Here is a 72,089-nt window from a genome sequence, read left to right on the forward strand (position 1 = left end):
CTTTTTTTTTTTATATCGTTTTGGTGCTAACACGCTCATAAACTCTCAAAAGCCACGTTTCCTTTCCATATATACGGTTCTTTGCATGCATTTTGCGGTTTTGATAAACAATATGAAAAACACTCAAAATACACGTTTTTGATAATGTTGTTCTCTATATAGAGTTCTATTCAAACATTTTAGCATGTTGATACCTAAAAACCTCATAAACACTCATAATACACGTTTCTGGTAATATTGTTTCTATTCCCTATATAAGATACTTTGCACTCTGCCTTTTTTTTTTTTTATTAACGTAAGATGCTTAAAAAAAAAAAAACACTCAAAGTACACATTTTGGGTAATGTTATTCTGGGTTTCCATAACGGGTGTTTTACATGCGTTTTAGCGTCTTGATACATAGGAAGGTCGAAAACACTCAAAAGACAACTTTTTGGTAATGTTTTGTATTTCCATATATTATGCTTCCCATTTTTTTTTTTTTTTTTTAGCGTTTTCGTACCTAACATGCAGAAAACGCACAAAAGATGTTTCTTGTTATGTGACTTTGTTTGCCCATATAGGGGATTTTGCATGCATTTTGGCGTTTTGGTAACAAAAAATCTGAAGAAAAACACTCAAAATACATGTTTTTTTTTTTTTTTTTATGTAGGAGGGACACTGGCCAGTCAACAAAAATCCAATTAAAAAAAATAAAAAAAAGCGCACTGAGATTCCAGCCCCATAAAAGGGTTCAAAGGGGAAGTAAAAGATTGAAAAATAAGTGTCTTGAAACCTACCTCTTCAAGAAATTCAAGTCATAGGAAAGTGGAAATACAGAAGCAGGCAGAGAGTTTCAGTGTTTACCAGAAAAAGGATGAATGATTCAGAATACTGGTTAACTCTTGCATTAGACAGGTGGACAGAATAATGGTAAGAAAAAGAAGAAAGTCTTGTGCATGAAGGCAAGATCAGCAAGATCAGATTAGCAAGATCAGAAGAGCAGTTAGCATGAAAATAGCGGTAGAAGACAGCTAGAGATGCAACATTGCGGCGATGACAGAGAGGCTGAAGACAGCCAGTTAGAGGAGAGGAGTTGATGAGACGAAAAGCTTTTGATTCCACCCTGTCTAGAAGAGCAGTTTGAGTGGAACCCCCCCCCCAGACATGTGAAGCATACTATACAGCCTATATATAGCATACTATACATGGACGGATAAGGCCCTTGTAAAGAGTTGGCAGCTGGGGGTGAGAGAAAACTGGCAGACGTCTCAGAACACCTAACTTCATAGAAGCTGCTTTAGCTAGAGATAAGACGTGAAGTTTCCAGTTCAGATTATAAGTAAAGGACAGACCGAGGATGTTCAGTGTAGGAGAGGGAAACAATTGAGTGTCACAGAAGAAGAGGGGATAGTTGTCTGGAATGTTGTGTCGAGTTGATAGATGGAGGAATTGAGTTTTTGAGGCAATGAACAATAGCTCTGCCCCAATCAGAAACTTTAGAAAGATCAGAAGTCAGGTGTTCTGTGGCTTCCCTGTGTGAAATGTTTACTTCTTGAAGGGTTGGACGTCTCTGAAAAGACGTGGAAAAGTGCAGGGTGGTATCATCAGCATAGGAGTGGATAGGATAAGAAGGTTTAGAAGGTCACTGATGAATAATAGGAAGAGAGTGGGTGACAGGACAGAACCCTGAGGAACACCACTGTTAATAGATTTAGAAGAACAGTGACCGTCTACCACAGCAGCAATAGAACGGTCAGAAAAGAAACTTGAGATGAAGTTACAGAGAGAAGGATAGAAGCCAGACTCTATCAAAAGCTTTTGATACATCCTAGGCAATATCAAAAGTTTCACCAAAATCTCTAAAAGAGAATGACCAAGACTCATTAAGGAAAGTCAGATCACCAGTAGAGCGACCTTGACGGAACCCATACTGGCGATCATATAGAAGGTTGTGAAGTGATGGATGTTTAAGAATCTTCCTGTTGAGGATAGATTAAAAACTTGATAGGCAAGAAATTAAAGCAATAGGACGGTAGTTTGAGGGATTAGAACGGTCACTCTTTTTAGGAACAGGCTAAATAAAGGCAAACTTCCAGCAAGAAGGAAAGTAGATATTGATAGACAGAGCTGAAAGAGTTTGTGGCCAGGCAAGGTGCAAGCACGGAGGCACAGTTTCGGAGAACAATAGCAGGGACCCCCATGCGTTTTAGTGTTTTGGTCCCTAAGAAGCTGAAAAATACTCATAATACACGTTTCTCATTATGTTGTTTTGTTTCCACATATAGGATACTTTGCATGCATTTTGGCGTTTTTATACGTAACAAAAACACTCGAAATGCACGTTTTTTTTTTTTTTATAATGTTATTCAGATTTTCCATATAGTGTGTTCTGCAACGTTTGGTAACGTTGTATTGCATTCCCATAAAGAGTGATTTCATTGTTTTTTTATCGTTTTCTTGCCTAACATGCTGAAAACACTCATAAGACACGTAAAGTCTTTTCGTTTTCCACTATATGGGGATTTGCATGCATCTTATTTATTTATTTTTTTTTTTTTTTCTACGTAACAAAGTCGAAAACACCCAAAACACACGTTTTTGGTAATGTTATTCTGTTTCTCCATTAACGGTGTTTTGCATACGTTTTAGCGTTATATACGTAAGTAGCTCAAAAATACTCAAAAGACACGTTTTTTTTTTTTTACATGCATTTTTGCGTTTTGCTATGGGGATTTGCATGCATTTTAGTTTTTTTTTTTCCGTAACAGAGTCAAAAACACTCAAAATACACTGTTTCTCCATGAACGGTGTTTTGCATATGTTTTAGCGATTATATACGTCAGCAGCTCGAAAATACTTTAAAGACGCGTTTTGCTATATATATATATATATATATATATATATATATATATATATATATATATATATATATATATATATATATATATATATATATATATATATATATATATATATATATGATTCTTTTCGTTTTTGCGTTTTTTTTTTTTTCGTTTTTGCGTTTTGCTACCTAACCATTTGAAATACACTCAAAATACGCGGTTTTTTTTTTCTCTCTGTTTCTACATATACAGTCCTATTCATTCGTTTCAGCGTTTTGGTAACTAAGCTCAAAAACACTCATAATTCACATCTCTCGTAATGTCCTTTAGTTCCCTCATTTAGGGTACTTTGCATGCATTTTGGCGTATTTGTAGGTAATAAACTTTAAAACGCTCAAAATACTTGTTTTTGGTAAAGTTCTACTGCTTATCCATGTAGAGTGTTTTGCATGTTTTTTTTTTTTTTTTTAAAGTTTTGGTGCCTTACATGCTGAAAAACATTCAAAATAAACGTTTTTCTATATGAAAGTGCTAATCACGCGTTTTAGCGTTTTGGTATCTATGAAGCTTATGAACACTCATAATACATATTTATGTTAATATCGTTTCTTTTCCTTATTTAGGATACTTTGCATGAGTTTTGGAGTTTCTGTAGGTAGCAAGCTCAAAAACACGTTTTGGGTAAATTTATTCTTCTTTTCCATAGAGGATGTTTAGCATGCGTTTGAGCGTTTTGGCATGTAGCTGAAAAATACTTAATGACACGTTTTTGTTAATGGTGTTTTCCCATGTAGGCTGCTTTCCATGCTTTTTGGCGCCTAAAGGGGGAGGGTTGTAGAATCGCTAATCCCATGTTAAATTGCCTATGTTCAACTCGTATCCCCTCCCTTACTTATAGACCATTTTTTCTCATTCAAAAAGCATTTTATTCAGGAAGGATAGGAGAAGGAGAAGTAAAAAAAAAAAAAAAAAGACTCAAAATATTTGTCAAAATCAAAATGAACTCCAAAGGAAAAATTTGAGACTTTGTTCGCCTCTCATAATTTCATAAGCTGCAATAGCCCATATATGGGTAACAGGAACAACAAAGGAGTAGATCATTTTTATATGAAAAAAAAAAAGCAATTTTGAGATTACAAAATAAAATTTAAGGGTTACTACAATTTACTTATTGGAGCTAGGGACTTGAAACTCACATGATGTATACATTAGAATATGTTGAAAAAGCAAATATAGTTTCATTTAGTTACTCCGACTGGTTTTGTACATAGGCCTAAAGCGATTCATGATTTCACGCTTAATTTCATGGCAGGGGGAAGGAAGAAGGTATAAATAAATAAATAAATAAATAAATAAATAAATAAATAAATATATATATATATATATATATATATATATATATATATATATATATATATATATATATATATATATATATATATATATATATATATATATATATATATATATATATATATATATATATATATATATATATATATATATATATATATATATATATATATATATATATATATATATATATATATATATATATATATATATATATATATATATATATATATATATATCTGCATCAGATATCTTTTGCATTAATATTTTAATTAGTTTAAACTATGAGCCATTAATACTTAGAAATATGGCAGATACTTAGAAATATACTTAGAAAATACTTAGAAATATGGCAAAAAAAGAGAGAAAAAAAAAAAAAATATATATATATATATATATATATATATATATATATATATATATATATATATATATATATATATATATATATATATATATATATATATATATATATATATATATATATATATATGTATATATATTTTTCTCTCTTTTTTTTTGCCATATTTCTAAGTATTTTCTAAGTATATTTCTAAGTATTTGCCATATTTCTAAGTATTAATGGTTCATAGTTTAAACTAATTAAAATATTAATGCAAAAGATATCTGATGCAGATACATTGATTATTTGCTGGATTTACGAAAAATATAATCACATATTAATGTTATTCTGTTTATTTATAAAGGGTGTTTTCCTTGCGCTGTGGTGTTTTGGTACGTAAGGAGATGGAAAACAATTAAAAGACACGTGTTTAGTAAGGTTATTCTCTATTCCCATATAAGGTAAACTCAATGCTTTTCAGCGTTTTCATGCCTAACATACACAAAAATACTCAAAAGATACGTTTCTTGTAAAGTCGTATCGTTTCCTCATATTGCATGCATGCATTTTGGCGCTTTGGTATCTAACAATGTGAAAAAGCACTCAAAATGCACATTTTTGGTAATGTTTTTTTTTTTCTGTTTCTCCTTATAGAGTGCTATTAATGCGTTTTCGCGTTTTGGTGCGTTTCTCGTAACCTTTCGTTTCCCCATATATGATGTTTTGCATGCATTTTGGCGTGTTGGTGTGTAACAATATGAAGAACACTCAAAATACACGTTTTTGGTAATGTTATATTGTTTCTACTTAAAAGGTAATTTGCATGTGTTTTACTCAAAATACACGTCTTTGGTAATGTTATATTATTTTTTCCATTTAGAAGGTAATTTGCATGCGTTTTAGCGTTTTGGTACGTAAGAAGCTCAAAACATTTAAAAGATGCATTTTTAGTTTTTTTTCTTCTGTTTTTATTCTTAATGTGGGTGCCTTCAATGCTTTTTAGCAGTTTGGTGCATAAAACTCTAAAAAAAACACTCACGATACACGTTTCTGGTAATGTCGTTTCCTTTCTACACATAGTGCGCTTTGCATGGCTTTTGGCGTTTTGGTACCTAAGAATTTGAAATGAACTCAAAATACACGTTTTTTTTTATTTTTTATTTATTTATTTATTTTTTTTGCTTCTCCATTGAGAGTGCTATTCATGTGGTTTAGCGTTTTAGTATATAAAAAGCTCAAAAACACTCAAAAAAACACGTTTTTAGTAATGTTGTTTTGTATTCCTATATAGGGTGATTTCCATGTTTTTTTTCATCGTTTTGGTGCCTAACACACTAAAAAACACATTTAAAAGACACGTTTCTGGTATTCTCGTTTCTTTTTTTTTCTCTTTTTTTTATAAAAGGGATTTGCATGCATTTTATTGTGTTGTTACTTAACAATGTGAAAAAAACAATCGAAATACACGTTTTTGATAATGTTCTCTTTCCCTATATAGAATGCTAATCATATGTTTTAGCGGTTTGGGACTTAAGAAGCTCAAAAACACTTAGATACACGTTTCTCGAAATCTCCGTTTGTATACCCATATAGGGTAGTTTGCATGCAATTTGGCATTTGTGTACGTAAGAAGACGAAAAACACTCGTAATGTTATTCTGTTTGATCATAAAAGGTGTTTTCCATGCGTTTTAAAGTTTTGGTATTTAAATAGTTCAAAAATACTTAAAAGACACGTTTTTGGTAATGTTGTTTTGGATTCCCATGTAGGGTGATTTCCATGCTTTTTAGTGTTTTGTTCCCTAGTGTTTTCGAGCTTGTTAGGTACCAAATCGCTAAAGTGCATGCAAATTACGGTATATTAAAAGGTACCATATATATTAAAAACGTATCTCCTGATTTAATGGAGAAAAGATCAACATTTTCAAAAACGTGTATTTTCAGAGTTTTGAGCTTATTAGGAACCAAAATGCAAAAAGGCATGCAAAGCACCTTATAAAGGGTAACGAAGCGACATTAATAAAAGAGTGTCATTTAGATATTTTTAAGCGTATTAGCACCAAAACGCTACAAAATATCAAAACACCTTATATGGAAAAAAAAATCTAAAAAGTTTCTTTTCAGTGTTTTTGATGTTCTTACGTACAAAAACGCTAAAACGCGTGCAAAACACCGTTTATGGAGACGCAGAATAACATTAGCAAAAAAGTTTATTTTATTTATTTTTATTTATTTATTTATTTATTTATCTTATATATATATATATATATATATATATATATATATATATATATATATATATATATATATATATATATATATATATATATATATATATATATATATATATATATATATATATATATATATATATATATATATATTATCTTGTCAGGTACAAAAATGACAAATTTGCCGATATTGGGAAACGAAACGATATTAACAGAAAAGTTTATTATAATTGTTTTCAACTTCTTATGTACCACAACGCTGTGTATAATGAGTGTTTTCCCCCATGTTAGGTGCGAAAACGCCAAAATGCATACAAAATATGAAACAACAACAACAAAAAAATGCATTTTCAATGTTTTTGAGCTTTTTAACGCGTCCATAACACAAAAAGGAGTGATTTGAGTGTTTCCCAGCGTCTTAGATACCAAAACGCCGAAAAAAAAAAATATACGAAGGACCCGATATGGGGAAATGAAACGATATCGCCTGAAACGTGTATTACGAGTGTTGTTTAGCTTAGGTAACAAAATGCTAAAACACGTGAATATTTTCTTTATATAGAGAAACAGAACAACATTACCAAAAACATGTATATTGATTTTTTTTTTTTTACTTGTCAGGTACGAAAACAACAAAGTATATGAAAAGCACATGCTATGGGAAACGAAAACAACATTACCAAAAACCTGTCTTGACTGTTTTGAGTTTGTTATGTAGTGCCGGGACGTAATATTAAGCTAATATAAGTAATATTACGTTAATATAAGTAGAATTAAGTTAGTATAAGAATTATTGGTAAGATTTAGTCGTTATTACATCATGCATACATCCCCGAGACATACAGACAGACAGACAACATGTTGGCGTCCTCGGGAAATGGGTGATCGATTTTCTTTATGAATAAAAGCATTATTTTTATACAAGATATTAGCTTGTGGCTAGAATTTTTCACCTTGCTACTCAGAGGAACAAATACACCAGGCCATGATATGAGTGAAGTAATGTAAATGTTTATTATACGGTTGAAACCAATCATTTGCAAATTACCATGAGGAAGAATCTGAAAACTACAGAGGGGGAGGATGTTCGTGGCGTGGGGAGACGCCGGCCTGACTCGCGCTCAGAGAGGTCTTGGCTTGCTTACACTACAGGGAAGCCAGTGGAGGTAAAGGAAAAGTCTGTGCGTCTCTCTTGTTTGTGTTTGGTTAGGTATACTTAATAGTGTGAGAACGGAGTGTTTAGTTCACGGATTATTAAGGTTGTGCAGTATTTCTCGTTATCATACGGGGACGTAACCACCTGGTTCGGTCCTCGGAAGGCTGATTAGGCTGTGTTATACCAGGGTTATAGGAAAATGTAGTAAGGAGATTGTTTATTCTTATGTAAACACCAGTTAATTATTTTTCGAGTCAAGTGCGTGAATAATACCACCCTCGTCAGGTGAATGAGACTGTATACTCATGTAATACCCAAACACTAATGCCCATTATTGTTATTGGTGAATGTGTGAGGTGTGTCAAATGATTAGTTCGGCCAATATTTACACTACTGTAATGAAATCTTCAACGCTACTAAAAGGATACTTGATGCTACCTGATGTAATATGAATGACGTGTGAATTAGTATTAACGCTACCACAAGTGAAGGAAAAATAAAGACCATAAATCAGCGAGTGTAGATATTTCCTTACCAACTAATTAGAGAGAAAAAAAAAATAATAATAACCTGGCTTTCGAGTGACGGGGGGGGGGGGGCATTACAGTTAGGTACCAATTCACCAAAGTCCATGCAAAGCACCCACTATGGGAAAAGGAAACATTATTATAAACTTGTCTTTTGAATATTGTTCAGTTTCTTACGTACCATAGTTCTGAAACGCATGCAGAAACATCCAGAGCGCTGAAACGCATTCAAAACATCCGTGTTTTTTTTTTTTTTTCAGCTTCTTACGTGCCAAAACGCTAAACGCATGGAAATCAAATTTAATGAAAAAAAAAAAAGAACAACAGTCCCCAATAAAACGTGCATTTTGAGAGTTTTGATCTTATCAGGTATAAAACATCAAAATAACTGCAAAGCACCTTACATGAGGTAACGAAACGGCATTACCAGAAACGGGTCACATAGTGTTTTTTGACCGTATCAGGTATCAAAACGCTAAGAAAGAAAAACACCACATATATATATATATATATATATATATATATATATATATATATATATATATATATATATATATATATATATATATATATATATATATTATTTTTTATCTTTTTATTTAGAAGGGACACTGGCCAAGGGCAACAAAAATCCAATAACACAAAACAAAAAGTCCACTAAGATGCCAGTCCCATCCATAGCGCTGAAACGCATTCAAAACAGTTTTTTTTTTTTTCAGCTTCTTACGTGCCAAAACGCTAAACGCATGGAAATCAGATTTAATGGAAAAAAAAAGAACAACAATCCCTAAAAAAAAAACATGCATTTTAAGAGTTTTGATCTTATTAGGTATAAAACATCAAAATAACTGCAAAGCACTCTATATGAGGTAACGAAACGGCATTACCAGAAACGGGCCACAAAGTGTTTTTTAACAGTATCAGGTACCAAAACGCTAAGAAGAAAGAAAAACACCATATATATATATATATATATATATATATATATATATATATATATATATATATATATATATATATATATATATATATATATATATAATTTTTTATCTTTTTATTTAGAAGGGCAACAAAAATCCAATAAAACAAAACAAAAAGTCCACTGAGATGCCAATCCCAGAAAAGGGTCCAAAGCGGTAGTCAAAAATTAAAGGATAAGTGTCTTGAATCCTCCCTCTTCAAGGACTTGAAGTCATAGGAAAGTGGAAATACGGAAGCAGGCAGGGAGTTCCAAAGTTTACCAGAGAAAGCAATGAATGATTGAGAATAATGGTTAACTCTTACAATAGAGAGGTGGACTAAATAGAGGTGAGAGAAAGTCTTGTGCAGCGATGCCTTGAGAGGAGGGGAGACATGCAGTTAGTAAGATCAGAAGAGCAGTTAGCATGAAAATAGCGGTACAAGACAGCAAGAGATGCAACATTGCGGCGATGACAGAGAGACTGAAGACAGTCAGAGGAGAGGAGCTGATGAGACGAAAAGCTTTTCATTCCACCCAGTCTAGAAGAGCGGTATGAGTGGAACCCCCAAGACATGTGAATCTTACTCCATACATGGACAGATAAGGCCCTTGTACAGAGTTAGCAGCTTGGGGGGTGAGAAAAACTGGCGGAGACGTCTCAGAACACCTAACTTCTTAGAAGCTGTTTTAGCTAGAGATGAGATGTGAAGTTTCCAATTCAGATTATAAGTAAAGGACAGACCGAGGATGTTCAGTGTACAAGAGGGCTACAGTTGAGTGTCATTGAAGAATAGGGGATAGTTGTCTGGAAGGTAGTGTTGAGATGATAGATGGAGGTATTGAGTTTTCGAGGCATTGAACAGTACCAAGTTTGCTCGGCACTAGGCACCTGCCGAAAAGATAATAACTTCCAGTGAGGTCTAAAGCACTGTTCAGGGGGTGCTGTGAACTTATCATTAAACCCAGCTATGACCTCACTGAACGTTTCCCTTTGTGTCCCACAACACAAGGGGGCAGTCACACCCTGCCCTCTAAAGATAACTCTCTTCCTCCACACAAAACTACAAGCACCGAATAACATACACACCCTTCACTCAAAATTTCAAAATTCATGGCGACTCCTACACCAGTCTCGGGGGACTGGTGTAGGAGGACCATCTGGGGAGGGGACCACAAATGTCCTCAGGTCGGACTGCTCTTCTAACGACGACGCTAAGTGTCTTGACACCCCCCCCTCAACTTTTTCTTCATTAACTTCTGCAACATTCGCGGTCTAAGATCTAACTTTCAATCTGTAGAACACCACCTCTCCTCTTCTAAACCTCATCTTCTTTTCCTCACTGAAACTCTGGTGTCTGAGGCAACTGACAGTAGCCCCTTTTCTGTTCCCTCCTTTTTTTTTTTTTTTTTTTTATGTAGGAAGGATACTGGCCAAGGGCAACAAAAATCTAATAAAAAAAAATGCCCACTGAAATGCCAGTCCCTTAAAAGGGTCAAAGCAGTGGTCAAAAATTGGTGGATAAGTGTCTTGAAACCTCCCTCTTGAAGGAATTCAAGTCATAGGAAGGTGGAAATACAGAAGCAGGCAAGGAGTTCCAGAGTTTACCAGAGAAAGGGATGAATGATTGAGAATACTGGTTAACTCTTGCGTTAGAGAGGTGGACAGAATAGGAGTGAGAGAAAGAAGAAAGTCTTGCGCAGCGAGGCCGCGGGAGGAGGGGAGGCATGCAGTTAGCAAGATCAGAAGAGCAGTTGGCATGAAAATAGCGGTAGAAGACAGCTAGATATGCAACATTGCAGCGGTGAGAGAGGGGCTGAAGACAGTCAGTTAGAGGAGAGGAGTTGATGAGACGAAAAGCTTTTGATTCCACCCTGTCTAGAACAGCAGTATGAGTGGAACCCCCCCAGACATGTGAAGCATACTCCATACATGGACGGATAAGGCCCTTGTACAGAGTTAGCAGCTGGTGGGGTGAGAAAAACTGGCGGAGACGTCTCAGAACACCTAACTTCATAGAAGCTGTTTTAGCTAGAGATGAGATGTGAAGTTTCCAGTTCAGATTATAAGTAAAGGACAGACCGAGGATGTTCAGTGTAGAAGAGGGGGACAGTTGAGTGTCATTGAAGAAGAGGGGATAGTTGTCTGGAAGATTGTGTCGAGTTGATAGATGGAGGAATTGAGTTTTTGAGGCATTGAACAATACCAAGTTTGCTCTGCCCCAATCAGAAATTTTAGAAAGATCAGAAGTCAGGCGTTCTGTGGCTTCCCTGCGTTATATGTTTACCTCCTGAAGGGTTGGACGTCTATGAAAAGACGTGGAAAAGTGCAGGGTGGTATCATCAGCATAGGAGTGGATAGGACAAGAAGTTTGGTTTAGAAGATCATTAATGAATAATAAGAAGAGAGTGGGTGACAGGACAGAACCCTGAGGAACACCACTGTTAATAGATTTAGGAGAAGAACAGTGACCGTCTACCACAGCAGCAATAGAACGGTCAGAAAGGAAACTTGAGATGAAGTTACAGAGAGAAGGATAGAAACCGTAGGAGGGTAGTTTGGAAATCAAAGCTTTGTGCCAGACTCTATCAAAGGCTTTTGATATGTCCAAGGCAACAGCAAAAGTTTCACCAAAGTCTCTAAAAGAGGATGACCAAGACTCAGTAAGGAAAGCCAGAAGATCACCAGTAGAGCGGCCTTGACGGAACCCATACTGGCGATCAGATAGAAGGTTGTGAAGTGATAGATGTTTAAGAATCTTCCTGTTGAGGATAGGTCCATAAGCCTTCCGAGGGTTTAGGCCAGCGAGGGCATGGAAAACATCATTACGAAGAATTTTAATACGTGGCATCAAGTAGTCAGAGGGTGGAGGAGAGGGAGGAACAAGCCCAGAATCGTCCAAGGTAGAGTTTTTAGCAAAGGTTTGAGCAAAGAGTTCAGCTTTAGAAATAGATGTGATAGCAGTGATGCCATCTGGTTGAAGTAGAGGAGAGAAAGAAGAAGAAGAAGCAAAGTTATTGGAGATATTTTTGGCTAGATGCCAGAAATCACGAGGGGAGTTAGATCTTGAAAGGTTTTGACATTTTCTGTTAATGAAGGAGTTTTTGGCTAGTTGGAGAACAGACTTGGCATGGTTCCGGGCAGAAATATAAAGTGCATGAGATTCTGGTGAAGGAAGGCTTAAGTACCTTTTGTGGGCCACCTCTCTATCATGTATAGCACGAGAACAAGCTGTGTTAAACCAAGGTTTAGAAGGTTTAGGACGAGAAAAAGAGTGAGGAATGTACGCCTCCATGCCAGACACTATCACCTCTGTTATGCGCTCAGCACACAAAGACGGGTCTCTGACACGGAAGCAGTAGTCATTCCAAGGAAAATCAGCAAAATACCTCCTCAGGTCCCCCCAACTAGCAGAGGCAAAACGCCAGAGGCACCTTCGCTTAGGGGGATCCTGAGGAGGGATTGGAGTGATAGGACAAGATAAAGATATGAGATTGTGATCGGAGGAGCCCAACGGAGAAGAAAGGGTGACAGCATAAGCAGAAGGATTAGAGATCAGGAAAAGGTCAAGAATGTTGGGCGTATCTCCAAGACGGTCAGGAATACGAGTAGGGTGTTGCACCAATTGCTCTAGGTCATGGAGGATAGCAAAGTTGTAGGCTAGTTCACCAGGATGGTCAGTGAAGGGAGAGGAAAGCCAAAGCTGGTGGTGAACATTGAAGTCTCCAAGAATGGAGATCTCTGCAAAAGGGAAGAGGGTCAGAATGTGCTCCACTTTGGAAGTTAAGTAGTCAAAGAATTTCTTATAGTCAGAGGAGTTAGGAGAGAGGTATACAGCACAGATAAATTTAGTATGAGAATGACTCTGTAGTCGTAGCCATTTGGGGAAAACTCGGAAGATTCAAGAGCGTGGGCACGAGAGCAGGTTAAGTCATTGCGCACATAAACGCAGCATCCAGCTTTGGATCGAAAATGAGGATAGAGAAAGTAGGAGGGAACAGAAAAGGGGCTACTGTCAGTTGCCTCAGACACCTGAGTTTCAGTGAGGAAAAGAAGATGAGGTTTAGAAGAGGAGAGGTGGTGTTCTACAGATTGAAAATTAGATCTTAGACCGCGAATGTTGCAGAAGTTAATGAAGAAAAAGTTGAGGGGGGTGTCAAGACACTTAGGGTCGTCGACGGAAAGGCAGTCCGACCTGGGGACATTTATGGTACCCTCCCCAGATGGGGACTCCGAGGCTGGTGTAGGAGTCGCCATGATTTTAAAATTTTTTGAGTGAAGGGTGTGTGTGTTATTAGGTGCTTGTAGTTTTGTGTGGAGGAAGAGAGTTGTCTTTAGAGGGCAGGCTGTGACTGCCCCCTTGTGTTGTGAGACACAAAGGGAAACGTTCAGTGAGGTCACAGCTGGGTTTAATGATAAGTTCACAGCACCCCCTGAACAGTGCTTTAGACCTCACTGGGAGTAATTATCGTTTTGGAAGGTGTCTACTGCCTCCTCCTACTTTCTTTATTCTCATTTTCGATCCAAAGCTGGATGTTGCGTTTGTGTGCGCAACAATTTAACCTGCTCTCGTGCCCACGCTCTTGAATCTTCCGAGTTTTCCACCATCTGGCTATGACTACATAGTCACTCTCAAACTAAATTTAACCGTGTTGTATATCTCTCACCTACCTCCTCTGACTATAAGAAATTCTTTGACTACTTAACTTCCAAAGTGGAGCACATTCTGACTCTTTTCCCTTTTGCAGAGATCTCCATTCTTGGAGACTTCAATGTTCACCACTAGCTTTAGCTTTCCTCTCCCTTCACTGACCATCCTGGTGAACTAGCCTTCAACTTTGCTATCCTCCATGACCTAGAGGAACTGGTGCAGCATCCTACTGCTATTCCTGACCGTCTCGAACATACGGCCAACATTCTTGACCTTTCCCTGACCTCTAATCCTTCTGCTTATGCTGTCACCCTCTCTTCTCCGTTGGGCTCCCACTACAATCTCATATCTGTGTCTTGTCCTATCGCTTCAATTTCTCCTCAGGATCCCCCTAAGCGAAGGTGCCTCTGGCGTTTTGCCTCTGCTAGCTGGGGGGACCTGGGATGTTTTTTGCTGATTTTCCTTGGAATGACTACTGCTTTCGTGTCAGAGACCCATCTTTGTGTGCTGAGCGCATAACAGAGGTGATAGTGTCTGGCATGGAAGCGCACATTCCTCACTCTTTTTCTCGATCTAAACCTTCCAAACCTTCGTTCAAAACAGCTTGTTCTCGTGTAATACATGACAGAGAGATGGCCCACAAGAGGTACTTAAGCCTTCCATCACCAGAATCTCATGCACTTTATATTTGTGCCCGGAACCATGCCAAGTCTGTTCTCCAACTAGCCAAAAACTCCTTCATTAACAAAGTGTCAAAATCTTTCAAGATTCAACTCCCCTCGAGACTTCTGGCATCTAGTCAAAAATATCTCCAATAACTTTCCTTTTTCTTCTTTCCCTCCTTTATTTCAACCAGATGATACCACTGCTATCACATCTATTTCTAAAGCTGAACTCTTCACTCAAACCTTTGCTAAAAACTCTACCTTGGACGATTCTGGGCCCGTTCCACCCTCTCCTCCACCCTCTGACTACTTCATGCCACCTATTAAAATTCTTCGTAATGATGTTTTCCATTCCCTCGCTGGCCTAAACCCTCTGAAGGCTTATGGACTTGATGGAGTCCCTCCTATTATTCTCCGAAACTGTGCCTCCGTGTTTGCACCTGGCCTATTCAAACTTTTCATCTCTGTCTGTCAACATCTACCCTTCCTTCTTGCTGGAAATATGCCTACATTCAGCCTGTTCCTAAAAAGGGTGACCGTTCTAATCCCTCAAACTACCGTTCTTTTGCTTATATTTCCTGCCTATCTAAACTTTTCTAATCTTTCCTCAACAGGAAGATTCTTAAACATCTATCACTTCACAACCTATCTGATCGCCAGTATGGGTTTCATCAAGGCCGGTCTACTGAGTCTTGGTCATCCTCTTTTAGAGATTTTGGTGAAACTTTTGCTGTTGCCTTGGACATATCAAAAGCTTTCGATAGAGTCTGGCACAAAGCTTTGATTTCCAATGTACCCTCCTACAGCTTCTATCCTTCTCTCTGTAACTTCATCTCAAGTTTCCTTTCTGACCGTTTTATTGCTGCTATGGTAGACGATCACTGTTCTTTTCCTAAATCTATTAACAGTGGTGTTCCTCAGGGTTCTGTCCTATCACCCACTCTCTTCTTATTATTCATCTATGACCTTCTAAAGTAAACTTCTTGTCTTATGCACTCCTACGCTGATGATACCACCCTGCACTTTTCTACGTCTTTTCATAGACGTCCAACCCTTCAGGGAGTAAACATTTCACGCACGGAAGCCACAGAACGCCTGACTTTCTTTCAAATTTTTTTTCTTTTTATGTAGGAGGGACACTGGCCAAGGGCAACAAAAATCCAATAAACAAAGAAAAGCCCACTGAGATGCCAGTCCAATTAATGAAGAAAAGTTGAGGGGAGTGTCAAAACTCTTAGGGTCGTTTTCAGAAGGGCAGTCCGACCTGGGGACATTTGTGGTCCCCTCCCCCATATGAGGACTCCGAGGTTGGTGCAGTAGTCGCCATGATAGTTTTGAAATTTTGAGTGAAAGGTGTGTATGTTATTAGGTGTTTGTAATTTTGTGTGGAGGAAGAGAGTTGTCTTTAGAGAGCAGGCTGTGACTGCCCCCTTGTGTTGTGAGACACAACGGGAAACGTTCAGTGATGTCACAGCAGGGTTTAATGATAAGTTCACAGCACTCCCCTATCCAGTGCCTTAGATCTCACTGGGAGTAATTATCATTTCGGCAGGTGCCTACTGCCTCTTCCTTGAAATATATATATTATATATATATATATATATATATATATATATATATATATATATATATATATATATATATATATATATATATATATATATATATATATATATATATATATATATATATATATATATATATATATATATATATATATATATATATATATGCATATTTATTTATTTATTTATTTATTTATTTATTTAGTAAAAAAATGAGTATTTTGAGCTTCTTACCAAAACACTAAAAAGCGTCCAAAACAACCTTTGTGGAGTAACAGAATAACATTGGCAAAAACGTGTGTTTTCAGTGTTTTCGAGTTTGTTAGGTAACAAAACGCCAAAATGCATGTAAAGTACCCGATTCCAAGGAAACGAAAAAAGATTAACAGAAACATGTATTATAAGTGTTTTTCAACATTTTTTGTACCAAAACGCTATAATACATGAAAAACACGCTTTATGGAGAAATACTCGTACAACAACATAATCAGATTTTTTTTTCTCATGTTAGATACAGTTCCCTAAAATGCATACAAAGCACCCTACATGAAGAAACATAACATTACCAAAAACGTGTATTATGAGTATTGTTGAGCCAAAAGGGCAAAGTCCATGCAAAGCACCTTATATGGGTAAAGCAAACACCATTACCAAAAACCGAGTCTTTTGACTCTTTTTTTCAGCTTCTTACATACCAAAACACTAAAACCCATTCAAAACACCCATTATGGAGAAACAGAACAACTTGCCATAAACGTGCATTTTGAATGACTTTGAACTTGAAATTTGAAACAAATTTATCGGGTAAAGGAATGACATTACCAGAAATGTGTCACCTGAGTGTTTTGAGCGGAAGAGTCCCCAAACGTTGAAAATTATGGGAAACACTCTACATGAGAAAACAAATATAAAAAAACGTGCTGCTCTTTTTTTTTTTTTTTATGTTTTGAGCTTCTTACGAAATAAAACCCTAAAACGCTTTTTTGTTTTTTAGGTTGTTAGGTACCAGAACCCAATATGGAGAAACTAAACGATATTAACAGAAACCTATATTTTGAGTGTTTTTCAGCTTTTTCTGTAACAAAACGCTGAAACACGTGAATAGCAATCTACATGGAGAAACAGAACAATATTACCGAAATGCCAAAAATGCTTACAAAGAACCGTACATGAAGAAACATAAATCACAAAAAAAAAAACATGTATTATGAGGGTTTTTGAGATTGTTAGGTGCTATAACGCCAAAGTGCATTGAGAGCATTACCAAAAACGTGTCTTTTGGCACGCTAAAACGCATGCAAAATACCCTTTAGGAAGAAACATAACAACTTTACGAAAAAAAAACGTGTGTTTTGAGTGTCTTCCAGCTTGTTAGGTACCAAAACGCCAAAAAAACATGCAAAGCATTCTTTTTGGGGTAACAAAATAACATTATCAGAAACGTATAATTTGTGTGTTCTCTGAGCATTATATACACCAAAATACTAAAAACAATGGAAAACACTTGACATGGAAAAAAAAAACCTCGTTATCTAGAATGTGCCTTTTAAGTCTGTTTCATTTTCTTACGTACGAAAAAATTAAAACGCGTGCAAAAAAAAAAACTTCAAAAAACAGATGTTTTTGATAATGTTCTTGTTCCAAAATATATGCAAATTTTCTAATATGGGAAACGGAACAATATTAAGAGAAACGTGTTTTATGAGTCTTTTTCTTTTTCAGTTTCTCGCTAAAACACGATAATAGCACTCTATATTGAGAAACAGAAGTACATTACCAAAAACGAATATTATGAGTGCCTTTCCCATGTTTGGTATCAAAACGCCATAATACATAAAAAACAAAAAACAACTGAACAATATTACCAAAAACAATGAATTATGTGTGTTTTTTGAGCTTGTTAGGTACCAATACGCTAAACTACATGCAAATCACCATATATGGGAAGAGCAAACAATATTTTCAAAACACTAAAACGCATGCAAAACACCATTTATGGAGAAACAGAACAACATTACCAAAAACTTTGATGTGAGTGTTTTTCAGCTTGTTACGTACAAAAAAGCCAAAATGCATGCACATCATCCCTATTTGTGGTAACGAAACATTACCGGAAACATGTCATTTGAGTGTTTGAGCATATTAGGCATGACAACACTAACAAGCATGGAAAACACTTTATATATATATATATATATATATATATATATATATATATATATATATATATATATATATATATATATATATATATATATATATATAACAAAACATTATCAAAAAACTTCTTTTTTTTTTACGTAGCAAAACGCTAAAACTCGTTTCTTCTTTACGAAGAAACAAAACATTACCCCAAAAAAAAAAAAAATGCCATTTGAGTATTTTCAAGTTTGTTAGGTACCAAAACGCCAAAAGGCATTCAAAGTACCAGACATTGGGAAACGAAACGATATTAACAAAAATGTGTATTATGAGTGTTTTTCATCTTATATATATATATATATATATATATATATATATATATATATATATATATATATATATATATATATATATATATATATATATATTTTTTTTTTTTTTTTTTTTGGGAGGGGGGGGCAAGGGCAAAAAAAAATCCAATAAAAAAAATGCCCACTGAAAGGGTCCAAAGCGGTAGTCAAAAATTGAAGGATAAGTGTCTTGAAACCTCCCTCTTGAAGGAATTCAAGTCATAGGAAGGTGGAGAAACAGAAGCAGGCAGGGAGTTCTAGAATTTACCAGAGAAAGGGATGAATGATTCAGAATACTCTTCCATTAGAGAGGTGGACAGAATAGGGGTAAGAGAAAGAAGAAAGTCTTGTGCAACGAGGCGGCGGGAGGAGGGAAGGCATGCAGCTAGCAAGATCAGAAGAGGAGTTAGCATGAAAATAGCGGTAGAAGGCAGCTAGAGATGCAACATTGCGGCGATGAAAGAGAGGCTCAAGACAGTCAGTTAGAGGAGAGGAGTTGATGAGACGAAAAGCTTTTGATTCCACCCTGTCTAGAAGAGCAGTATCAGTGGAACCTCCCCAGACATGTGAAGCATTCTCCATACATGGACGGATAAGGCCCTTGTACAGAGTTAGCAGCTGGGGGGGTGAGAAAAACTGACGGAGACGTCTCAGAACGCCTAACTTCATAGAAGCTGTTTTAGTTAGAGATAAGATGTGAAGTTTCCAGTTCAGATTATAAGTAAAGGACATACCGACGATGTTCAGTGTAGAAGAGAGGGACAGTTGAGTGTCATTGAAGAAGAGGGGATAGTTGTCTGGAATGTTGTGTCGAGTTGATAGATGGAGGAATTGAGTTTTTGAGGCATTGAACAATACCAAGTTTGCTCTGCCCCAATCAGAAATTTTAGAAAAATCAGAAGTCAACCGTTCTGTGGCTTCCCTGCATGAAATGTTTACTTCCTGAAGGGTTGGACGTCTATGAAAAGGCGTGGAAAAGTGCAGGGTGGTATCATCAGCGTAGGAGTGGATAGAATAAGAAGTTTGGTTTAGAAGATCATTAATGAATAATAAGAAGAGAGTGGGTGACAGGACAGAACCCTGAGGAACACCACTGTTAATAGATTTAGGAGAAGAACAGTGACCGTCTACCACAGCAGCAAGAGAACGGTCAGAAAGAAAACTTGAGATGAAGTTATAGAGTGAAGGATAGAAGCCATAGGAGGGTAGTTTGGAAATCAAAGCTTTGTGCCGGACTCTATCAAAGGCTTTTGATATGTCCAAGGGAACAGCATCCAGAAGATCCACCAGTAGAGCGGCCTTGACGGAACCCATACTGGCGAACTGTGAAGCAATAGATGTTTAAGAATCTTCCTGTTGAGGAGATTAAAAAACTTTAGATAGGCAGGAAATTAATGCAATACGACGGTAGTTTGAGGGATTAGAACGGTCACCCTTTTTAGGAACAGGCTGAATGTAGGCACACTTCCAGCAAGAGGGAAAGGTAGATGTTGACAGGCAGAGCTGAAAGAGTTTGATTAGGCCAGGTGCAAACACGGAGGCACAGTTTCGGAGAACAATAGGAGGGACCCCATCAGGTCCATAAGCCTTCTGAGGATTTAGGCCAGCAAGGGCATGGAAAACATCATTGCGAAGAATTTTAATAGGTAGCATGAAGTAGTCAGAGGGGGGAGGAGAGAGAGGAACAAGGCCTGAATCGTCCAAGGTAGAGTTTTTAGCAAAGATTTGAGCGAAGAGTTCAGCTTTAGAAATAGATGTGATAGCAATGGTGCCATCTGGTTGAAATAAAGGAGGGAAAGAAGAAGAAGCAAAGTTATTGGAGATATTTTTGGCTAGATGCCAGAAGTCACGAGGGGAGTTAGATCTTGAAAGATTTTTGACACATTCTGTTAAGGAAGGAGTTTTTGGCTAGTTGGAGAACAGATTTGGCATGGTTCCGGGCAGAAATATAAAGTACATGAGATTCTGGTGATGGAAGGCTTAAGTACCTTTTGTGGGCCACCTCTCTGTCATGTATTACACGAGAACAAGCTGTGTTAAACCAAGGTTTGGAAGGTTTAGGTCGAGAAAAAGGGTGAGGAATGTACGCCTCCATGCCGGACACTATCACCTCTGTTATACCCAGCACACAAAGACATGCTCCCTGACACGGAAGCAGTAGTCATTCCAAGGAAAAGCAGCAAAATACCTCCTCAGGTCCCCCCAACTAGCAGAGGCAAAACGCCAGAGACACCTTCGCTTAGGGGGATCCTGAGGAGGGATTAGAGCGATAGGAGAAGATGAAGATATGAGATTGTGATCGGAGGAGCCCAACGGAGAAGAAAGGGTGACAGCATAAGCAGAAGGATTAGAGGTCAGGAAAAGGTCAAGAATGTTGGGCGTATCTGCAAGACGGTCAGGAATACGAGTAGGGTGTTGCACCAATTGCTCTAGGTCGTGGAGGATAGCAAAGTTGAAGGCTAGTTCACCAGGATGGTCAGTGAAGGGAGAGGGAAGCCAAAGCTGGTGGTGAACATTGAAGTCTCCAAGAATGGAGATCTCTGCAAAAGGGAAGAGGGTTAGAATGTGCTCCACTTTAGAAGTTAAGTAGTCAAAGAATTTCTTATAGTCAGAGGAGTTAGGTGAGATGTATACAGCACAGATAAATTTAGTTTGAGAGTGACTCTGTAGTCGTAGCCAGATGGTGGAAAATTCGGAAGATTCAAGAGCGTGGGAACGAGAGCAGGTTAAGTCATTGCGCACATAAACACAACATCCAGCTTTGGATCGAAAATGAGGATAGAGAAAGTAGGAGGGAACAGAAAAGGGGCTACTTTCAGTTGCCTCAGACACCTGAGTTTCGGTGAGGAAAAGATGAGGTTTGGAAGAGGAGAGGTGGTGTTCTACAGATTGAAAATTAGATCTTAGACCGCGAATGTTGCAGAAGTTAATGAAGAAAAAATTGAGCGGGGTGTCATGACACTTAGGGTTGTCGACAGAAAGGCAGTCTGACTTGGGGACATTTATGGTCCCCTCCCCAGATGGGGACTCCGAGGCTGGTGTAGGAGTCGCCATGATAATTTTGAAATTTTTGAGCGAAGAGTGTGTGTGTTATTAGGTGCTTGTAGTTTTGTGTGGAGGAAGAGAGTTGTCTTTAGAGGGCAGGGTGTGACTGCCTCCTTGTGTTGTGAGACACAAAGGGAAACGTTCAGTGAAGTCACAGCTGGGTTTAATGATAAGTTCACAGCACCCCCTGAACAGTGCTTTAGACCTAACTGGGAGTAATTATCGTTTCGGCAGGTGTCTATATATATATATATATATATATATATATATATATATATATATATATATATATATATATATATATATATATATATATATATATATATATATATATATATATATATATATATATATATATATATATATATATATATATATATATATATATATATATGTGTGTGTGTGGCTTTTTAGTGTCTTTTTTTTTGTTTGTTTCTTACGTAACAAAACTCTAGAACGTGTGCAAAACACACTTTATGGAGAAACAGAACAACATTACCAATAACGTGTGAATTCAGTGTTTTACACCTTACCAGGTAGCAAAACACACACACACACAACAAAAAAAAAAGCATGCAAAGAACTCAGTAGGTGGAAATGAAATGATAATAACAGAAACGTGTATTATGGGTGTAATTTAGTTTCTTAGCTAACGAAACGATAAAACTCGTGAATAGTACTCTATGTGAAGAAGCAAAAACAACATTACCCAAATGTGTATATTAGGTGTTTTTAAATTGTTTTGTATCAAATCTCTAAAGTGTATGCAAAGCATATACAGAAAAAAAAAGTCTTTTACTCTTTTTTATCTCTTTTAGGTTCCAAAATGCCAAAATACATGCAAAGCATCCTATTTCGGATCACGAAAAGATACTTCCAGAAACGTGTCATTTGGCTGTTTTTGAGGATATTGGGCACCAAAACGATAAAGTGCATGAAAAACAAAAGTGCATGGAAAACAAAATAACATTATAAAAAAAACGCGTATTTCTAACATACCAAAACGCTAAAACGCGTCCAAAACACCCTTTATGGAGAAACAGAATAACATTAGTAAAAAACGAGTGTTTTCATTGCTTTTAGTTTGTTAAGTAACAAAACACCAAAATACATGCAAAATACACAATAAAAAGAAAACGAAACGATATTAAGAGAAACGTGAAATATGAGTGTTTTTCTTCTTCATATATACCAAAACTTGAAAAGCAATCTATATGGATAAACAGAACAACATTATCAAAAACATATACTGTGTATATTTTTTTCCCATGTTAGGTATCAAAACGTATAAATTAATTGAAAACACCCTATATGAGGAAATAGAACAATATTACCAAACACGTGAATTGTTTTTTGTTTTTGATCTGTTAGGTCCCAAACGCTAAGGTCCATGCAAAGCACAGCAGCCCCAAGGAGATTTTTTTTTTTTTTTCAGCTTCGTACGTACCAAAACGCTAAAACGCATCCAAAAGACCCTTCATGGAGAAACCAAACAACATTACCATGTATTTTTAGTGTTTTTTTTTTTTTTGTTTAGTGTTCTTAGGTACCAAAACGCTAATATTCATGAAAAAAAAAAAAAAAAAAAAAAAATATATATATATATATATATATATATATATATATATATATATATATATATATATATATATATATATATATATATATATATATATATACAAAAGTGAAGGGTGTTTTCCACACATTTTAGCATTTTGGCACGTAAGAAGCTAAAAACATTCAAAAGACACGTTTTGCGTAATGTTGTTTGGTTTTCCCATATAGGGTGATTTACATGTAGTTTAACGTGTGAGAAACACACACACACAAAAAAACGTTTTTGATAATGTTCTGTTTTCTCTTATAAAGTGTTTTTCATGATTTTTACCGTTTTACGGTGCCTATTATGGCCAAAAAACCCAAATGACATGTTTCTGATATCGATTTTTTTTTTTTTTTTCTTAATAAGATGCTTTGCATGCATTTAGCTGTTTGATACCTAATAAGCTGGAAAACTCTCAAAACACACGTTTTGGGTAATGTTATGTTTCTTCAGAAAGGGAGTTTTGCATGCCATTTGCGTTTTGGTACATAAGAAGCTGAAAACACTCAAAAGACACGTTTTTCGTAATGTTAATTTCTTTTCCCATATTAAGTGCTTTACATGGAATTTCACGTTTTGGAACCTAACAAGCTCAGAAACACTCATAATATACGTTTTTTTTGTTTTTTGATAATGTTGTTTTGCTTATATATATATATATATATATATATATATATATATATATATATATATATATATATATATATATATATATATATATATATATATATATATTTATTTATTTATTTGTTTATTTATTATATGCACTTTGGCGTTTTGGTACGTTTTGGAGAATCTGAAAAAAAAAAAAAATCAATAATAATAATACTACACTCATCTGTTAATATCGTTATGTTTCCCAATAACAGGTACTTTGCATGCAATTTGGAGATTTCGTACCTAACATACTCATAAACACTCAAAACACCCGTTTTCGGTAATGTTATTCTGTTTCTTCAGAAAGGTTGTTTGCACGCGTTTTAGCGTTTTAGTACGTAAGAAGCTCAAAAACACTCAAGAGACACGTTTTTGGTAATGCTGTTTGTTTTTTTCCTCATATATGGTACTTTGTATGCACTTCAGCATTTGATACCCAGCAGGCTCAAGCACACTCAAAAGACATGTTTTCATTATGTTGTTTTGTTTTCAGGTATAAGAGGTTTTCCATGTTGTATAACGTTTTGGTGCGTAATACGATCAAAACTCATATATGACACGTTTCTATTAATAATGGTGTTTCCTTACCCCTTATTGTATGCTTTGCATACATTTTCGCGTTTTGGTACAAAATAAGCTCAAAACACTGGAAATACTTGTTTTTGGTATTTTTCTCCGTAAAAGGTGTTTTGCATGCGTATGCGTTTTGCTACGTATGAAGGTGAAAATCACTCAAAATACTCATTTTTATTTATTTTTATTTTTTTTCTCATATAGGAAGCATATCATGTACTTTGGGGATTTCGTACGTAAGAAACTCAAAAACACTCATAAGATGTGTTTTTGGTAATGTTGTTTTCTTTTCTAATATAAGGTGCCTTTCATGCTCTTTGGCGTTATGGTATCTAGCAAGTAAAAAAAAAAAACACTGGAAAACTCGTCACGTTTTTTTTTTTTTTTTTACGCTGTGTTTCTACGTAAGGGGTGTTTTGCATGGATTTTAGCGTTTTGGTTCGTAAGAAGCTCAAAAACATTAAAAAAAGGCACGTTTTTTTTTTTTATCCGAGTGTTTTTCCGTTTTTTTTTATTTATTTATTTTTTTTTTTAGTTTTAGGGCCTAATATTCTGAAAACAGATAAATGACAGGCTTTGAGTAATGACGTTTCGTTATTGTATTCGTCATGTATTTTAGCATATTAATATTTAAGAAGCTCAAAAAACACTGACAAGAAACGTTTTTGACAACGTTTTGTTTTCTCTTATAAACTGTTTTTCATGCTTTTTGCGCCTCCATGCGTTTTGGTGTCAAAAAAAAAAAAAAAAAAACGAAATAACACATTTTTTGTTATGTCGATTCTTTACCCAAAATGACAGATGAAAAAAAAAAAAACACTAAAAAGACACGCTTTTGGTAATGTTCTTTTCTCTTCCCATATAGTTCTTTTTTTTTGTATAAAAAATAATCATAATATACGTTTTTTGGTAATGTTGTTTTGTTTATTATTATTAATTTATTAATATGCCTTCCATGCATTTTGGCATTTTGGTATCTAAAAAGCTCAAAAACACTTAGAATACACGTTTTTGGCTATGTTGTTCTGTTTTCTTCCATGAAGGGTGTTTTGAATGTGTTTCAGCGTTGTGATGCGTAAGAACCCGAAAAAAAAGTCAAAAGACACGTTTTTGGTAATGTTTGTTTTTCCCATGTAGGGTGATTTGTATCCACTATAGCGTTTTGGTACCTAACGAACTGAAAAAAAAAAAAAACTCATAATACTGGATTTTGGTGATGTACTCTTTTGCAGATGTGCATCTTTTGCAGATGTACTCATGCAGAGTGCTTTTTATGCAATTTATTTATTTATTTATTTATTTTTTTTTTTTTTTGCGTTTTGGTACTTAACATGGGAAAAAATAAAAGAAAACATTCATAATACACCTTTTTCGTAATATCGTTCTGTTTCTCCATATCAAGTAGTATTCACGTGTTTTAGCGTTTTGGTAACTATGAAGCCAAAGAATACTCATAATTCACGTTTCTGTTAAGATTGCTTTGTTTCACAATATTGGGAACATTGCATGCATTTTTACGTTTTCTTACCTAACAAGTTCAAAAACACTCAAAACACGTTTTTTGCTAATGTTGTTCTGTTTCTTCATGAAGGGTGTTTTGTACGCGTTTTAGTGTTTTGGAGCGTAAAAAGCTCAAAACACTCAAAAGACCCATTTTCTTTTTCCATATGAAGTGCTTTCCATACTTTGTAGCGTTTTGGTGCCAAATACTCTCAAAAACACGTAAATGATACGTTTCTGGTTATATTATTCTGTTACCCCACTGAGGGTGTTTTGCATAGATTTTGGCGTCTTGGTACCTAATAAGCTCAAAATCTCTCAAAATATACTTTCTTGATAATGTTCTTTTCTCTGTAAAGGGTGTTTTGCATGTGTTTAGCTGAAAAAAAAAATACACTGAAAAGACACGTTTTTATTATATATATATATATATATATATATATATATATATATATATATATATATATATATATATATATATATATATATATATATATATATATATATATATATATATATATATATATATATATATATATATATATATATATATATATATATATATATTTATTTATTTATTTATTTATTCATATAAGGTGTTTTCCAAGCACTTTAATGTGTTTGTACCTAACAAGCTCAAAAACACTCGTTTTTCAGAAATGTTACTTTGTTTCTTCACGTAGGGTGTTTTGTGTGGATATTGGCGTTTTGGTACCATATCACAGGGAAAAACACTCATAATGCACGTTTTTGGTAATGTTCTTCTGTTCCTCCATATAGAGTGGCATTGAAGTGTTTTAGCGTTTTGGCATATATGAAATTGAAAATCGCTCATACTACACATACTTCTCTTAATATCATTTCGTTTCCCCATATCCGGTACTTTGCATGCATTTTGACGTTTTCCTAAGGAGCTCAAGAAAACTCAAGGTACACTTTTTTGCAAAATTTGTTGTTTCTCCATGAAAGGGTGTTTTGGACGCGTTTTAGAGTTTTGGTACGTAAGAAGCTCAAATACACTCAAAAGACACGTTTTTGACAAAAGTTGTTTTCATTTCCCATATAAATTGTTTTCCATGCTTTATTATGTTGTGATGGCTAATACAATCAAAACAGTCGAATGGCAAATTTCTCTTAATGTTCCTTTATCACATAGAAGGTGATTTCCATGCATTTTCGCGTTGTGGTACGTAATAAGCCCAGAAACACTTAAAATACATTTTATTTTTTTTACTGTTTCTCAATAAAGCGTGTTTTTAATACGTTTTAGCGCTTTCGTACGTAAGAAACAACAAATTTGTCTGAAGACACCTTTTTTGATAGTGCTTTTCTCATATAGGGTGCTTTCCATGCACATTAGCGTTTAGTCATCTGAAAAGCTCAAAAACACTCATAATATAAATTTTTGGTAATGTTCTGTTTCTTCATATAGGATGCTTGCTATGTATGCATTTTGGCGTTTTGGTACTTAACATGGAAAAACACTCATAATACATGATTTTGGTAATGCTGTTCTGTTTATCCATATAGATTACTATTCACGTGTTTTAGCGTTTTGGTAAATAAGATGTAAAACACTCCCAATAAACGTTTATGTTAATATCGTTTCGTCTCCCCATATCGGTTCCTTTGCGTGCATTTTGGCGTTTTGGTAACTAAGAAGCTGGAAAACGCTCAAATCACAAGCTTTTGTTAATGTTGTTCTGTTTCTTTGTAAAAGGTGTTTCGCATGCCTTTTAGTGTTTTGGTATCTAACAAGCTCAGAAACAATAAAAAAAACACCCGTTTTTGGTAATGTTGATCTCTTTCTCCATAAATGATATTTTCCAGTCGTCTTAGCGTTCTGGTGCGTAAGAAGCTCAAATACACTCAAACGAGACGTTTTTGATAATGTTATTTTATTTTCAATATATATTGTTTTCCATGCTTTATTTCGTTTTGATGGATAATAATCTCAAAACACCCAAATTATACTTTTCTAGTAATGTCGTCCCGTTACCTCATACAGAGTGTTTTCACATGTTTTAGCGTGTTGGTACATAAGGTGAAAAAAAAAAAAACACTCTTAACACACATTTCTGTTAATATCGTTTCTTTTCCTAATATCGGGTAATTTACATGCATTTTAGCTTTTTGGTACCTAACAAGATTAGAAACACTCAAAACACCCATTTTTGGTAATCTTTTTCTTTTTCTCTAGAAAGGGTGTTTTGGTACGTAAGAAGCTCAAAAAACACTCAACGAACATGATTTTGATAAAGTAAAAACCAGATATCATCCATTTAAAATGTATAAAATGTTAACAGAAAAGACATCTTATCCATATACATTGATCATTTGTATCATTTACAACAAAAAAAAGTAGAATATTATTATTTATAGTATAAACTCGAGAAATAATATTTATTCATATTTATATTTTATATATATATATATATATATATATATATATATATATATATATATATATATATATATATATATATATATATATATATATATATATATATATATTTTTTTATGTAGGAAGGATACTGGAAAAAATGCCCACTGAAATGCCAGTCCCTTAAAAGGATCAAAGCAGTGGTCAAAAATTGGTGGATAAGTGTCTTGAAACCTCCCTCTTGAAGGAATTCAAGTCATAGGAAGGTGGAAATACAGAAGCAGGCAAGGAGTTCCAGAGTTTACCAGAGAAAGGGATGAATGATTGAGAATACTGGTTAACTCTTGCGTTAGAGAGGTGGACAGAATAGGAGTGAGAGAAAGAAGAAAGTCTTGTGCAGCGAGGCCGCGGGAGGAGGGGAGGCATGCAGTTAGCAAGATCAGAAGAGCAGTTGGCATGAAAATAACGGTAGAAGACAGCTAGATATGCAACATTGCGGCGGTGAGAGAGGGGCTGAAGACAGTTAGAGGAGAGGAGTTGATGAGACGAAAAGCTTTTGATTCCACCCTGTCTAGAACAGCAGTATGAGTGGAACCCCCCCAGACATGTGAAGCATACTCCATACATGGACGGATAAGGCCCTTGTACAGAGTTAGCAGCTGGGGGGGTGAGAAAAACTGGCGGAGACGTCTCAGAACACCTAACTTCATAGAAGCTGTTTTAGCTAGAGATGAGATGTGAAGTTTCCAGTTCAGATTATAAGTAAAGGACAGACCGAGGATGTTCAGTGTAGAAGAGGGGGACAGTTGAGTGTCATTGAAGGAGAGGGGATAGTTGTCTGGAAGATTGTGTCGAGTTGATAGATGGAGGAATTGAGTTTTTGAGGCATTGAACAATACCAAGTTTGCTCTGCCCCAATCAGAAATTTTAGAAAGATCAGAAGTCAGGCGTTCTGTGGCTTCCCTGCGTGATATGTTTACCTCCTGAAGGGTTGGACGTCTATGAAAAGACGTGGAAAAGTGCAGGGTGGTATCATCAGCATAGGAGTGGATAGGACAAGAAGTTTGGTTTAGAAGATCATTAATGAATAATAAGAAGAGAGTGGGTGACAGGACAGAACCCTGAGGAACACCACTGTTAATAGATTTAGGAGAAAAACAGTGACCGTCTACCACAGCAGCAATAGAACGGTCAGAAAGGAAACTTGAGATGAAGTTACAGAGAGAAGGATAGAAACCGTAAGAGGGTAGTTTGGAAATCAAAGCTTTGTGCCAGACTCTATCAAAGGCTTTTGATATGTCCAAGGCAACAGCAAAAGTTTCACCAAAGTCTCTAAAAGAGGATGACCAAGACTCAGTAAGGAAAGCCAGAAGATCACCAGTAGAGCGGCCTTGACGGAACCCATACTGGCGATCAGATAGAAGGTTGTGAAGTGATAGATGTTTAAGAATCTTCCTGTTGAGGATAGATTCAAAAACTTTAGATAAGCAGGAAATTAAAGCAATAGGACGGTAGTTTGAGGGATTAGAGCGGTCACCCTTTTTAGGAACAGGTTGAATGTAGGCAAACTTCCAGCAAGAAGGAAAGGTAGATGTTGACAGACAGAGCTGAAAGAGTTTGACTAGGCAAGGTGCAAGCACGGAGGCACAGTTTCGGAGAACAATAGGAGGGACCCCATCAGGTCCATAAGCCTTCCGAGGGTTTAGGCCAGCGAGGGCATGGAAAATATCATTACGAAGAATTTTAATACGTGGCATCAAGTAGTCAGAGGGTGGAGGAGAGGGAGGAACAAGCCCAGAATCGTCCAAGGTAGGGTTTTTAGCAAAGGTTTGAGCAAAGAGTTCAGCTTTAGAAATAGATGTGATAGCAGTGGTGCCATCTGGTTGAAGTAGAGGAGGGAAAGAAGAAGAAGCAAAGTTATTGGAGATATTTTTGGCTAGATGCCAGAAATCACGAGGGGAGTTAGATCTTGAAAGGTTTTGACATTTTCTGTTAATGAAGGAGTTTTTGGCTAGTTGGAGAACAGACTTGGCATAGTTCCGGGCAGAAATATAAAGTGCATGAGATTCTGGTGAAGGAAGGCTTAAGTACCTTTTGTGGGCCACCTCTCTATCATGTATAGCACGAGAACAAGCTGTGTTAAACCAAGGTTTAGAAGGTTTAGGACGAGAAAAAGAGTGAGGAATGTACGCCTCCATGCCAGACACTATCACCTCTGTTATGCGCTCAGCACACAAAGACGGGTCTCTGACACGGAAGCAGTAGTCATTCCAAGGAAAATCAGCAAAATACCTCCTCAGGTCCCCCCAACTAGCAGAGGCAAAACGCCAGAGGCACCTTCGCTTAGGGGGATCCTGAGGAGGGATTGGAGTGTTAGGACAAGATAAAGATATGAGATTGTGATCGGAGGAGCCCAACGGAGAAGAAAGGGTGACAGCATAAGCAGAAGGATTAGAGGTCAGGAAAAGGTCAAGAATGTTGGGCGTATCTCCAAGACGGTCAGGAATACGAGTAGGGTGTTGCACCAATTGCTCTAGGTCATGGAGGATAGCAAAGTTGTAGGCTAGTTCACCAGGATGGTCAGTGAAGGGAGAGGAAAGCCAAAGCTGGTGGTGAACATTGAAGTCTCCAAGAATGGAGATCTCTGCAAAAGGGAAGAGGGTCAGAATGTGCTCCACTTTGGAAGTTAAGTAGTCAAAGAATTTCTTATAGTCAGAGGAATTAGGAGAGAGGTATATAGCACAGATAAATTTAGTATGAGAATGACTCTGTAGTCGTAGCCAGATGGTGGAAAACTCGGAAGATTCAAGAGCGTGGGCACGAGAGCAGGTTAAGTCAACGCAGCATCCAGCTTTGGATCGAAAATGTATATATATATATATATATATATATATATATATATATATATATATATATATATATATATATATATATATATATATATATATATATATATATATATATTTGTAGTATATAAACTCAAGAAATATTAGTTATCGCTTTAAATTCCCGTTATCTGATGTTTTACGTATAGAGAGAATGAGAGACTTACATTTATTTAAAGAAATAAAGGATAAATCAGAAAAAAAAATGTGAATAAAGTAAAAAAAAAAAAAAAGAAAAGAAAAAAGAAAAAATCAAATTATCATACCTGTATCGCGGAACGTAAAACCGCGGAAATTCATGACGGTGCGCTTCATTCTTCTTCTTCTTCTTCCCAGCTTTTCCCTATTCGGGGTCGCCGTTGTGAATGAGCCTTCTCCACGTATTTCTATTGTTTGCCATCTCTGGATTTATATTCTTCTCCCCAAGATCTCCGTTTATGCAGTCAATCCATCTTCTTTTGGGCCGTCCTCTTCTTCTAACTCCCTCCACCTCCATTTCCATGATCTCCCTTCCTACGTGGTCTTCGCTAACTCTTCTTCTCAAGTGTCCATACCACCTCAACCTTGACTCCTGGATCTTCTTGGAGACTTCAACTACTTTCACCGTTCCTCTTATGTACTTATTCCTAATTTGGTCTGTTCTGTTGACTCCCACCATCCATCTCAACATCTTCATCTCCGCTACATCCATCTTCCTCTCTTCAATCTTCTTCAAAGGTGCTGCTTCTAGCCCATACATCAAAGCAGGTCTAACGACTGCTTTGTGGACTTTGCCCTTCACTCTTACTGGTACCCTTCTATCGCATATCACACCCGAAACTTGCCGCCAATTGTTCCAGCCACACTGAATCCGAAAATTCACTTCTTTTTCCATTTCCCCTGTCTCGTCTACCATCGATCCCAAGTACTTAAATGTTTTCACTCTCTTCAACTTTTCACCATTCAGTCTAATTGTGGCCTGTTGATCGCCCCTTGTATCCGTCGTAAAATATTCAGTTTTGGACCTATTAATCCTCATTCCTCTGCTTTCCAAAGCAACTCTCCATTCTTCTAATTTTCTTTCCAGCTGTCCTCTCCTTTCGGTCACTAAGACAATGTCATCAGCATATAATACACACCAGGGTGGTTCCTCTCTGACATTTTCCGTTATGACATCGAACACTATGTTGAATAATAGTGGGCTTAGTGCCGATCCTTGGTGTAAGCCGACTTTCACCTGAAAGCTATCCGTTGTGCCAACTGTACTCCGAACTCTAGTTGTAACATTCCTGTAGCATTCTTGGACAATTCTGACATACTTTTCTGGCACTCCTCTTTTTCTCAGGCCTCTCCATACTTCTTGCCGTGGGATCCTATCATACGCTTTCTCTAAGTCAATGAAAACCATATGTAGTACTTTCTGCTTTTCCCGATGTTTTTCCATATTCTGTCGAAGTGCGAAAATTCCGTCGACTGTCCCAAATCCCTTCATAAATCCTATCTGTTGCCGTCCGATACGCACCACTTGTCTCAGTCTACTGTCCAACACCCTTTCAAATACTTTAAGGGTATGAGACATTAGCTTTATCCCTCGATAGTTCTCACAGCTCTGGATGTCTCCCTTCTCCTTAAATATAGGTATCAGGGTACTTTCTCTCCACTTTTCTGGTATAACTTCCTTCTCCATTATTTTTCTGATCAGTTGGTGCAACATGTCCACTCCTTCTCCATGTATGGAGAAGGAGTGGACTTCTTCATTGTATAACGCAAAAAAAAAAAATAAATAAAAAATAAAATAAATAAATAAATAAATTTCATCACAATGTTGCATATACCAGAAATAGCGGAAAAAATGCAGAAATATGTTTTTTTTTTTTTTTTTCAGGTCGCCTACTTATAATCTCCCCATAATATACGTTTATGTTAATATCGTTTCATTTCATATAAAGTCCTTGGCATGCATTTTGGCATTTTAGTACCTAACAATCCGGAAAACACTCAAATCACACGTTTTTTGTTATGTTGTCATGTTTCTGCATAAAGGATTTTTTTCCAGGAATTTGAGCGTTTTGGTACGTAAGCTCAAAAAAAGACTCAAAAGACACGTTTTTGATAATATTATTTATTTTACCTATATAGAGTGTTTTCCCTTTTTAGCGTTTTGGTGCCAAATACGCTAAAAAACAACCATTTTCTGGTAATATTGTTCCGTTACCTCAAAGAGGGTGCTTTGCATGCATTTTGGCGTTTTGCTAGCTAACAAGCTCATGTAACGCTCCTTTTTATTATTTCTGTGTTTCTTTGAGTCTCCCCAATAATTGTTTTCTTTTGTAGCTTGCGTTGAAGAGGAGGATAATAGCGGTAATTAAAGGCAACTGCAAGTGCACTTTATGATACAGTTACAACTTTTCTTTACTGATAACTACATTCCTTACAAAGAAAAATTAATTGGCTTTGGTGCGGATGGAGCAAATTCTATGCTGGGAGCTCATAATTCGCTTTCCACTTTGCTAAAGAAGGACATACCTACAGTTTTTGTTATGAAGTGCATTTTTCACTCCTTTGCTCTTTGTGCCTTATATGCATGTACAACTTTGCCTAAAGATGTTGAAGATCTAGCACGTGATGTTTTTTTCATACTTCCAGTGCAGTCCAAAACTAATGGGTATACTGAAAGAATTCCAGTCTTTTGTCAATGTGAAACCACATAAATTGCTTCATCCAAGCCAGATACGGTGGTTATCGTTACACATGGTTGTGTCTAGGCTGCTTGAGCAATATGAACCACTCAAGATGTACTTTAGAGACTCTTGTCATGTGAGAACATATTTCAAAAGCTAAACAACCCTTTCACAAAGTTGTATTTCTAGCTTTTAGACTATATTCTCTCTATTTTTAATTCTCTCAATTTACAAATGCTGTCAGAAAGTCCTCAGATTCACACAATACAATAAGTATGTATGTATGGATGTGTGTGTGTGTGTGTGTGTGTGTGTGTGTGTGTGTGTGTGTGTGTGTGTGTGCGTGTATATGTGTGTGTGTGTGTGTGTGTGTGTGTGTGTGTGTGTATGGCGGGAGGGGTAATATATATATATATATATATATATATATATATATATATATATATATATATATATATATATATATATATATATATATATATATATATATATATATATATATATATATATATTATAGGGTGCGTCTACCGGATTTTTACCTATATCTACTGAATTTTTTTTCGCAATTATCTACTGAAATTTCCTCTGCACCATCTGGCAACACTGCCGACGCCTCCTCATTCTGAGAGGGGCTGGCGGGGTGTCTGCGTTCTCGCTTCTGCACCTGGCTACCTTCTGTGATTCCGCTGCTCGAGGAGAATATACTGCTGACCTTGCATGGTATTTACTTCAGTTCCAACTCAACCATTACAAAAATGGTGGCAGGGGTGGACCAGTGCCTCTACAGGATGTGAGGGGACGTGCTTTGCTTCAGGAGCCACCACGCCTGCAACGACACCATACCCCCACCACCAACCCCTCTTGTGCTGCTACCAAGCTATGAAGTAACTCGCTACAACCTCACCAACCTCGCTACCAACTCACCTACCACTAGCATTACACTCTCTAGAGAGCTAACCCTCTCCTCGCCACACTGTTGAACCTGGGCGACTTCCCTTGACGCTACTGCAATGTGAGCTGCAGTCACCAGCCCTGCTTAGCCCTTCGCATGCTTTGACCATCTCTCTCTCTCTCTTCGCTTATATTGCCCTTCTACTCGCCGTGGTGTCTCATCGATGAACACGCTTGCAACCCTAGCGCTAAAGAACTTCAAGAGAGCTTCTGTTTCCTGTACAGGTTTCCTGGCTGTTCGCCGTACCTCGCCTTACCTCCTAGGTGCCTTTATTAATTGCTAAAAATTATCAGCGCTGTGATTTTCAGTGTTATATATGACACTCCTTTTACTGTTTGTATGGACTCTGGTGTAGATTGTAGCTTGCTGACTGAACGTGCTTATTCAAAATTTAAACAAATGTATAATTTGTCTTTTATTTCAGAGACTCGGACGTTCAGCGCTATACAAGGTTCTTCCTTAAATGTTATAGTCTCTGTTGCCTTACCTGTGTCCTTTCATGCTCATGATCATACTTTTTATATGAACTCTTATATATTCCCTGATTTTGTTCTTCAGTGTGATGTTTTATTAGGCTTGACTCGTCGAAAGTCTACTACTGCACGATAAGATCCGTGCATGATATTGCTCTTCATCCCAAATACCAGGCACTTTGCCATAATGGAATTACCTACTATGCTATGGACAATACAGTTTTAGTGCTCGCTGTCACTTCTCGACGCGCACATTTTGAGGAGCCCTTTTTACCTAAAGAGAGTGAGAGTTCTCCTTCTCAGGGTGACTCGGCTTCCTCCTGTTCAGTGGAGTCGAAACGTTCAGTCTCCATGTGTGTTGCTGTTGTTCTTGGAGAACAGTATATAGGTTCGACCTCTGCACAGAGGGTTCCTGTTCATATACGTCAAGCCCCAGTTGGATCCTGTGTTCTATCACACCCTGACTCTATGCGAGTCCATCGTCTTGCCTTAGAAGCACACTTTCCTTTGTAAGAGATGATCATGTTACGGATGCCTTACTTACTAATCTTACAGGTTTCTCTATTACTCTTAAGGATGGTGTTCACTTTGGGTCTTCTACTATCGTTGATGAAGCCTCTTTCCAGGACGTTCCACCTTTGATCGCAGCTGTTTCAACCCAGCCTGCTTCACTCTGCTCACCTGCTGAACTGGTCACTCAGCTGGAGACATTTACTAAGGATATTGATTTCCCTAATGTGAAAGTTCATCTTAACAACTTGCTAGTGACCCCACAGACAAACCATTGCTTTATCTGGTTAATCCTTAGGTATTACTGATAGCACACACTTCACACCAGTGTTGCCAACCTCTACAGACGTCTCCGCCCCACACACGTACTGAAATTACCCTACATTTGCCTTCATTACCCTACGATTGAGGATGAAAAAAACAAATTGTCATAATACTGGCAGGTATTTATTTATATGATGACCGTATGGTATATAACAATTATGACAAAAGTAATTTCATGACCAATTTTGACTCATACCAGAAACAGAAGAAACCACTTTCACATTTCCTTAAGGTTATAGAAATCAACACATAAAAATGATTCAATGACTGTTTTTAACCCATACCAGACACCAAAGAAACTACTTATTCCTTTTCTTAGCAAAACAAAAGGGTTTTATTGAGATCTACATATCTTTGAATGCATACATCGATGCATTATGTAGATTGTAGTGTTCAGCACTAATTGGCTTATTTCTGCAATCTTCATTCTTTGCTACCATGCTTGATTTTATTACTAGAATAACATTCAGTAGCTCTGGCCCCATTTTATTTATTTTCTTCGTTTTAGTGTCAGTGAGTATTGAAAAAATTCTTTCAGTCTCAGCATTAGAGTGAGGTAAGATTAGAATCAACTTAGCCAAACATACCAAATTTTTAAACACTGATTCCTCATCTACATCCTTCACACCAGACAAGAAAACCCAAAACTCAGCATCTGTTTTCTTCTTCAGCTCTGTTATTTCTTCTTCATTAAAAAAAACTGGTAATTTTCTCCATTCTTCATCAACATCATTATTTTGATCTAATAAATGACTATATTTATGTTTGAGGAGACTAAGAGAGGGAAGCCTACGTCTACTTTGCAAATCTAGTGCTACTGATGGTTGAACAAATTCTACTTCATGAAAGAAAGGGTCATCTAGTGGCAACCTTTTTTTTATCTCCTCTAGAGCTGACTTATAAAAAGACAAACATCTGGTTCTGAAATCAGTTACATGATCAACTTTAAGGTTTTCTTGTTTGAGTATATCTTCACACTTTATTCCCAGGAAGACTTCAGATACTGGGAGGAGATAATCCAAATTCAGAGGCTCCCGGGCATTACATATCTCCCGGGCATTACATAACTATGGGAATAGACAATAAAAAAAAAAGTATATTTTCTTAGTATAATTCCTATTCATTTACATAATATACCTTTTTCTGCAAAATACCTACCACGCATATCAAAAAGTTCTAATTACCCTACGTTTTGCTCAGATTCTGTAAAATTACCCTACCGCCCTACAGACCAGATTTGAGGCTAAATTACCCTACGCGTAGGGTAATTACCCTAAGGTTGGCAACACTGCTTAGGACAAGAGCAATTTCCTCGGCCTATCATCTCGCTGCTCACCCTCGGCTGAGAGCATCACTCTCAGCCAATCAGCGGCCGGCCGCCCCGCCCCTCTCTCAGCCCCGCGCGGCTCACTGGGCAGCCAGATCTTGCGGAGTCAAGATCTCCTGAGCTGCTCTAAGGCTCAGCCGTTCTCATCCTTAGGAGGACACATTTCTCGGCTATCGGCGAGCCGCTCGGCACCTTTACTGGGAGCGTCGCTCTCAGCCAATCAGCGGCCAGCCGCCCCGCCCCACTCTCAGCCCCGCGCGGCTCACTCAGCAGCCAGACTTCGCAGCGGTAGGAACTATCAGCGGCCGCTGCCCCGCCCCACTCTTGGACCCGAGGGTCTCACTCGGCAGCCAGGTTCCACAGCGGCAGGTTCGCCGAGCTGCCACGTGCCGCGTTGTTTTCCTTTTGTGTTTTTCTTTTGTGTTTCTTTCCCACATTGTAGTGCAGTGCCCAGGAGCAGTGTTTCCCCAGTGCGTTTCTTCCCCCACTTTGCCCAAGATTTACCTCATACAGTGCCCAGGATCTACTCTTCTACAGTGCCCAGGATTTACCCAGTTCCCAGGATTCACCCCATACAGTGTCCATGATCTACCCCTCCACAGTGCCCAGGATCTACCCCTCCACAGTGCCCAGGATCTACCCCTCCACAGTGCCCAGGATTTAACCCTCAACGGTAACCCTCAACGGTAACCAACGGTGATTTATACCTACACCCCAAAGTGCCCAGGACCAGTGTTTACGACGCGGGATCTCTGGCTCTCATGCACGGCTGCCCTCCCACTGTAGCCATGATCTGACTGGCACCATGGGATGAGTCAGAATTAAGCACCCTCGCCCCAGGGACATAGGGGTTCGACGACAGCTTCTGGCTATCTTGGCCCCTGCGGTAAAGATCACCAGACTTATCCTGGCCAACGATACTGTCATGGTCCTCACTCCCACGGACAAGGACGCAGATGCCATCTTCCAGAATGGCATCCCCTCCCGCCTGGCCACCAAGGGATTCACTCCCGTTGTCCCACCGGAACTACGTGCCCAGCGTACTGTAATTTGTACTGGCCTAGACGACCTGATATATGAACACTCACCGGAGGAGATCGTCGCCGAGGTTGGAGCCCAGCACAACTGGGCCGTGGCTGAGAGCGTATTCAAATTCCCACGCTCTACCACGATCAAGATAACTTTTAAAGACGGCGATATGGCCAGGAAGGCGATCTCGGAAGGAATTCCAGATCCACGTCCCGGGGCACCAGATGAGGCAGGAGATTTACACTCACCTCCTGACCTGCAACAGGTGCAACGCGGTGGAGGATCACCCCACCAGGAGCTGTCCCCAACCACCGGACTACGTGCGCTGTTCAGAATGCAGCAGTGTTGAACACTCTTACAGGGACTGCAAAGCCTCCACAAAAAAGTGCTTCAACTGCGGAGAAGAGCACAGTGCTAGGGCTATGCGATGCCCCAACCGCAAGGAGGCCCTCAAAAGGAAGGAAGTCGCAGCACAACAGGCTCAGGCTATGCAGAACAATAACACCTACGCCCAGGCTGCCTAAGCGACCCCTTCTCCCACGGGACTTACTACCACAGACCCCTCCAATACCTTGGCTGGCCTGATGTGCCTTTTCCATGCACATCTGGCCAATGCCTCATCCCCGGGCTGCTTCCAGCAGACCCTCTCGGCGAGTCTGGCCGAGAACGGTCTGCCTGATGTCAAGCTACTCCCTCCGCCACCCTTCCAAGCCCCAGAGGCGATCATTGGGACTTTCTCCATGGGAGCTACCCACACTGCCTCTACAGTACCCGCAGCCTCTCACTCAGCCACCGATGCCCCACCCGCCTCTGACGATGGTGCTTCTGTGGCCTCTTCTGCCCACTCCTCCTCCAGCAATGAGGCCTTGGAGGCATCAGAGTAGGACTCTGACCAGGAACAAAGTCTCTATGAATACATCCGGTTCATTTTCATTGCCAAGAACAGTAAGACTTACCACCCCCAATGAACTCGACTGGAGCCTGTGGCATGGGAGCCTTATCCTGTATCACACCACCCCACCAGAAGTGAAGAAAGTTATACTCGAGTACGTCCGAGAGAACATGGCCTCCCTACAGTCATGGATTATCTTCTCGAACGAGGACTTTGAGATAGCCAGGAATGCTCCCCACCAAGTAATAGCAGACCTGCTTCACAGTAGACTCCCTTCAGCATGTGAGTAATGCCTCGTATACAAGTAATCCAGCACAACGTTCTCTCCTGGGAAAACCGTAAGTTTGACCTAAGTAACGTTTACAGAGAGTACGACCCTGACATCATCCTCATTAACAGCCATGGACTAGGTGATGAGACATGACTTAAGATTCCAGGCTTTAGAGTCTACCAGCAGAACTTTATCAATATGGTAAATGACAGGGTTGCCATTGCAGTCAAGGGCAACATACGACACAGAATTGAGGATGATTTTTTATCAGAAACCATTGCACTAGAGACCGACACTCCTGACGGACCTATTCTAATTGCCACTAGTTACCTTCCGCCACGGCGACCATACTTACCACACCCAGACTATCTCTTCCTACTTCGCCGACAGACACCAGTTTTCTTATTAGGCGATCTGAATGCTCGACATCCCTATCTTGGGTACACCACCGCTAACCAAGTAGGGACAGACATCGTAGACTACCTACGCCGACATACCGCATGTCACATTGGACTCCATTTCCCCACCTTCTTCAACCATCAAACTTCTTCCTCCCCTGCCTGACATTGCCCAGACTAATAGAGCCAATTTTCTCCACTATTTCCTTTCACCTGGCCCTCTTACGACTAGTGACCATGTTCCTGCCATCCTCAACATCTCCACCTCCCCCATTCTTATTCCCAGCACCAAAACATTTACCTTTCATAGGACCGACTGGGACGCTTTCAAAGAGGACGACGCCCTACAGATGACAGAGCTCCCTGACGTTAGTCATGGTATCTTGGAGGAAATTGACGATGCCTTAGAGACTTGGATGACTACGGTAAAGACAACTACCGACCGACATATACCACAGACTTCTTTCAAACTCAGGTCTGCCCCAAGGCCTTCCCTGACTACGCAGCTGCTCAGAATACAGTTTCGAGCAATGCATGACAGAGCGATGCTGAGAGGCTGGACTTTTGACGATTACAGGCAGTAGTCCCAGCTAAAGGTTGCACTGCAGGACTCACGACGGACAGAGGCTAGGGAACACTGGGGAAGGAGGCTGGCTGGCCTGGCTGCCAGCTCCCATGATCCCAGGAAGTTCTGGCAGGAGATTAAACGTCTCTCAGGGAAAACAACGGGACCTGACACTTATTTAATTGACGTCACAAGAGACAAGAAATACACCAACCCTGACAAAGAACGACTTTTTACATCTATCTGGGACCGTATTTACAGGGAAGACTATGACAACGACTTTGATAATAACGACCTCGTGCTGGATTTCATGGCCGCTGCCGTGCAGAATACCTACCCTTATGACAATGCTGACCCTGCCCGTCTCACTGGTACCTATCCTCTGGACTGTCTTATTTCCTCCCAGGAGCTGGTCACCACTGTTAAACGCGGGAGGCTAACCTGCCCAGGGCGAAGTAGGATCAACAGAACTATACTCTCGTATCTTCCAGATTCAGCTCTTTCCAGACTTCGGGCAATTTTCAACACGGTGCTCTCTGCTGGCTACTTCCCCGATGGGTTCAAGCATGCTGAGATGAGGATGATACCCAAGGCCGGCAAGCCTCTCACAAACCCTGAGGTACCTGGGAAACCCTGCTTGAGGTACCTGGGAAACTACTGGAGACAATTGTCACCTCACGCCTTCTCGTCCACCTGGAGGCCGGTAACCACCTGCATCCAGCACAGTACGGCTTCCGTAGTGGCAGAGGCACTGTACACGCCATTGCTCTGGACACCGAGACCGTGGCCATACACCAAGCGTGTGGATTCTGGTGTAACCTGGTCCTGCGTGACGTGAGTAAGGCGTTTGATCGTGTCTGGCACCTGGGCTTGAAGTACAAGATTCTTCACCTTGGCCTGCCTGCTCCAGTCGAGCGCCTGCTCTGTGACTTCTTGGACGACAGGTCAGCCAGAGTCAGAGTCGGGAGTCACCTCGGCCCTGCCTTCCTTCTTGCCACGGGAGTTCCGCAGGGCAGTGTACTCTCTCCGACGCTGTACAGCATCTACACCAGCGACTGCCCTGTCTCTGACGCCAGTATCAATGTACTCTATGCTGATGATGTTTCACAGGTTGTTTTCCACCCAGGCCGCTCCAGCAGGTTGCTGAACGCCCGTACTGGCCCATATCAACGCCTTCGAGAGAGAATGGAGGATCAGGACCAACATGGCCAAGTTCGCTGTCATCCCCCTTGCTACCAAGACCCCCACCCCACTGTTAGTCGATGGAGATGATGTCGGGTTCAGGCCCAGAGGCTCACTCTTGGGTTTGTCCGTTTCATCCATGGGATACACCATTCACGTGACCCAACGCATGGCCCGAGCGAAAGCAGCCCTCACCAGGCTGTACTGCTTCAGAGATTTGGACACTGGTCTTAAGCTCCATCTTGTAAAGACCTTGATACTGCCCATCCTCATATACCCTCCTGTTCCTCCTCCAGTCTCCACCATGGCTGTCCCCATCTCCGTGTGGAACACTGATGATGATGGCTGATGGCTGAGCGTGCGCATCTATCTCTTCCCCTCCTGAGAGCTGAGGAACCACAACAATGAAGCAGCATCCCAGTGTTGTCTCACCACTTCGGGGATTTGCCAGGCCTGATGACACCCCTGGTGACACCGACGGCAACCCCCAGTGGCGTTCCTACTGTGTGACCTTCCCCCCTCAAGCCCCGCACCCTGAGTTTTTGGGACGCTTTCCTGTCATCTCAGCAAGGGGTACACGTCCTCCAGATAAGCTACGCAGCTCCCGGCAGTGGGGCTGAGCCTCGGGCACGCACAGTGGTGGGGACGTGCCGGGTCTGATGGCGCGCCAGCACTACTGAAGGCCTCCCCTGTGAACCACCTCAACACCTCTGACTACACCCCACCCGCCACCCTCACAAGGCGACGGGACTCACCTACCACAGAACAACCCCGATTATGACAGACACTCGTCGAGAGCCTTCTGACACTTGTGTGCCATGGTGTGTCATATTGTATATTATGTTATATTATATATTATTATAGGATGTGATCTCCGTATCCACAGCAGCACGGGTGGTTTTCCTCCAGGAGCTCCCAGTTTCCACCCAGAAGACATCTCTGCTGTCTGTGGTTACAATATATATTGTATAATTCACTTCCTTGTGTAAATATCAGTAGTAAAACGTATTGTAATATATTACATATGTATCCTCCCCCTACCTTCTCACTCTTCCACAGCAGTACGGGTGGTTTTCCTCCAGGAACACAGGTTTCCACCATTGACCCAACATGTACTGCCCTGTGAACTTTCACTGTACAGCAGCAGGCCGGTCCGCCCGGCAACTTTCTACTCCTACTTTATTTCTATATTTCCCCACTTTTTCTTCCCGTGTGCCAGCCAAGGTACACTCCCCCCCACTCTTATGTAACCAATCTTTTCTAAATAAACTTTGTAAACTTTGTTACTGATAGTGTGCAGCATCGCATCGATCTCGAACCTAATACATGTCCTATTTATATACCTTCTTATCGTTTGCCTCACTCCCAGCGACAAGTTGAACATAACTTAATCCAAGAAATGCTTAATGAAGGTATTATTCAGGAGTCATATCCTCCATGGAACCCCAATTTTCATGTTGCCAAAGAAGGACGGATCTTATCGTGCAGTAGTAGACTTTCGACGAGTCATTGCTGTCATTCAACCAGACCATTACCCTCTTACTGTCTTGTCAGACCTTTTAGAATGTATAGGCAAAGGCAATTCTGTCTTCACGACTTTAGACCTTAAGAGTTGTTTCTGGCAGATCCCCTTGTCTACTGACAGCCGTTCTATCACTGCTTTTTCTACACCTACAGTCAGCGGCTCCGTTGCCCCATGGGACTTTGTAATTGTGAGGAGTCAGGCGGAGCTAGACGCATCGTGATGTTCAGCTGCTTAGCAGCTGCTTAGCATTCAGTGGTTGGGAGGAATAAGATCCATCCTAAATTTGCAGAAGAGGTCTGGATAATTGTAGAAGTGCTGGATAAGGTTAGTGGGGTATATCGGGTGAGACCAGAGGATGAACAAGGTTATGAGAAAGTGCTACATAGGAGTAATCTGAGACCCTTGAGAGCAGGGTATTGTGAGGGTTCATCTGAACAGCAACAACAGAACAAGAGGCCTCAGCATGTAGAGGACAGGCAAATTTCAGAGGAAGATGAGGAGGGAAAGCAAGTAGAAGAGGTGGAGGAAAACGGGAATGATTTGACCACAATACCCGAGTGTGAGGAGATAGAAGAAGAAGCAGGTCAGGAGAGGGAGGAGGATCAAGTGATTAGGCCGGAGTGTGAACAGGCTGGGGAGGAAGCAAGTCAGAAAAAGGAGACTAAGGAAGTAGTGGGGTCAGAAAGAAGAGAACCTGCGAGATTGAGGCGGTCTCTTAGGCTTGCAGAGCAAGAAAGGAAAGATGGAAATAGGTGTCTTGTGTACGATGGATGTGCGCGAGGGCACGCACAAAGTTTGAGGGGCTGAGTGTGAGGAGTCAGGCGGAGCTAGACGCATCGTGATGTTCAGCTGCTTAGCGTGGGGTTTGATGGGAAGTGTTTGCTTTGGAACGAGAGAGATTTTGGCGCGGAACACAGATACTTGAGGCGTTGTTTTAGAGGTCTGGATTGTGTGGCTTTGTCAGCATAGCAGGTATGTGATAGTGTATTTCAGTGTGAAGATATTGTTGGGCAAAGCGTTGGATGTTAATGAAATGTAAGGAGCGGAAGAGAGGATGATTAGAGTGCACCATGGGTGTGTTGCAGGAGTTTCACGGTGATGCTTAAGGACCGTAGCCGCAGTCGTCTTCACCAGTGTGTGCCTGGCTACTGGAAGAGTGGTGTAGTGTGTGGCCATCCTGAGCCCTATCAGTTTGTGGTGACAAGAGGGAGACGCCTGTCATCACTCAGCAGGGGACCAGAAGCGTTCGTGTGAACGAGGGTTACCGGTCGTGTCCTGCAACTGGAAATTTCGAGGTGTATAAGTTTCATTTAGTTATTTCTTTTTTTCTTTTTCTTGTGAGTTTACACGAGTTGTGTATTGATTTATTTTGATATCCATTAAAGTGTTATTTGTATGTTTTATGTTTGTTTACCCTGGCAGGAGATTTTTTTTTTGTTTTCACTCCAGTGGTGAAGTTAAGGTGAGCCCAGGCTAGCTGGTGGGCAGCTGGTACTTCATTACACATACATCAGATATATTCTTGATATTGGTCAGAATACAAAATGTCAGTAGTGGTGGGAAGGGGGTCTTGGCATTGAGAGCAAGTTCCTAGTCCTCACCAAACCCTGCAGCTGTAAGGCCTTGTGTGGCTCATCTCTCTCTCTCTCTCTCTCTCTCTCTCTCTCTCTCTCTCTCTCTCTCTCTCTCTCTCTCTCTCTCTCTCTCTCTCTCTCTCTCATTTAGTGTTCATGGATTCTTCAACTACAGGGAAGCATAATTTCTTTATATTTTCTGGAGAACCTCTCAAAAGTCAGTAAGACTTCTTGAGATTTATCAGAATTTCAGTAGATCTCATTAAATTTCGGTAGATCCGGCAACGCTGGACGTCGGTCTCAAGATGACGGGTGACAAGGACACAGTACTGCCACATCCCACATACATATATTAATATAATGACTACCATACTCAGAACGCATAACTTCATAGAAAATTTTTACCTAGAGAGGCGATATGAAGTTTTCAGTTTAGATTATAAGAAAAGGACACACCAAGGATGTTCAATGTAGAGGTGGGAGACACCTTAGTGTTAATGAAGAAGAAGGGATAGTGGTCTGGAAGGTTGTGATCCATCAAGTTGATGGAGGAAATGAGTTTTTGAGGCATTGAGCAATACCAAGTTTGCTCTGCCCCAATCAGAAATTTTAAAGAGATCAGAAGTCAGGCGTTCTGTGGCTTCTCTGCGTGAAAAGTTTACTTTCTGAAGGGTTGGACGTCTATGAAAAGACGTGAAAAGTGCAGGGTGGTATCATCAACATACGAGTGGATAGGACAAGAAGTTTGGTTTACAAGATCATTGGTGAATAATAGGAAGAAAGTGGGTGGCAGGACAGAACCCTGATAATAGATTTAGAAGAACAGTGACCGCCTACTTCAGCAAGAATAGAACTGTCAGAGATGAAGTTGCAGAGACAAGGACAGAAGCCGTAGGAGGGTAGTTTGGAAGTTTTGTGTCAGACTTTATCCAAGGCAACAGCAAAAGTTTCACCAAAATCTCTAAAAAACGATGACCAGGACTCAGTAAGGAAAGCCAGAAGATCACCAGTAAAGCGGCCTTGGTGGAACCAACACTGGCGATCCTGTTGAGGATAGATTCAAAAACTTAAGATAGACAGGAAATTAAAGCAATAGAATTAGAATGGACACCCTTTTTAGGAACATGGTGAATGTAGGCAAATTACAACAAGAAGGAAAGGAAGATGTTGACAGACAGAGCTGAACGAGTTTGTCTAGGCAAGGTGCAAGCACAGAAGCGCAATTTAAGAGAAAAATAGGAGAGACCCCATCAGGTCCATAAGCCTTCCGAGGGTTTAGGCTAGCGAGGGCGTGGAAAACATCATTGGGAAGAATTTTAATAGGTAGCATGAAGTAGTCAGAGGGTGGCGGTGAGGGAGCAAAAAGCCCTGAATCGTCCAGGGTAAAATTTTTTAGCAAAGGTATGAGTGAAGAGGTCAGCTTTATATATAGATATGAAAACAATGGTGCCATCTGGTTGAAGTAGAGGAGGGAAAGAAGAAGAAGCAAAGTGATTGGAGATATTTTTTCGCTATATAGCAGAAGTCACGAGGGGAGTTAGACCTTGAAAGATCTTGACACTTTCTATTGATGAAAGAGTTTTTGGACAGTTGGAGTACATAATTGGCATGGTTCCGGGCAAAAATATAAAGTGCATGAGATTTTGGTGATGGAAGGCTCAAGTGTCTCTTCTGGGCCACCTCTCTATCATGTATAGTACGAAAACAGACTATGTTATACCAAGATTTGGAACGTTTAGGTCGAGAAAAAGTGAGCAATGTACGCCTCCATGCCAGACACTATCTCCCCTGTTATGCACTCGGCACACAGAGACGGGTCTCTGACATGGACGCAGTAGTCATTCCAAGGAAAATCGTCAAAATACGTCCCCAAGTCCTCCAACTAGCAGAGACAAAACGCCAGAGGCACCTCAGATTAGTGGGATCCTAAGGAGGGATTGGAGCGATAGGACAAGATACAGATATGAGATTGTGATCGGAGGAGCCCAACAGAGAAAAGAGGATAACAGCTTAGATGTTAGGAAAAGAGTCAAGAATGTTGGGCGTATCTTCAAGACGGTTAGGAATACGAGTAGGGTGTTTTACCAGTTGCTCTAGGTCGCGGATGATAGCAAAGTTGAAGGCTAGTTCACCAGGATGGTCAGTGAAGAGAGAGGAAAACCAAAGCTGGTGGTGAAATTAAAGTCTCCATGAATGGAGATCTCCGTAAAAGGGTAGAGAATAAAGATGTACTCCAATTTGGAGGTTAAGTAGTCAAAGAACTTCTTATAATCAGGAGAGTTAGATGAAAGATATACAGCACTGATAAATTTAGTTAGAGAGTGACTCTGTAGTCGTAGCCAGATGGTGGAAAACTTGAAAGATTCAAGAGCATGGGCACGAGAGTAGGTTAAGTCGTTGCACACATAAACGCAACATCCAGCTTTGAATTGAAAATGAGGAAAGAGAAAGTAGGAGTGAACAGAAAAGGTGCTACTATCAGTTACCTCAGACACCTGTGTTTTAGTGAGGAAAAGAAGATAAAGTTTAGTAAAGGAGATAGTGTTCTACATATTGAAAATTAGATCTAAGACCAGAAATGTTACAGAAGTTAATGAAGAAAAAGTTGAAGGGGGTGTGTCAACACTTAAGGTTGATACCAGAACTGCACATTTGTGCTCTTTAATACATTTTTGGTCCCCTCCCAGGATGGGGACTCCGAGGCTGGTGTAGGAGTTGCCGTGATAATTTTGAATTTTGATTGAATGGTGTGTGTGTAATTAGGTGCTAGTAGTTTTGTGTGAAGGAAGAGTGTTGTCTTTTAGAGAAAAGGCTGTGACTGTCCCCCTTGTGTTGTGAGACACAAAGGGAAACGTTCAATGATGTCATAGCTGAATTAAACGATAAGTTCACAAAACCCCTTGATCCAGTGTTTTAGACCTTAATGGGAGCAATTATCATTTCGGCAGGTGCCTACTGCCTCCTTTCATTTTGGTAATGTTGTTTTCTTTTCCAAGATAAGGTGCCTTTCAAGCACTTTGGCGCTTTGGTGGCTAACAAGTAAAAAAAAAAAAAAAAACAATATACACGTTTTGGTAATGTTCTATTTCTCAATATGAAGTGCTGTTCACGTGTTTTAGCGTTTTGTTACCCAAGAAACTGAAAAACGCTCATAATACACGTTTCTGTTAATATCGTTTCATTTCCTCATATCGGGTGCTTTGCATGCATTTTTTGGTTTTGATATTTAAGAAGCTGGAAAACACTCAAATCACACGTTTTTGGTAAAGTTGTTCTGTTTTTCTAAAAAAAAAAAAAAAAGTATTTTCCACGCGATTTATTGATTTGGTACTTTAGAAACTCAAAAACACTCATAATGCACGTTATTTTATAATGCGTTTATACGTTTAAGCGTTTTGGTGCATAAGACGGGATTTTTTTTTTTTTTTTATGTAGGAGGGACACCGGCCAAGAACAGCAAAAATTCAAAAAAAAAAAAAAAGCCCACTGAGATGCCAGTCCCAGAAAAGACAGCAAAAATCCAATAAAAAAAAAAAAAAAAGCCCACTGAGATGTCAGTCCCAGAAAAGAGTCCAAAGCGGTAGTCAAATATTGAAGGATAAATGCCATGAAACCTCCCTCTCGAAGGAATTCAATTCATAGGAAGCTGGAGACACATAAGCAGGCAGGGACTTCCAGAGTTTACCAGAGAAAGGGATGAATGATTGAGAATGCTGGTTAACTTTTGCATTAAAGAGGTGGACAGAATAGTGGTGAGAGAAAGAAGAAAGTTTTGTGCAGCGAAGCCACGGGAGGAGGGAAGGCATGCAGTTAGCAATATCAGAAGAGCAGCTAGCATAAAAATAGTGGTAGAAGATAGCTAGAGATGCAACATTACGGCGATGAGAGAGAGGCTGAAGAGTCAGTTAGAGGAGAGGAGTTGATGAGACGAAAAACTTTTGATTCTACCCTGTTTAGAAGAGCGATATGAGTGGAACTCCCCAGACATGTGAAGTATACTCTATACATGGACGGATAAGGCCCCTGTACAGAGTTAACAGATGGGGGAGGGGGGTGAGAAAAACTTGCGGAGACGTCTCAGAACACCTACCTTCAGAGAAGCTGTTTTAGTTAGATAAGATGTGAAGTTTCCAGTTTAGATTATATGTAAAGGACAGACCGAGGATGTTCAGTGTAGAAAAGGGGGGCAGTTGAAGATGGGATAGTTGTCTGGAAGGTAACCTTAATTTTTTCTTTTTTTTTTTCTATTTTTCTGCATTTTTTCAGTTTTTTTTTTTTTTTTTTTGTATATGCAACACCTATATTTTTTTTACATTATGCAATCATCGCAAAATTTTGCAGTTTCTTTTTTTTTTTTTTTACATTTTTTACCATATATTTCTGGCGTATCTCTTTTTCATTAGTTGTCTGTAAAAATCTATGGTTCTTTCTCTACGTACAGCATGAGACAGCAAGAAATTTAGGTATAACTATAATTTCTTAAAATTGTGTATATTGAAAATAAAAATATTTATTTTTCTTCGTAAATTCACACAAATAATCAATTAATATTACATTTATTTTAAACAGTAGAACACTGGTTTTTACTTAGAAATAAGGCAAAATATAATATAATTCTTGTACCCGCCTCCAACCAAATGAAGTGTGAAACCATGAATCGCTCTAGCCTTATGTACAAAACCAATCGGAGTAGCCAAAGGCAACTCTGTCTGCTTTTTCCATATGTCCTGAAGTATATTTACTGTGAATTTCAAGGGTCTAGCTGCAATAGGTAAAGTCCACTAACTCATTCAACTTTTTTTTCATTTTGATTTCTCAAAATAACTCCTCCATTGCTATTCCTGTTACAAAAAATATGGGCTACTTTAGTTTATGAAAATATGAAAGGAAAATAATTCCTACCCTATGAATTATTGTTTGAAGTTCATTTAGATTTTTGACAAATATTTAAAAAAAAAACATTTTTTTCATCGAATTAAAAAGAATACTCTTGTTAAAAAAAAAAAAAAATAGAGAGTAAGATTTATTTTCCTATTTTTACTGATTGAAATGAATTTTCAATAAAAGAAATTCGTCAATAAATAAGGAAGGAGCTACAAGTTTATTGTATCAACAATTTAACATGGGATTCTTGACTTTACAATCTCCCCATCATATGCTCAAAAACACCGAAATGACACGTTTCTGGTAATGTAGTCTCCTTACCCCAAATAAGGTGCTTTCTATCCATTTCTGCGTTTTGGTACTTAACAAGTTGTTCTGTTTCTCCATAAAGGGTGTTTTGCATGCATTTTAGCGTTTTGATACGTAAAAAAGCTGAAAACAATCAAAAGACTTTTCTTGGTAATGGTGTTTGTTTTTCTTCTATAGCGTACTTTGCATACGTTTTAGCGTTTTGGTAACCAATAATTTGGAAAAAAAAAAAACACTTATTATTAAACGTATTTTGTAAGATTGCCCTCTTTCTTCATATAGGGCAGTTTATATGTATTTTAGCGTTTTGAGACCTAACATGGAAAAAAAAAAAAAAACATTACATATTTTGTTTTTTTTTGGGGGGTTTCTCCATATAGAGTGTTATTCACATATTGTAGCATATTGGTACATAGAAACGTATATTGGAGAAGGAGGCAGTAAGTACCTGCCGAAACGATAATTACTCTCAGTGAGGTCTAATGCATTGGATCAGGGGGTGCTGTGGACTTATCATTAAACCCATCTGTGACCTCACTGAACATTTCCCTTTGTGTCTCACAATACAAGGAGACAGTCACAGCCTGCCCTCTAAAGACAACTCTCTTCCTCTACACAAAACTACAAGCACCTAATAACACACACACTCTTCACTCAAAATTTCAAAGTCCATGGCGACTCCTATACCAGCCTCAGAGTCCCCATCTGGGGAGGGGACCACAAATGTCCCCAGGTCGGACTGCCCTTCTGACGACGACCCTAAGTGTCTTGACACCCCATCAACTTTTTCTTCATTAACTTCTGCAACATTCGTGATTTAAGATCTAATTTTCAATCTGTAGAACACCCACCACCTCTCCTCTTCTAAACCTCATTTTCTTTTTCTCACTGAAACTCAGGTGTCTGAGGCAACTGACAGTAGACCCTTTTCTGTTCCCTCCTACTTTCTCTATCCTCATTTTCGATCCAAAGCTGGATGTTACGTACATGTGTATCATGAAGATGTTTGATACTTGGGTTAGTTTCCAAGAATTCTTCAAGACATTAGTATCTTGTATGAAAACAATGTCTCCTACACATAAGTCTCTCTTATCTACATGCCATTTTTGTTGTACAATTGGTGTTTGGAAATAATCTCGAGTCCATCTTTTCCAAAATGATTCAGTGACAAGATTAATAAAATTTTGCCTAACTTTAAAATTGGCCACAGTAGAGTATGAACCTGCAGGGGCTCTCACAGTAGACCGCCCCAAAAGCATGTCATTTGGACATAAATAACATCCCATGTCAATGTCATTACCAGGTTTCATCCCAATTGGTCTCTCATTTAACATATTTCCTATTTCAAAGAATGCAGTCTGAAGTTCACTGAAAGTCAAGATAATTTCACCTACACATCTGACACTATCCCTTTTTAACTAATTTTACTATGGCCTCTGAGCACCCATTTTCCTATGGAGCATCTGCTGCTTTACAAAATGACTATGACATACCCTCTGATATGCCAAACCTAAGGCTTTTTTTTTACTTATCCCACTCATTGACCATATTTCTGAGTTCTTTATTAGCTAGCACAAGTTGAGAACCAGAATCTGAATACATCGTTTTAGGGAAGCCCCTAATGGATGTGAACCTACGTAAACAAGTGAGAAAACTATCTGCGTCATATCCATCAACCAAATCTAAATATACAGCACAGGTCACCAAACAATTTATAACTACACCATAGACCTTTCTTTTAATTCTTGTTTTTACAGTGTCTTTTATCATGAATGGCCCAAACAAATCCAATGCAGAATGATAAAATGGATGGCTAGGTTTTTGTCTATTTCCTGGAAGTGGACCCATTCTTTGTCTCATTTTTTTTTTTTTTCAATTTTCTACACATAACACATTTTGCTTTTATTTCCTTGATCATCTTTCTTGCCCTAAGTACCCAATAGTCAGATTGTATCTTACATAAAGTACTTTCTACCCCTTCATGATCCTTTTCATGAAAAGTCCTTACACACAGTTTTGTAAAGTCATGAGGAAGAAGGATGAATGCCTCCTTGTTACAATTATCCAGTTTCATCCAACTGGCAATTCTGGAACCAACAAAAATTATACCAATAAAAATTATACCGCCTTGAGCCTAATCGTTTAAATCGCTTTTCCCAATTTTCTTGAATTGATTTTTGTGCAACTTTCATCCATGCTCTCTCTGCCTCATAAAACTCACTTTGTGTACACCCTTAAATGATTTGTCCATATAAATATTCATGGTTCTGGCAGTAACTCGAATCAGTTTATCTTTTGAGCCATACCTGTGAACATCAATGATATTATTCACATCAGGTGTATTGTCATAATATTTTTACCAAATAAAACATTTCCATCATCCTCTTCACCGTCACCAATAAAGCAATCAGTTTCTTTACTTGGCCACCTATCGTCTGGTAGTCTTAAGAATCTGGGATCAAGCTGCCATTCAGAAGAGGGTCCTAGCTCAGAAGGACCCATAGGTTTAGTCACATGGTCTGCAATATTCACTTCAGTAGGGATCCACATCCATTCTTAAGGGATAGTGTTTTCTCTTATTTTACCGACCCTGTTTGCAACATATGTACGAACTTTCAAATTTTCCTTGTTAATTTGTGACTTCCCTCTTTCAGAATCAGTAAGATGGTAAATTTTATTAAATGTAACTCTTGATTCCTTCCCAATCGTTGTACGTAATCTAGCAGCTAAGAGAGCGCCACATAATTCAAGCCTGGGAATAGTCTGTCCTAGTGGGAGCCAAACGACTTTTAGCTGTCATTAATTGGAATTCATATTTATCCTCTCCTATATGGCATCTTATGTATGCAGCAGCACCAAAGGCTTGCATAGAACCATCTGAAAATATTACCAAGGATGGATTTTCACACGTATAGTGATTAGGGGCCAATTTTAAGCTTCTTGAAAATGCTAAATCTTGTATGGCAAATATCTTCTGAAAAAAACTTGCACCATTCTTCTTTCATTTCACTTGGCATGTATTCATTCCAACTTAGCTTTCCCTTAACTGGATTTTCATAGGAGATCAACTCACGCATTAGCAATTTGCCTTTCATTAAAGCTGGAGTAATTAATCCTAAATACTTGATATTTGACTTTAGGCTACTCTTTTGGTTAAGTTTCCTGGTATCCTTTCAATAATTTCTTCTTCCTGTATTTTTTTTTTTTTTTTTTTATGTAGGAGGGACACTGGCCAAGTGCAACAAAAATCCAATAAAAAAAAGCCCACTGAGATAACAGTCCCATAAAAGGGTAAAAAAGCGGTGGTCAAAAAATGAAGGTTAAGTGTCTTGAAACCTCCCTCTTGAAGGAATTCAAGTCATAGGAAGGTGAAAATACAGAAGCTGGCAGGGAATTCCACAGTTTACCAGAGAAAGGGATGAATGATTGAGAATACTGGTTAGAGAGGTGGACAGAATAGGGGTGAGAGAAAGCAAAAAGTCTTGTGCAGCGAGGCTGCAGGAGGAGAGGAGGCATGCAGTTATCAAGATAAGAAGAGTAGTTAGCATGAAAATAGTGGTAGAAGACAGCTAGAGATGCAATATTGCGGCGATGAGAGAGACACCACAGCAGCAATAGAACGGTCAGAAAGGAAACTTGAGTTGAAGTTACAGAGAGAAGGATAGAAGCCATAGGAGGGTAGTTTGGAAATCAAAGCTTTCTGCCAAACTCTCTCAAAAGCTTTTGATATATCCAAGTCAACGGCAAAAGTTTCACCAAAATCTTTAAAAGAGGATGACCAAGACTCTGTAAGAAAAGCCAGAAGATCACCAGAACAGCGGCCTTCATGGAACCCATACTGGCGATCAGATAGAAGGCAGTGAATTGATAAAAGTTTAAGAATCTTCCTATTGAGGATAGATTAAAAAAAAAAAACTTTAGAAAGGCAGGATATTAAAAGCAATAGGACGGTATTTTGAGGGATTAGAACGGTCAACCTTTTTAGGAATAGGCTGAATGTAGGCAAACTTCCAGCAAGAAGGAAAGGTAGATGTTGACAGACAGAGTTGAAAGAGTTTGACTAGGCAAGGTGCAAGCAAGGAGGCACAGTTTCGGAGAACAATAGGAGGGACCCCATGAGGTCCATAAGCCTTCCGAGGGTTTAGGCCAGCTAGGGCATGGAAATCATTGCGAAGAATTTTAATAGGTAGCATGAAGTAGTCAGAGGGTGGAGGAGAGGGAGGAACAAGCCCTTAATCGTTCAAGTAGAGTTTTTAGCATAGGTTTGAGCAAAGAGTTCAGCTTTAGAAATAGATGTGATAGCAGTGGTGCCATCTGGTTGAAATAAAGGAGAGAAAGAAGATGCAGGGTTTTTGGAGATATTTTTGGCTAGATGCCAGAAGTCACGAGAGGAGTTAGATCTTGAAAAAAAATTTGACACTTTATATTAATTGAAGGAGTTTTTGGCTAGTTGCAGAACGGACTTGACATGGGCAAAAATATAAAGTGCATGAGATTCTGGTGATGGAAGGCTTAAGTGTCTCTTGTGAGCCACCTCTCTATCATGTATAGCACGAGAACAAGCTGTGTTACACCAGGGTTTGGAAGGTTTAGATCGAGAAAAAGGGTGAGGAATGTATGCCTCCATGCCAGACACTATCACCTCTGTTATGCGCTCAGCACACAAAGACGGGTCTTTGACATGAAAGCAGTTGTTATTCCAAGGAAAATCAGCAGAATACCTCCTCAGGTCCCCTCGGCTAGCAGAGGCAAAACGCCAGAGGCACCTTCTCTTAGGGGATCCTGAGGAGGGATTGGAGCGATAGGACAAGATACATATATGAGATTGTGATCGGAGAAGCCCAGCGGAGAAGAGAGGGTGACAGCATAAGCATAATGATTAGAAGTCAAGAAAAAGGTCAAGAATGTTGAGTGTATCTCCAAGACAGTTAGGAATACGAGTAGGTGTTGCACCAATTGGTCTAGGTTGTGGGGTTGTAGGTTAGTTCACCAGGATGGTTAGTGAAGGGAGAGGAAAGCCAAAGCTGGTGGTGAACATTGAAGTCTCCAAGAATGGAGATCTCTGGAAAAAGGGAAGAGAGTCAGAATGTGCTCCACTTTGGAAGTTAAACAGTCAAAGAATTTCTTATAGTCAGAGGAGTTAGGTGAGAGGTATACAGCACAGATATATTTAGTTTGAGAGTGACTCTGTAGTCATAGCCAGGTGGTGAAAAACTCGGAAGATTCAAGAGCGTGGGCATGAGAGCAGATTAAGTCGTTGCACACATAAACGCAACATCCAGTTTTGGATTAGAAATAAGGATAGAGAATGTAGGAGGGAACAGAAAAGGGGTTACTGTCAGTTGCCTCAGACACCTGAGTTTCAGTAAGGAAAAGATGATGTTTAGAAGAGGAGAGGTGGTGTTCTAGAGATTGAAATGTATGTCTGGTCCAGATAAGTTAATTCTAGCTTTGAATTTAAGCTTATCTTCCTTTGGTCTCCAGATTAATTCCAGAACCTGTTCATAATTTGAGTTGGGAGCTTGAAGTCTCCATCCACTTCTTAACTACCAGAGATAATCCAGTTCTTTATTTTGAAACCACCCTCCGCTAGACAACCTTCAATGTCTGTCATTACCGGGATTGCTTTATCAGTTTCATCCATAGTATGGCAAATGTCATCCACATAACTATCATTTATTATAACATCAGCAACTTCAGGACTTATGTCACACATCATGTTTGCTGTCTGCTTCATGGCTAACATAGCTATAGCTCCACTGGGCCTATCCCCAAAGGGTACCACAGTCAATATATACTGGTTTGCAGGTTTATCATCACACATGTTCCGACAATGGAATCTATGAACATGTTGGTCAATTTCAGATAGCTTGACTGAGTTGAAATCTTAAAAATTTCACCAATAAATGCAATGCGTCATATGCAAAATCTTAACAAAATTCCAAACAAGTTAGTCAACATATTCGGTCCATTTGTCCAGTAATCATTCAGTATATGTCCATTGTAAGGGGCAGATGAGTTCAACACAATGCGAATGGGTGTAGATGTGGATCCAGGTTTGTGTCTCTCATGATGCTTTATATAATAGACTGGGCCCTTGTATTCTTCAATTTCTCTCTTACTCAATGTTCTTGAAACTTTTCTTTCAATCATGTCATGTATTTGATAATTGTAAGCCTTTGAGTATTCATAACCAAGTTTGTTAACCGTCTTTCAGTTCCTTTTAGTCGCATCATTGATATTCCAAAATTATTGGGAAGTTTACCAGGGTTGTCAATCCATGGGAAATTTATAGTCCAATTCTTATCATCTGCATTGTAAACTAATCCTGACAAGATCATATTCATTTCTCTCTCTTTTTTTATATTCATTGTTTTTTTTTTCTTTATTACATTCCTTACAGACTTTGCAGTTATCACACTTTGGTTTGCAATTTACCCAAGTGATCGATCAGAAAATAATCATCTATTTCTTCCTTAATACCTCTCATATGTTCAAAATTCACATCATTAATGTCAGCCATTACTGATACATGATTTACCCGAACAGTATATGAATCAACACCCTCAACTCTTATATTTGGATGGTATCCACGGACACAGATTCCAAACTGGCTCTTCATTAATTGTAGGTTATCCTTAGACATTATAACATGTGGCATTATACAACAACAGTCAGGACCAATAAGCATGTCAACATTTCCATGAAGACGAATGAGAACAATTTCTGGTGCAAACCCAAAGATTCTTTTTAGTTCACTTATGTTCACCATATTTGTCTCAGTGGTAATTTCTTCCATTCCATATGCATACACAATCCATTCATGACCCGTCTCATCAATTAAAGGAACTGCATATTGCTTGCTAGTCAAGTGTTCGATGGTTTTCCCAGCCTTTGTAATAGTTATGTTCTTATCAATACCCTTTAGCGCAAGTTGCCGTGCCCTATTATATGTTATAAGACCCATGTTGCTTCCACTGTCATACAATACTGTAATTGGTCGTTTCCTTCCTATTATTTGACTTATCATTAACAAGACTCCATTTCTTTTACAGTTGCTCTCATTACAATGCATTGATATGTCAGATGATTCAGGTTGGACAAAAATATCATGTAGGTTAGGATGATGTGGTTTACCACACATCTGTCCATTGCTTGCTTTTTTCATTACAAGTCCTCTCTCTGAATACCCGGATAGTATGTCCCCTTTGAAAGCATTTAAAACAGGCCCCTTGTCTTTTAAGGGCATCAAATTTACTAGTTTTGTCCATATTCATGAAAATATTACATTGTGTTATGGCTGTCAGCATTATGTAACCAGCAGTAAGTGTTTGTAGGGTATTGATAATTTCTATTGCTACTAAGATTATAGCTAGGGATCCTCACTGTGCTCATCCGATTCAATATGCAGTCAATATAAGCTTGCTGTTTCTCCTGCTTTTCTTTGATATTCTGCAACATATTCATAACATCACTTGTGTTGTTATTTTCCACATTACTGACGTGAATAGCTCCTTTCTCGCTGTAAGTTTTGCGACGTATGGCAGTATTCATATGCTCGAGATTTTTTTTTTCAGTGAGTAAATATGTAATTAGCTCTTGAGAGGCATTAATTTTATATGTTAACTTAAGATAGATTTTAATCCCTTCCTTTTTTTGTTCATTAGGCAGTAACCTTTCATTGATACTTAGGACAGAAATATTGGACATTTCCTTTTCAAGACCTGTCTTTTTTTTATGTCCAGCCAACAAGCCTCTATTCTGTTTACTGTAATTATGAATTTCTCATAATTTGATTCTGGTATAGGTTTCAAACTTTTAATTTTCCAAATTATACAGTCAGTTAACTTTGCAGGGTCTTCATAAGCATTACATAAGCGTTTCATCATTTCATAAAAATAATCTTCTACTCCTATGACTACCTTAGCAGCTTCACCTTCTAAACTACCCCTAAAGTGAAACGCTTCACTGCCAACCACCGGTATCATAATCCTATTATAATCACTAAGGAATGTTGCATATTGACATATGTTCCCTGAAGACTTAGGACCATCCATAGCCTTCACTTTTATTTTAAATTTCTCTGTTAATTTAGTGTCTTCCCTTTGGACTTTCAATAAAGTCTCATGGGCTTCTGATCGTTGTTCCTCTAACCCAGTTAAGTAAGCGATTTCATCATGCACTTTAGAGTCATATTCCTTTTCACTTATATCCATTAGCAGTGCCTCAACATAACTTTCATGTATTGTTTCCAACTCTTGAAATGTCTTATCAATCTCACAACAATATATATTTAAGATTTTATATGATTTATGTTCTGGAAAGCTTTTTTTGAACTAATTCAGTTTTCTGGTGAACTTACCTCGTGTCGTTGCCCGTTGCCTCTTCAGTAGATCAGCGTCTGGTGCCATGATGAGCCAGTGTAGGCCTCTCTCTTCCCAGCTGTTGTTGAAATGCATCACCAATCCAGGGTCACTAAGGCCAGCATGTTGCAATGTAGTTTATTCAGCAATATTTCAAGATGTAGAAAGTCACGTAAATAATACCCAATACAAATGTAGCACGATCAGCCATACGAATAAGGTCACAAAAATGCAGCATGAACTGCAACGTGAACATCTCAAACTGTACAGTTACAACAATGCAAGGCCCTGGATGATGAACAAAAGTAATTGGCATCTGAGCTGAGAGCAAAAGCAAGTTGATGGGAGTGTAGAATTTCAGCAATCAATGCAGTAAGGCAGGGGACTGTTCACTAGCACCCGGTTCTGCAAACATCAAACTAATTAACAAAGCAGCGTAAATATATACGGCTTACACAAATGCGAATATAATAAAAAATCACACGGAGGAAAGTTTGTCATCCAGCCACACAACCCAGGTATACTCTTTGTAGAACAATAACCCCCAATATATATCTAGCAATTACCAAATTATGCGTAAACAGAAATATACATACAAACATCTTAATTATAACTTATAATCCCTCAAAATAACAACTCAAATGTATTATAACATGTGCATCATATAAATAAGCTGTCACAAAAAAAACAGCTGTTAACTCTTCACTGTACAAAACCACAACATCACATAACTAGGCAACATTGACAACTTGCCGGACATTATAACACAATACATAGCCTTTCTTACCTTCATAACCTCTGCACATCGATCTCAGTATGAAACAGAAATTCCAGTATACAAAACACAACACCAGCACTTATACCACCTTGCTGGCAGGCTGTTGTTCCAATACTGGCGCCAGCTGAGCCGCCCGCAGACAGACAGAAATAAAAGAAATTTTCTTTAAATATGAAGCTCATACAATTTCAAATAAATAATTACAAAAAACGTAATAGCACAACAGATGACTGGACAGCCGTACAGATGACTATCATAATTACGACAACACAGGGAACTGTGTTACAATATCTCCTCAGGACCCGCAAGTAGCAAAGGCAAAACGCCAGAGGAACCTCTGCTTAGGGGGATCTTGAGGAGGGATCGGAGCGATAGGACAAGATACAAATATAAGATTGTGATCGGAGGAGCCCAACGGAGAAGAGAGGGTAACATCATAAGCAGAAGGATTAGAGGTTAGCAAAAGGTCAAGAATGGTGGCCATATCTCCAAGACAGTGAGGAACACTCGTAGGGTGTTGCACCAATTGCTCTCTCTCTCTCTCTCTCTCTCTCTCTCTCTCTCTCTCTCTCTCTCTCTCTCTCTCTCTCTCTCTCTCTCTCTCTCTCTCAGCTTTCACAACGAGCAGACGTGTGTTGTGGTGCTCCTGAACATTTACTCTCCAATCTCTACTGGACATATTCCGGCTCTACCCCTGTCAAAATGGATTCCTCGAGCTTGAAGACTCTTTTGGCTACACAAGATCAAGCCTATCGTAGTGCTTTAGAAACTTTCTTGAAGAATGTAAAAGACGATATGAGGGCAATGCAAACTAGCATTAATGACCTTATTTCTAGCCTGGAATTTACTCAACGAGAAGTAGAGGATTTGAAGCAGGAAGTGAAACAACGTAAGGAAGAAAATAGAACCTTCCGTGAAGTAATTAACACCTTAATGGAAAAAATAGACAAGAGTGATGAAAGATGTAAGGAATTAGAAGACAGAGCGAATTATCAGGAGGATTATAACCGGCGAAACAACCTGCAAATTGTTGGTGTTGAAAAGCCGCCAGAGGGAGAAACATGGGAACAGACAGCTGTTAAGGTCTCGGAACTCCTAACCAACAAGTTGGAGCTACCAAACATCGAGCTGGAGCGTGAACACCGTGTAGGACAACGTGACGCCCATCGGCACCGCACCATTGTCGCCCGCTTTACAAGGTATGGAGACCGAGAGGCTGTCATGAGGAACGTAACAAAGCTAAAAGGAACAAGAATTTATATTAACGAAGATCTGTGTCCTGCATCCCAGAACATAGGAAAAGCTCAAATACCAGCCATGAAACAAGCTAAAAGTGAGGGAAAAGTGGCGTACTTCCGCCACACTAAACTGATTATTAAGGAACGACCGAACAGTGGCGGTTCATCGAGGAGGGTCGTTACTATAAGTGCCTCGACTCATGGATCGTCTGACCGGCCTGATGACGTGTCGAGTAGCGGCAGCGCAGTGGGCAGCGACGGCAGTGTGGTGGTTGTTAAAGGCCGGGACACACTTCCCGATGAGGATAGTACTGTCACCGACGCCACGATGGCTCCTGCTGCTGACGGCTCATCTGCCGTGACTACTGGTGGTGTGACCAGCGCTGCTGACAGGAAGAAGGACGCCGCGACGACCAGGGACAACAGGACAGCTAGTAGGACAGAGGCTCAACGGACAACGAGATCCTCCCGTGGAGGAAGATAAGCTGTTCAGATTGTTAATGTTATATTGACTACTCCATACCTAACTTATGGCTACCAATCCTATTTTTCCGTTTCATAGTTTAAACAACAGTGATCTTATTAATATTTTAAATGAAGATTCCTCTCATAACTTTCCCTTAAGTGTTATCGAAACAATGACATACGACCCTGTCAAAGATAATGATGCTCATGCAATAGATGATTCACTCTCAAATAATATCCTTAACGAACCTAAGTGTAGTTATTATTTTAGCGATACAGAACACTCTATACCCTCTAACTTAAGTAGAACTTCCTTAAATATCCTGTTCCACAATATTAGTAGTGTACCATTACATCTTGACATTTTACTTGATCAATGTCTACCTTCATTTCATATGAAATTTCATATTATAGGTTTGTGTGAGACCCGCCTTAGTGATGAAATCTGTGGTCATTGTAAAATAAGGAATTACAATGGATATTTTAAAAACAAGAACACCAGTGGTGGTGGTATAGCTCTGTACCTGCACAAATTATACGAAGGCTCTCTCATGCAGAACTATACTTTGCAATTACCATACTTAGAATCTTTGTTTCTTGCTGTAACACAACCATATAAGTTTGTAGTAGGTTTACTTTACAGACCACCAAATTCAAGTATTAGTGACTTTTTGTCATCATTAGAGCTCTTGATTGGTCTTATAAGTAGGGCACAATTACCATGTTATATTTTAGGTGATTTTAATATAAATTTACTGGCTAAGCATGACTGTGTACAAAGCTTATCCGATTTATTTTACTCGTACTCATATTTTCCAGTGACGACTAAACCAACAAGAGTTACTAAGTCGTCAGCCACATTAATAGATCATATATGGACGAATGATGTAAATTATAATTTTAGTGGAATAATTTATTCATCAATTAGTGATCATTTCCCAGTGTTTAGCTTGTTTTCTGCACCGTCATTTCACAAGTATTCGGATAAAATCATAACTAAAAGGATGATAAATGACAATTATATAAATGATTTTACAGCTGAGCTACAAGAATATAACTGGGTAGCAGCCATGACTAGCCCTTGCGTAGGTGACTGTTTAGACGCATACATTACTAAATTTTCAAGCATCTATAACAAACATTTTCCAATTAAAACCTTCATAATCAAAGATAAGTATAGTAATAAGCCTTACATAACTCAAGGCCTACGGAAATCTATAAAACAAAGAAACAGACTTCAGAAACTTTACGCAAAATGGCCATTAACTTACAGTGCAATATTCAAAAAATATAGAAATACACTAACCTCTTTAATCAGGATTGCCAAAGATAATTATTATGTCTAAATTTAAAGAATATGCAGAAAATACTAAGAAAACCTGGGAGATGATCAATGGTATTATGGGTAAGAGTCTTCGGGAAAACCCTAAGTCTATAACATTTCATGGCAAAACTATTTCTCAGAGTAATGAGGTGGCTGAAGCTTTTAATGATTACTTCAGTAGCGTTGCAAACAGCCTTGTTACAAACATTCCTCCACCACCAGTGCCATTCACTCGCTACTCGTACTTACCGGAACCGACTCAATTTTCTATTTTTATTCAGCCAACAGTTCAAAAAGAAATTGAAAATATAATAAAACACTTGAAAATAGCTTCTCCCGGCCATGATGATATAGATATTAAAGTAATAAAAAAGTGCAGTAATATAATATCCCCATTTTTAACTTGCATAATTAATAAGTCTTTTTAAGAAGGCACTTTTCCTAAACATCTCCAGGTGGCCAAAATTGTTCCAGTGTTTAAAAAAGGTGATAAACTACTTCATACAAATTATAGACCCATAGCTATCTTAACAACTTTTAGTAAAATATTTGAAAAGGTAATGGCCTCAAGACTCATGGACTATCTCACTCAGAATTCAATATTAACAGACCAACAGTTTGGATTTAGACCTAAATATAGTACAGAATTGGCCTTGCAACAGTTATGTCAATATATTTATGATGCAATGGACGAAAAATCTTACAGTATTACAGTATTTTGTGATTTAACCAAACCTTTTGATACCATATCTCATCCAATACTATTACAAAAACTTAAAAACTATGGAATTAGAGGCACAGCTAATAATTGGTTTAATAGTTACCTTAGTCACAGACAACAGTTCACTATATATAATAATCAGTCATCTTCCCATAAAGCAATTAAATCTGGTGTTCCTCAAGGCTCAATATTAGGACCCTTACTATTTTTGGTATACATTAATGATTTACCACGCTGTAGTGAAGTACTACAATTTTTACTTTTCGCTGACGACACATCAATACAACTCTAAAATAAAAATATTAAGGATTTGGAGAAAATTACAAATGAAGAGATGGTCAAAGTTGCAAACTGGTTAAAATGTAATAAGCTCACACTAAATATTAAAAAGACCAGTTGTATGATAAATCGACCACTGATGTCTCAGCCACCCTTATTAGCTATCAAAATTAACAATATTCCTATAAGCCAGCTCAGCGAAGTGAAATTCCTTGGAATTACTATTGATAATACCCTCAAATGGAACTCTCATATTGATACTTTGAAAACCAAACTTAGTAAAATAACAGGTCTATTGTATAGAATAAGGAATCAGCTGCCCATTGAATCTATAAAATTGATTTACATATCAACGGTATATCCACATTTGTTGTATTGTTGTGCTGTGTGGGGTGGAGCATTTAAAACTTTAATTAACAGTCTCTTTCTCACACAGAAGAAAATGCTTCGTATTATGTTCTACCGTCACCGTTATGATCACACTTCTTCTCTCTTCACTGAACACAAAATACTTAAGCTCCATGACATCATAACATTACAGACCATTTCATTTGTACATGCATCGCTAAATTCCTTCCCTGTACACTGTGGCTTCCAACCAATAGCAAGAAACAGACAAAACCTCCGTATTCCGCTGTGCCGCACCGACCATGCACAGCAGAGTGTCCTGGTGCGGGGCAGCAGGCTCTGGAACACACTGCCACAAGATATTAAAGGCATCACCCAACAGGACATTTTTAAGAAAAACCTGAAAACAACACTTCTTCATAACACCTAGCAATGGCAGCTATAACTTGTGTCTAGTGATTTCAGTGCGCTACACTTATTCATTTGTTATTACCCTATATATTAATGTATGTTGTTAGTATTATTGTTAATACTATTATTGTTATTAATATTACTTTTATGGTATTATTATTATCATTATTATTATTATTATTATTATTATTATTATTATTATAATTATTATTATTATTATTATTATTATTATTATTATTATTATTATTATTTATATCATTATTATTATTAATATTATTTATATTATTATTATTATTTATATTATTATTATTATTATTATTATTTATACTATTATTATTATTATTATTATTATTATTATTATTATTATTATTATTATTATTATATACATTATTATTATTATTATTATTATTATTATTATTATTATTATTATTTTCTACAATTTATTTTATTTTAATAGACAATGACCCACATCACATGTACCTGCTCAATTTACAAATAGTAGATGGTCCGTAGTAAAGCTTCGGCTTATCGGACCATAGGCTATAAAATTGTACATATTTGTATATAAATGTTTTTCTAAGGGGCCAATAAAATATCTTGTATCTTGTATCTCTCTCCCTCCCTCCCTCCCTCTCTCTCTCTCTCTCTCTCTCTCTCTCTCTCTCTCTCTCTCTCTCTCTCTCTCTCTCTCTCTCTCTCTCTCTCTCTCTCTCTCTCTCTCTCTCTCTCTCTCTCTCTCTCTCTCGTGACATGATACCATGTCGGTATCATTAAGGACGAAGTTTTGAAAACACATACCTCTCTCATTCTCCCATCAGAGAGGGGAGTTAGATCTTGAAAGATTTTGACACTGTATTGATGAAGGAGTTTTTGGACAGTTGGAGAACATAACTGGCATGGTTCAGGGCAGAAATATAAAGTACATGAGATTCTGGTGATGGAAGATTCAAGTACCTTTTATGGGCCACCTCTCTATCAGGTATACCACGAGAACTGGCTGTGTTAAACCAAGATTAGGAAGATTTTGGTCGAGAAAAAAGAGTGAGCAATGTACGCCTCCATGCCAGACACTATCACCCCTGTTATGCACTTGGCACACAGAGATGGGTCATTGACACAGACGCAGTAGTCATTCCAAGGAAAATCAGCAAAATACCTCCTCAGGTCCCCCCAACTAGCAGAGACAAAACACCAGACGCACGTCTGCTTAGGGGAATCGTGAGGAGGGATTGGAGCAATAGGACAAAATACAGATATGAGACTGTGATCGGAGGAGCCCAACAGAGAGGCATAAGCAGAAGGATTAGAGGTTAAGAAAAGGTCAAGAATGTTGAGGGTATCTTTAAGATGGTCAGGGATATGAGTAGGGTGTTTCACCAATTACTCTAGGTCGTGGATGATAGCAAGGTTAAAGACTAGTCCACCAGGATGATCAGTGAAGAGAGAGGAAAGCCAAAGCTGGTGGTGCACGTTCAGGTCTCCAAGAATCGAGATCTCCGCAAAAGGGTAGAGAATAGAAATATGCTCTAATTTGGAGGTTAAGTAGTCAAAGATTTTCTTATAGTCAGAGGAATTTGGTGAAAGAAATACAGCACAGATAAATTTAGTTTGAGAGTAACTCTGTTGCCGTAGCCAAATGATGGAAAACTCGAAAGATTCAAGAGCATGGGCACGACAGTAGGTTAGGTCGTAGCGTACATAGACGCAACATCCAGCTTTGGATTGAAAATAAGGATAGAGAAAGTAGTAGGAACAGAAAACGGGGTACTATCAGTTGCCTCAGATACATGTGTTTTAGTGAGGAAAAGAAGATAAAGTTTAGTAAAGGAGATAGTGTTCTACATATTGAAAATTAGATCTAAGAGGAGGAATGTTACAGAAGTTAATAAAGAAAAAGCTGAGGTGGGTGTCAGCACTTAAGGTCGATACCAGAAGACTACATTTGTGCTCTTTGAGACATTTTTGGTCCCCTTCCGGGATGGGGACTCCGAGACTGGTGTAGGAGTTGCCATGGTAATTTTAAATTTTGAGTGAAAGGTGTGTGTATAATTAGGTGATTGCAGTTTTCTGTGAAGGAAGTGTTGCCTTTAGAGAACAGACTGTGACTGTTGTGAGACACAAAGGGAAATGTTCAATGAGGTCATAGCTGAGTTAAATGATGGGTTCACAAAACCCCTTGATCCAGTGCTTTAGACCTCACTGGGAGTAATTATCGTTTCGGCAGGTGCCTACTGCCTCCTGTTATTTTGGTAATGTTATTTTATTTTCCCATATAAGGTGCCTTTCATGCACTTTGACGTTTTGGTGCCTAAAAAGTAAAAAATAAATAAATAAATAAAAAATCACGATTTGGTAATGTTCTATTTCTCAATTGCTGTTCACTTGTTTTAGCTTTTTGTTACCTAAGAAACTGAAAAAAAAAAACGCTCATAATACACGTTTCTCTTAATATCGTTTCGTTTCCCCATACCGGATGCTTTGCATGCATTTTTGGGTTCTGGTGCTTTAAAACTTGGAAAACACTCAAATCACACGTTTTTTGGTAAAGTTGTTTTGTTTCTCTGTAAAAGGTGTTTGCATGCGATTTATTGTTTTGGTACGTAAGAAGCTCAAAAACACTCATAATACACGTTTTTGATAATTTTTTTATTTGTTTTATTTTCACATATAAAGTATTTTCATGCTTTTAAGCGTTTTGGTGCATAAGAGGGGATTATATATATATATATATATATATATATATATATATATATATATATATATATATATATATATATATATATATATATATATATATATATATATATATATATATATATATATATATATATATATATATATATATATATATATATATATATATATATATATATATATTGCATTTTTTCCGCTTTTTTTTATTATATGCAACGTTGTAACACTTTTTTTTTTAAGTTATGCAATCGTCGCGAAATTCTGTTGTTTTACGTGCAGCGACACAGGTATGATAAGATTTTTTTTTTTTTTTTTACCATATATTTCAGACGTATCTTTTCTTCTTTAGTGTTCTATAAATATTTACGGCTCATTCTCAACGTACAACATGAGAGAGCAAGAATTTTAGCTTTGATTTCTTAAAATCATGTTAAAAAAAATAAATAAATAATTTTATCTTCATAAAATCACACAACTAATCAATGTATCTTCATCAGATATCTTTTCTTTTAATATTTAATTCCTTTTAAACAGTGGAACACTGTTTTTTACTTATAAATATGGAAATATATAATAAAATTCTTGTTCCCCCACCCCAGTGGGCATTTTTTTTATTCAGTGGGCATTTTTTTTATTCAGTGGGCATTTTTTTATTCAGTGGGCATTTTTTATTAGATTTTTGTTGCCCTTGGCCAGTGTCCTTCCTACATAAAAAAAAAAAAAAAAAAACTAACTGAAGTGTGAAATCATGAATCGCTCTAGCCCTATGTACAAAACCAATCGGAATAAGCAAAGGAAACTGCGTCTGCTTTTTCCATATGTCCTGAAGTATATATCCTGTGAATTTCAAGTGTCTAGCTGCAATATGTAAAGTACACTAACTCATTCAACTTTTTGTCTTGATTTCTCAAAATGGCGGACTTTGCCATATAAAAAATTAACTCTTTCATTGCTATTCCTGTTACAAAAATATGGGCTACTGCAGCTTATGAAAGTATGACAGAAGAATAATTCCTACCCCCTGAATTATTGTTTGAAGTTCATTTAGGTTTTTGGGAAATATTTAAAAATCATAGTTCTTTTAATTTTTTCATTGAATTAAAAAAAGTAAATTTACTATTGTTTTAAAAAATTAAAGGGTAGGATTTATTCTCTTATTCTTCCTGATTAAAATGCTTTTTGAAAAAAAAGAATTTCTTCAATAAATAAGGAAGGAGATACAAGTTTATAATATAAACAATTTAACATGGGATCCGTGACTTTATAATCTCTCCTTCACATGCTCGAAAACACCGAAATGACACGTTTCTGGTAATGTCGTCTTGTTTCCCCAAATAAGTTGCTTTGCATGCATTTCAGCGTTTTGGTACCTGACAAGCTGGAAAACACTCAAAACGCTTGTTGTTCTGTTTCTCCATAAAGGGTGTTTTGCATGCATTTTAGCGTCTTGATACGTAAAAAGCTAAAAACAATCAAAAGACACGTTTCTGGTAATGGTGTTTGCTTTTCCTCTATAGGGTGATTTGCATGCATTTCATTTAATATTTCGTCATATAAGGCGGTTTATATGTATTTTGGCGTTTTGATATCTAACATGAAAAAAAAAAAAAAAAAAACTTTTTGGTATTTTTTTTTCCCCCACTTTGAGTGTTATTCACATGTTGAAGCGTATTGGTACATAAAAAGGTAAAAAAAAAACACTCATAATGAAAGTTTCAGATAATATCGTTTCATTTGCCTATATCGGGTGATTTGCATGCATTTTGGAGTTTTGGTACGTAACAGACTCAAAAACACTCAAAATACCCGTTTTTGTTTATTTTATAATGTTTCCTCCATAAATTGTGCTTTGCACGCATTTTAGCATTTTCATACGTAAGAAGGTAAAAACCACTCAAAAGATATGTTTTTATAATGTTGTTTTGTTTTCCAGTGTTTTCAATGTTTTTTTTTTTTACGTTTTGGTGCCTAATATGCTCAAAAATCCCCAAATAAAACGTTTCTGCAGTTTGCATTCATTTTGGCGTTTTGGTACCTCACATGATCAAATACATTTAAATGGCCGTTTTTGGCAATATTGTTCTGTTTACCCACAATGGGTGTTTTGGATGTATTTTAGCGTTCTGGTATGTAGGAAACTGAACACAGTGAAAAGACACGTTTTTAATAATGTTCTTTACTTCTCCCATGCATTTTAGCGTTTTGGTGTCTAACAAGCTCAAAAACACACACAATACACTTTTTTGGGGGATAATGTTGTTCTGCTTCTTCATATACAGTGCTATTAACGTATTTTAGCGTTTTAGTATTTCAGAAGCTGAAAGCGCTCATAATATAGGTTTCTATTAATATAATTTATTTTCCCCATATTGGGCGATTTGCACGCATTTTGGCCTTTTTGGTATATAATCTCAAAAACACTCAAAACACCCGTTTTTAGTAATGTTCTGTTTCTCTATAAACGCTTTTTTACACGAGTTTTAGCTTTTTGGTACATAAAAAGCTCAAATAAACTCAAAAGACACGTTTTTCATAATGCTGTTTTCTTTTACCTCACAGAATCTTTTCCATGCCTTATTGTGTTTTGGTGCCTAATACGCTCAAAACGCCCAAATGACACGTTTCTGGTAATGTCGTTCCGTTACCTGATGTAGGATGACTTGCATGCATTTTGGCGTTTTGGTACCTAACCAGCACAAAAACTCTCAAAATACACTTTTTTTTTTTTTTTTAGCAATGCTGTACTGTTTTTTTTTTTTAATTAAAGGGAGTTTTCAATGCGTTTTAGCGTTTTAGTAGATGAAATCAGTCAAATGACACGTTTTTTGGTAATGTTGTATGCCTTTCTATAATAGGGTGCTTCCCATGCACTTTAGAATTTTTGGTAACTAACAAACACAAAAACACTTATAATGGACATTTTTGGTAATGTTGTTCTATTTCTTCACATTTTGTCGCTTTGGTACATGGGGAATAAAAGTTATAATACAAGTTTTTGATAATGTTGGTCTGTTTCTCCTTATAGAGTGGTATTAACGTATTTTAGCGTTTTTGATACTTAAGAAGCTGAAAAAAACACTCAAAAGACTTTTTTTCTCCCCTTTTTTTTGGGGGGGTACGTTAGAAACTAAAAAAAAAAAGCACTCATAGTAATGTTTAGTAATGTTGTTCTGTTACTCCATGTAGAGTGCTATTCATTCGTGTTAGCGTATTGGTACCTAACAAGCTAAAAAAAAACTCACATTTTTCGCAGTCTTTTTATTTCCACATATGGGGTACTTTGACTGCATTTTGACGTTTTTGTAAGTAACAATCTTTTTTTTGCAGTATTTTTATATTTCTCCAGAAAGAGTGTTTTGCATCTTTTTTTTTTTTAGCACTCAAAAACACTCAACACTCAAAAAAAATCTTTTCATAGTGTTGTTTTGTTTTCCTATATAGAGTGTTTTCCGTGCTTTTTAGCGCTTTGCTGTCTAACACGCTCATAAATACTCAAAAGTCGTTTTTGCAAATGTCATTTTGTTTTTTTATGTAGGGTGCATTGTATGTATTTCCCCATATAAAGGGCTTTACTCATGCGTTTTAGCGTTCTGGTACCCAAAAAGATAATAAACATTGATAATACACATTTCTCATAATGTCTTTTAGTTTTCCCATATAGGGTACTTTGTATGCATTTCGGCGTTTTTTTTTTGTTTTTTTTTTGTACGTAACAAGCTCAAAAACACTCAAAATACTTGTTTTTTGGTAATGTTATTCATAAACTCCATAAAGGGTGTTTTCCATGCGCTTTACCCCTTTGGATCGTAAGTAACTCAAAACACTCAAAAGACATGTTTTTTTTTTTTTTTATGTAGGAAGGATACTGGCCAAGGGCAACAAAAATCTAATAAAAAAAAAATGCCCACTGAAATGCCAGTCCCATAAAAGGGTCAAAGCAGTGGTCAAAAATTGGTGGATAAGTGTCTTGAAACCTCCCTCTTAAAGGAATTCAAGTCATAGGAAGGTGGAAATACAGAAGCAGGCAGGGAGTTCCAGAGTTTACCAGAGAAAGGGATGAATGATTGAGAATACTGGTTAACTCTTGCGTTAGAGAGGTGGACAGAATAGGGGTGAGAGAAAGAAGAAAGCCTTGTGCAGCGAGGCCGCGGAAGGAGGGGAGGCATGCAGTTAGCAAGATCAGAAGAGCAGTTAGCATGAAAATAGCGGTAGAAGACAGCTAGATATGCAACATTGCGTCGGTGAGAGAGAGGCTGAAGACAGTCAGTTAGAGGAGAGGAGTTGATGAGACGAAAAGCTTTTGATTCCACCCTGTCTAGAAGAGCAGTATGAGTGGAACCCCCCCAGACATGTGAAGCATACTCCATACATGGAAGCTGTTTTAGCTAGAGATGAGATGTGAAGTTTCCAGTTCAGATTATAAGTAAAGGACAGACCGAGGATATTCAGTGTAGAAGAGGGGGACAGTTGAGTGTCATTGAAGAAGAGGGGATAGTTGTCTGGAAGATTGTGTCGAGTTGATAGATGGAGGATTTGAGTTTTTGAGGCATTGAACAATACCAAGTTTGCTCTGCCCCAATCAGAAATTTTAGAAAGATCAGAAGTCAGGCGATCTGTGGCTTCCCTGTGTGATATGTTTACCTCCTGAAGGGTTGGACGTCTATGAAAAGACGTGGAAAAGTGCAGGGTGGTATCATCAGCATAGGAGTGGATAGGACAAGAAGTTTGGTTTAGAAGATCATTAATGAATAATAAGAAGAGAGTGGGTGACAGAACAGAACCCTGAGGAACACCACTGTTAATAGATTTAGGAGAAGAACAGTGACCGTCTACCACAGCAGCAATAGAACGGTCAGAAAGGAAACTTGAGATGAAGTTACAGAGAGAAGGATAGAAACCGTAGGAGGGTAGTTTGGAAATCAAAGCTTTGTGCCAGACTCTATCAAAGGCTTTTGATATGTCCAAGGCAACAGCAAAAGTTTCACCAAAGTCTCTAAAAGAGGATGACCAAGACTCAGTAAGGAAAGCCAGAAGATCACCAGTAGAGCGGCCTTGACGGAACCCATACTGGCGATCAGATAGAAGGTTGTGAAGTGATAGATGTTTAAGAATCTTCCTGTTGAGGATAGATTCAAAAACTTTAGATAAGCAGGAAATTAAAGCAATAGGACGGTAGTTTGA

The 72,089-nt window shown here is 38.2% G+C and overlaps 1 long non-coding RNA gene across 1 annotated transcript; it reads left to right on the plus strand.

Annotated features, from left to right (window-relative positions):
* Positions 1 to 7,844: 7,844 nt before the first annotated feature.
* On the plus strand, positions 7,845 to 44,916 carry LOC135093033 (uncharacterized). Its single transcript, XR_010263173.1, has 2 exons — positions 7,845 to 7,917; positions 42,292 to 44,916. It is a non-coding gene; the product is annotated as an uncharacterized LOC135093033 (long non-coding RNA).
* Positions 44,917 to 72,089: the final 27,173 nt, after the last annotated feature.

The sequence above is a fragment of the Scylla paramamosain genome, chromosome 3, assembly GCF_035594125.1.
Source record: "Scylla paramamosain isolate STU-SP2022 chromosome 3, ASM3559412v1, whole genome shotgun sequence".
NCBI classification, from domain to species: domain Eukaryota; kingdom Metazoa; phylum Arthropoda; class Malacostraca; order Decapoda; family Portunidae; genus Scylla; species Scylla paramamosain.